The 72,089-nt window shown below is 42.0% G+C and overlaps 1 protein-coding gene across 1 annotated transcript; it reads right to left on the reverse strand.

The window, feature by feature from the left end:
• Positions 1–18,657: 18,657 nt before the first annotated feature.
• Positions 18,658–49,958, reverse strand: scn4aa (sodium channel, voltage-gated, type IV, alpha, a). Its single transcript, XM_038990728.1, has 25 exons — positions 49,704–49,958; positions 48,961–48,998; positions 48,601–48,681; positions 48,262–48,390; positions 47,567–47,658; positions 46,377–46,649; positions 46,203–46,266; positions 45,740–45,881; positions 45,314–45,505; positions 39,847–40,038; positions 39,039–39,135; positions 36,994–37,232; positions 36,575–36,748; positions 36,034–36,390; positions 26,451–26,882; positions 26,032–26,161; positions 25,440–25,594; positions 25,060–25,233; positions 24,649–24,771; positions 23,997–24,278; positions 23,606–23,659; positions 23,120–23,266; positions 21,071–21,160; positions 20,335–20,605; positions 18,658–20,096 (listed from the first exon to the last, which is right to left on the reverse strand). The coding sequence occupies exons 1-25, from the start codon at positions 49,956–49,958 to the stop codon at positions 18,658–18,660; spliced, it is 5,622 nt and encodes a 1,873-aa protein (XP_038846656.1).
• Positions 49,959–72,089: the final 22,131 nt, after the last annotated feature.

The following is a 72,089-nucleotide window of genomic DNA, read 5'->3' on the forward strand; positions in this document are numbered from 1 at the left end:
AGAGGGATTCAGAGGCCATATCAAGCTCCGTACCGCATTGCTGTGCGCTTCTCAAATTTTGTAACAATACGGAGGGTTTGGTATAGCTCCGCACTGACATGATTGGTTGACTGTAGGTGGGGGCGGTACGTCCTGTATAAACACAAACTCACTTCCTTGACAACTTCCTTCACAATAGCTTCACTCTGCTACGCTAAGCGCAAGAAGTATGAAAGCCCTGATGTCTGCAGAGTCTGCATCTCAGTAAATGCTGTATGGCCACTTCAGATGTTGGATTGACCATGCAGAGCCTTTAAGGCTGAGCCTACAGGTAGGCAGTATGATCCTGCTGGCTCTGGTCTCCAGAGAAGTGACATGATATCCCTAGTTGATATTGGCTGCTAATATGAATGACTTCCAGCCCAAAATGCAGGTGTACGACGCAGTTTATTTCTGTATCTTTCGTTTTGAAAATACGTCGCTATAAATGACAGGATACATTTGTGCAGCGATTGTGCGCGCATGCATGAACCACTGATGTAGACCAAGCTGAGTGATGCTGGAGATAGATTGCTGTAAAAAGTGTTGTAAATGACTGAGTAATTATCCAGACCGTGATTTATATTTGAAAGTTTGAGTTTGAGTTTATTTTTACAGGGACAGTGCACATTAATCAACGTTTCAGTAAAAGTGCCGGTTTTAGCCAGCCGGCTAATTTTCAACCACAGTCCCTGGGCAGGTTATTAAAAACAATTACAATATAGACAATAGCAACATAGAACAAGACATAGCATACAGACATAGCAACATAGGACAAGCAAGACGTAGCATACAGACAGAGCAACATAGAACAAAAAGCAGCAAGACAAAATTCATAAAAGCAACAAAGTGTTTCCACACCTCACAAGTTACAGACAACAGACATGGAAAGCGGCAACACACAGCTAGGGACCATGTTCACAAATCTGATTGACCTTTAGCCATGTCTTCAAGCATTTTGTGAAAGTGTGATATGTGGTGCAGTTATGTGTGTCTGATGGCAGTGTATTCCAGACATGGGAAGCTCTCACAGAAAAAGCGGATTTACTAAAGGTGCTTTTCCTTAGGGGAACTACACAGTCACCTCTCATGGCAGACCTTGTGGATCTGCTGCCATATGTTTGGGTTTTCTGTTTAACAAAAATACTGAGTGGAGGGGAGCCAAGCCATTTAGGATCTTGAATACAAGACATGCATCGGTGTATTGCACAAGATTTTCCCAACTCAGGAGCTCATGCTTTCTGAGGATGTGACAGTGATGATGGCTATTGGGCTTCCTATCAAGCACTTTGAGAGCCTGTTTGTAGACAGACTGAATAGGTCTTACTGTTGTACAGCAAGCTTGGGCCCAACTAGTCAAGCAGTATGTTAAGTGGGGGAGTATCATAGATTTGAAGTACAGTTTTGCTACCTCTGTAGTCAAACAATTTCGTATAAATCGGAAATTAGCTAGGTTGAATTTGGTTATTTGAATTACCTTTTTCACATGCTTTTTAAAAGAGAGGTTGGAATCAAGTATGATGCCAAGGTACTTAAAATCAGATACCACCTGGAGCTTCTCCCCTGACACATAGACATCTGGCTCAGTAGCATCTGTTGCCCTCTTTGTGAAGAACATGCAAACAGTTTTTTTCACATTGAGATGCAAACACGAGTCACTGAGCCACTTTGTAACCTGGACCATTACAGTAGTGAGTTCTTGTGCAGCTTGTTGTTTGCTCTTTGCATGCACATATATCACTGTATCATCTGCATACATTTGAACTTCAGACCCAGTACAGACAGAAGGCAGATCATTAATGTACAGGCTGAACAGGAGGGGCCCCAGTATTGACCCTTGGGGCACGCCCACATCATAGCTAAGAGTGGGCGACAGCTCATTGCTCACTCTGACACACTGAGTTCTGCCTTCAAGGTATGATTTCATCCATCTCAAGGCATCGGGGGAAAAGTTGAACTTGGACAATTTTGTGATGAGAATCTCATGGTTAACAGTATCAAAAGCCTTCCTTAGGTCCAGAAACACAGCCCCAACAACGCCCCCTTTGTCCATCTTGGACTTCACATTTTCCAGAAGAAAGCAGTTGGCCGTTTCTGTGGAGTGTTTCGCTCTGAAGCCAAACTGCATGGAATGTAATGTGAAGGGACTGTTGTTGAGGTGGGCAGTTGTTCTGCTACACACTTTTCAACAACCTTTGACACCACAGGTAGTATACTAATGGGCCTGTAGTTACTCACGTCAGCAGGGTCGCCTGATTTAAAGATGGCCGTTATTATGGCCGACTTCCATACCCTTGGAAACACCCCGAGACCAATAGATGTGTTGGTGACCTTAGTAATGGGGCCAATGAGTGACTCTTTGTAGTTTTTAAGAAAGGTAGAGTCCATCCCAAACACATCTTTGGCTTTAGAGTTCTTTAGTGAGCTAATCACCTTGTCCACCTTTGACTCAGAAACCTCCCTTATGATGAAGACAGGTTGAGCATCATTTACTAGCACTGAGCCCAAGAAACCAGTGGAGGGGTTCTGTGTCAGTACCCTGACAGAGTCAATAAAGTAGGAATTGAAGGCTATTGCTATTTCGACTGCATCCTGTGTTAGATTGTTATTCACCATGATTTCTAGTCTTTTTGCAGTGTTACTATGGTCTTTCCCTGTTAACTTTTTTAGGTTCTCCCAGATCAGTTTAGAATTTCCCTTTGCTTCACCAATTATGTTAATAAAAAAGTTTGCCTTGGCCTGTCTGATTTCTTTCATCACCTTATTTCTCAACATGGTAAACCTACGTCTGTCATGCTCTAATTTGGATTTTAGGGCTATTTTTAGATAATAATCTCGTTCTTTCATCAATTTCCAGATTTCTCCATTTAGCCAAGGAAGAGTGCTCTTTTGGCCAGGTTTGGATTTGATTTTCTTTAGGAAACCATTTAATGTAGTCTGGATTGTGGATAGAAAAACTTGACTATCAGCTTCCACGTCTGCATAGGACAAGAGATCATTCCAGTTAATTCCCTTAATTGCGTTTTCAAAATAGCTTAATTCACTCTTAGGTATTCTTAGTTGATCAGGCTTTCTAACAGTAGAGAGGTTATTAAACCTGCTCTTAGACAGCTTTCTGGCTATAAGTGTCAGATTATGATCAGATAGCCCAGTAACCATATTGAATGATTTAGTCACTCTCTCTGGTTTATTACTGAACACCAAATCAATCTGTGTTTTAGAGAAACAAGTCACCCTGGTTGGCCCTTTAACTAGCTGTGTAAGGTCAAAGGTATTAGTGATCCGTTTGAGGGTTTTCCTACAACACTTGTCTTCATAATTAATGTTAAAATCTCCCATTAAGATGACCTCTTTCCCAAAATCACATTCCCTAAGCATGTTATTAAACTGATCAAAAACACACTTTTGGTGGAAGGTGGCCTATACATTCCAATGAGGGTAAAAGACATTCAGGCCAATACATTCTAGTTCATTATCACATGACCACTCAATTTGTTTACATCGGATATGTTCTTTAATGTAAATCATCACACCCCCTCTTCCTTCAGTCCTGTCTCTCCTGAAAACATTGTAGCCAGGCACAATCAAAGCAGCAGATGGAGAGTTTTTATGGAGCCATGTCTCTGAGAGGCAGAGAAAGTCAAGGTTGGAGTCTGTGAGTAGATGTTGAATTTGATCACTTTTTGGAATGACACTACGAATGTTCAAGTGCCCCCCTAGTAGTCCCTTGGGCTTAGCTCGTGGGTCCCAGATGACTCGAGAGTGATTGACACATTGAAAAAAGTTAAATTTTCTGTGTTTTCTGACGGCTGGGTTTAGGCCGTTTTGTTTCGTTTTGATTAGGGGCAGTTCGGTAGCGCAATTAACAATCCCTCCCGCCTGCACTGGATGCGGGGAACTAATTAAAACAGCTTGCGTACCAGAAGCAGAGTCAGGGATCGCATATAGCGACTTTGGTATGTTTGAGAGTCAAAATCTATCCTGGAGCCGGGTGAGTCGAGAGAAACCATAGGACCATAGCACTCACCCACTTCCACAGCGGCGACGATCAGTGGACGAGGCCATCCACCGCTTTCCACTCCGGTGCGTATCGCTGGCTCGGTGATGTTGGGCCCAGGATTGAGTTGCACATCCCCGGAGAGCAGGAGGGTAGTGAACAGGTAGTTTAACAGTTTCCGATAAATGTTGGACTTTTGTTTGTTACGCCTAAGCGGTTCGGTAGAATAAGGAGCGAGGTAGACTTGGCCATTATTCAGAACATTATGGTATGCTGTGTACTGTCCGCTCCCGTGGAACGGTGAACCAATGTGTTTGGTGTTAATATTCTCCGGTAGTAGACTGATTGTGTCATCCCAGCAAGGACGCACTGAGATTATCAGTAGAGCAGCTACATAACTGACAATCATGGCAAAGTACTGGAGATAAAACACATAATTGCGCTTTAACTCTTTGCATGAGTTACTTAGCTGGGGTCGGCGTACACCTGATGGTTTAGATAAAATTACAGCATTCGAATGAGAAGCGGCACCTGCCGCACCACCCTGTCTTCCGTCCGCCATTTTGCCGGTTGTCACTGTGGCTCCTTAATTTCCTTCATTAAATGTTTTCACATCACATCATTTGTTTGTGAATCATTACTCATTTATCTACAATACAATATCTCCATAATGAATCCTTTACTCGTGTTAGTCACTAGCACAATTCTCAGGGGAAATACAGGATCATTTTTGCTTTATGGGGAAAGTGTATTGAGGCTTTTATGCACCAATAGTCATGTGGGGCGGGGTGATGCAGTCACTGAAGTGTCTTACATTTTTTAAAGTAAAAAACAGGGAACGTGTATGTCAGTGCTCAGATAAGAACCAGGCTGATGCCTGCAAAATGCTACGTCAATGAATCATGCTCCATGTATGTACCAGATTTATGCACAGTAAGAATGCACAAAGCACCAGAAATATAGTGACGAAACATAACCATGTGTCTCAGACACAGATTTTTTTTTAAAGTACGTAAATGTGTCGTGGCCTAGGTCTATGCCTCTGAAACACAAATACTGCTGCATCATGGGTATGAATACGGCCCACTTCTATTTCAGCACACTTTTTCTATCTACAAAAGTATGTGGATTGGCTATTTCAGCCACACCCGTTGCTAACAGGTGTATAAAATTGAGCACACAGCCATGAAATCTCCATAGACACACATTGCCAGAAGAATGGCCTTATTGAAGAGATCAGTGACTTTCAACGTGGCACGGTCATAGGATGCCACCTTTCAAACAAGTCACTTTGTAAAATGTCTGCCCTGCTAGAGCTTTCCCGGTTAACTGTAAGTGCTGTTATTGTGAAGTGGAAACTTTTAGGAGCAACAACGGCTCAGCTGGGAAGTGGTATGTCACACAAGCTTACAGAACGGGACCGCCGAGGGCTGAATCGAGTAGTGAGTAAAAATCGTCTGTCCTCGGTTGCAACACTCACTACCTAGTTCCAAACAGCCTCTGGAAGCAACATCAACACAAAAACTGTTCGTCGGGAGCTTCATGAATCCGAGCAGCCACATACAAGCTTAAGATCACCATGTGCAATGCCAAGCATCGGCTGGAGCGGTGTAAAACTCGCTGCAATTGGCCTCGGGAGCAGTGGAAATCCGTTCTCTGGAGTGATGAATCACGCTTCACCATCTGGCAGTCTGACGGACAAATCTGGGTTTGGCGGATGCCAGTAGAATGCTACCTGCCCGAACGCATAGTGCCACCAACTGTAAAGTTTGGTGGAGGAGGAATAATTGTCTGGGGATGTTTTTCATGGTTCGGGCTATGCCCCTTAGTTCCAGTGAAGGGAAATCTTATTGCTACATTCTAGATGATTCTGTGCTTCCAACTTTGTGGCAACAGTTTGGGGAAGGCACTTTCCTGTTTCAGCATGACAATGCCCCCATGCACAAAGCAAAGTCCATACAGAAATGGTTTGTCGAGATCGGTGTGGAAGAACTTGACTGGCCTGCAAAGAGCCCTAACCTCAACCCCATCGAACACCTTTAGTATAAATTTGAACGCAGACTGCGAGCCAGGCCTAATCACCCAACATCAGTGCCCGACCTCACTAATACTCTTTTGGCTGAATGGAAGCAAGTCCCCGCAGGAATGTTCCAGCATCTAGTCGAACGCCTTCCAAGGAGAGTGGAGGCTGTTATAGCAGCAAAGGGGGGACCAACTCCATATTAATGCCCATGATTTTCACATGAAATGTTCGATGAGCAGGTGTCCACACACTTTGGTCATGTAGTGTGTATATCGTGCATTTAGAAAGTATTCAGACCTTCACTTTTTCCAAAATGTTTACATTACAGGGGGAAAAAACAATTTGATCAATTCTAGGATAAGGCTGTAACGTAACAAAATGTGGAAAAAGTCAAGGGGTCTGAATACTTTACAAATGCACCGTGTATATATTCAGTACCAGTGAAAGTTTGGACACACCTACTCATTCAAGGGTTTTTCTATATTTTTACTATTTTCTACATTGTAGAATAACTATGAAATAACACACATGGAATCATGTAGTAACCAAAAAAGTGTTAAACAAATCAAAATATATTTGAGATTTGAGATTCTTCCAAGTAGCCACCCTTTGCCTTGATGACAGCATTGCACACTCTTGGCATTCTCTCAGCCAGCTTCATGAGGTATTCCTCTGGAATGCATTTCAATTAACAGGTGTGCCTTGTTAAAGGTTTATTTGTGGAATTCCCGCAAAACACCAGTCTCAATGTCAACAGTGAAGAGGCAACTCTGGGATGCTGGCCTTCTAGGCAGAGTTGAAAAGAAAAAGCCATATCTCAGACTGCCCAATAAAAAGAAAAGATTAAGATGGGCAAAAGAACAAAGACACTGGACAGAGGAACTCTGCCTGGAAGGCCAGGATCCCTGAGTCGTCTCTTCACTGCTGACGTTGAGACTGGTGTTTTGCGGGTACTATTTAAGGAAGCTGCCATTTGAGGACTTGTGAGGCGTCTGTTTCTCAAACTAGACACTCTAATGTACTTGTCCTCTTGCTCAGTTGTGCACCAGGAACTCCCACTCCTCTTTCAATTCTGGTTAGGGCCAGTTTGCACTGTTCTGTGAAGGGAGTAGTACACAGCGTTGTACGAGATCTTCAGTTTCTTGGCAATCACAAAACCCTTGAATAAGTAGTTGTGTCCAAACTTTTGACTGGTACTATATATACACACAGTGCATTCGGAAAGTATTCAGACCCCTTGGCTTTTCCACATTTTGTTACATTACAGCCTTATTCTAAAATGTATTAAATAAAACAATTTCCTAAGCAATCTACACACAATACCCCATAATAACAAAGTGAAAACAGGTTTTTAGAAATGTTTGCAAATTTAAAAAATAAAAAACAGAAATACCTTACATAAATATTCAGACCCTTTGCTATGAGAATAGACATTGAGCTCAGGTGCATCCTGTTTCCATTGATCATCCTTGAGATGTTTCTACATCTTGATTGGAGTCCACCTGTGGTAAATTCAATTGATTGGACATGATTTGAAAAGGCGCACATCTGTCTATATAAGGTCCCACAGTAGACAGTGCAAGTCAGAGCAAAAACATAGCCATGAGGTCAGAGTCCCTCTGTGGAGATGGGAGAACCTTCCAGAAGGACAACCATCTCTGCAGCACTCCACCAATTAGGCCTTTGTTGTAGAGTGGCCAGACGGAAGCCACTTCTCAGTAAAAGGCACAGGACAGCCCACTTGGATTTTGCCAAAAGGCACCTAAAGACTCTCAGATGCTGAGAAACAAGATTCTCTGGTCTGATGAAACCTAGATTGAACTCTTTGGCCTGAATACCAAGCGTCACGTCTGGAGGAAACCTGGTGAAGCATGGTGGTGGCAGCAACATGCTGTGGGGATGTTTTTCAGTGGCAGGGACTGAGACTAGTCAGGATCGAGGCAAATATGAACGGAGCAAAGTGCAGAGATCCTTGATGAAAACCTGCTCCAGACCTCAGACTAGGGCGAATGTTCATCTTCCAACAGGACAACGACCCTAAGCACACAGCCATGGCAACGCAGGAGTCTCTAAATGTTCTTGAGTGGCCCATCTAGAGCCCGGACTTGAACCCGATCAAGAGAGACCTGAAAATAGCTGTACAGCAACACTCCCCATCCAACCTGACAGAGCTTGAGAGGATCTGCAGAGAAGAATGGGAGAAACTCCCCAAATACAGGTGTGCCAAGCTTGTAGCATCATACCCAAGAACACTTGAGGCTGTAATCGCGGTCAAAGATGATTCAACAAAGTACAGAGTAAAGCGTCTGAATACTTATGTAAATGTGATTTTTTTTTTTTTAATAAACTAGCAAACTTTTTTTTTTTAAACAGTTTTGCTTTGTCATTATGGGATATTGTGTGTAGATTGATTATATATATTTTTTAAATACATTTTAGAACAAGGCTGTAACCTAGCAAAAAGGCTAGGGGTCTGAATACTTTCCCAAGGCACTGTGTATTTATGTATGTATGTATGTATGTGTATATACAGTATATATATATATATATATATATATATATCCACTATAGGCACATAGTAAAACAACAACCTACTACATCTAATGATAGGTCAGTAACTGACTGTCTTCCACCCCCTTACTAAGCCATCTTCCTCTCCAGAAAGAAGACAAAACGAGAGAACAACATACGGTCAGTTTTCCAGACACAGATTAAGCCTAGTTCTGTACTAAAAAGCACATATCCTTCTTTGGAATAGATTTTTTTTTAGCCCATCACTAGGCTCAATCTGACTCCAGGAAACCAGCTTCAACAGTATATCTTTTATAGTCTGTCCCTTGCATCAGAAGTGTGTTAAACAGTATACAAGCATGGCAGGCATTGCCCAGTGTGACCACACTGAGCAAAGCCTGGGAGAGACATTAGCACCAACTGGCATGAAGGCTGAAGGTCACTGGCCGCCCCTGACATTTTGTCTGGGCACTCATTTCCTAAGTACATATCCAGATGAACGTTCCCCCTTTTACCCACGTAACTGTTAAGGAAGAGGGGGCTTATGTACAGTATTAAGCTGTCGATAAAGAGGCTGTACAGAATTGCAGTTGCTAAATGTTTACTTCATATTTCCGCTTGAGTATTACCTGTATGGTTCAAATACACATATAAAACCAAACAAACCTTAAGGCTAATAATATAATATTTTGCTCATGGGCGTGGGTAGGTGTGCCCCTTTCTGTCCAATATGGTTATTTCTGGGCAATATTTCAGCCAATTTAAGGAACCCCTTTTGGCTCAAGAGCACTATCAAGAGGCAAAAGTTCATTATAGCCTCTTTAAAGATGTTGGATATTCAGTCCCCTGTTGTGACTACAAATATAAGTGATTGCGTTTCGGTTTTATGAGGGGATAACAGTACACAAAACCTATTCAACTATTTCAATTGAAGTTTGTCAGATATTTTCAATGTAGAGTCAGATGTTTTCAAAGTAGAGTAATGTCAAGATGAAGCCATGTCTCCCGACATCGGTTGAGCAGATCCAGCTATTTGCATCAATCACAAATGAATACAAAATATAAGCAATGTCTGATTTCCTGGTTCTATTTGGCACTTATCTTTAGCATTCAAGTGCATTGGAGGCATATAGCTGGATCTACACAACCAATGTCATGGGATGTGGTTTCATCTTGACATTAGACTACTATAGAGGTTTAAAAATATCTGACAGACTTTGATTTGAATGTGTTATTTCCCTTAAAGGCTACTCACCAACAGTATTTAGTTACATGGGTATAAATGCTATATGACAAAAGTTCTCTGGAATTTCAGCAACCTCAGCATGGTACATTGTATGTAAGTACAAGACATTCAATACGTGTCTAATCCCAACAGAAAGGTGAAACTAGCCTGACAGTCTAATGTGACAATTGGTCTTCCGGTATTCACAGTTTTCCATTTCCAATCTCAACCGCTGTCTTTAAATTTACTCACTCTCCCCTAAATAAGCACTTGGAAGTTGCTGAATTAATTGATTATTTACTTATTCGACATTGGTGAAAAGATATTGAAATGTAAATATGTATTATGAAAATCATTGTCATGTCGGGGAATTGTTTTGGCACAAACTACATTTCAGTAACAGCTTTTCAATTTTGAAGATCTTCTTGCTTTTTACCTATGGCCAATACATCTTGTAACCTGGGCTTAAAATAGCTGGTGTGAAACAACAAATAATTGCATATTGCATGTCATACGTGCTATGTAAGGACAACCAATAGAGGGCGTGCATTTATTACTGTGGGAAAGCCCGCATTGCAACATACAGTATTATTCACACAGTCAATTACGTAACTCTTATCCCTAAACATGACATTCCATTCCAAATACTTCAGAACAGTTTGAAACATATAAAAGCAGCCCGTTTACTTTTCCCCATTTAAAACATTTTATTCAAGTAACATGGTTAAATTGTACATTAATAAAATGGCTTTAAATAGATAATACAAAGGAAAAAAGTCACAAGAAAAAGAGAACCTCCAATACTGAGCCAAAAGTATATACAGGCAACACTGATTGTAAGCTTACTATTAACGTTTTGCATATGACTCTCCCTACATTAAAAATGTAAACAATGGTATATAGTATGTATATAATTTCGATTTTGCCATTTAAGGAGCAAGCTGTCAAACAATTTAAGTATTGCAGCGATGACATATCATCTCAGATACCACCACTGCAGGTCTCTAGTATTTGTAATAGGAATTACTGCCATAACTGCAGTTTATTCATAAGAAAAAGAGACCCCTAACAAGAAGTATTTAAGAAATATGTTAAGGTCAGGCAGCTGTTACATTCATTTCAGGGACGACGTTTAAAGCAGTTGAACACACACTAAGGTGCTCTACTTCCTTCCAAGTAGTTTAGAACGGGAGACACAGTCTATAACTTCCTACACTCTAGCACAGAAAACCTTAACACTTCAAAAGTGCTTATTTCATTCATTTATACATTTTCCAAGTAAGATATTTGTTTCATTAAATTACGACTTACACAACAGTAAGTCTAGCTATCATTACAACATGAGTACAGACTTAAGGGACAGTTCACTCCAAAATCAAAGTTTGTGTTCAGACTTCCAGACTAATGTTGACTTATGTCCACGTCCCATGCCATCAGTTCCAGTGCCTTAAGAAATTATTCATACCCCCTGACTTATTCCACATTTTGTTGTGCTACAGCCTGAACTCAAAATGGATTAAATAGATTTTTTTCTACACAAAGTACCCCATAATGACAAAGTGAAAACATGTTTTTAGAAATTTTAGCAAATTTATTGAAAATGAAATATCTCATTTAGATATGTATTCACACCCCTGAGTAAATACATGTTAGACTTGCCTTTGGCAGTGATTACAGCTGTGTGTATTTCTGGGTATGTCTGTAAGAGTTTTACACACATGGATTGTACAATATTTGCCCATGATTCCTTTTTAAATTCTTCAAGCTCTGTCAAGGTGGTGGTTGATCATTGCTAGACAGCCATTTTCCAGTTTTGGCAGAGATTTTCAAGCCAATTTAAGTGAACATTCAACGTTGTCTTGGTAAGCAACTCCAGTGTATATTTGGCCTTGTGTTTTAGGTTATTGTCCTGCTGACTTTTTCCACATTTTGTTGTGTTACACCCTGAATTTAGATTTGATTAAATGTAGATTTTTTTGTCACTGGCCTACAAACAATATACCATAATGTCAAAATGGAATAGTTTTTTTTGTATTATATTTTTATAAATTATGAAGAAAATTGAAAGCTGAAATGTATTCAGTCAATAAATATTCATCCCATATGTTATGGCAAGCCTAAATAAGTTCAGAGGTAAAAATGTGCTTAATAACAAGCCACTCGGTGTGCAATAATACTGTAGTGTTTAACATAATTTTTTTATTGACTACCTCATCTCTGTACACAACACATACAGATAATTGTAAGGTCCCTCAGTCGAGCAGTGAATTTCAAACGCAGATTCAACCACAAAGACCAAGGAGTTTTTCCAACGTGTCGCAAATTATTGCACCTATTGGTAGACGGGTAATACAAATTAAAAATCAGACATTGAATATCCTTTTGAGCATGGTGAAGTTATTAATTAACCCTTTGGATGGTGTATCAAAAGACCCAGTCACTACAAAGATACAGGCATCATTAGGGTTGCCAACTGTCCCGTATTAGCCGGGATGTCCCTTATATTGGGCTAAATTGGTTTGTTCCATACGGGACCTCCCTTGTCCCGTATATTCATCCAATCACAGTTTAGTGTAAACGCGGCAATTCCTGCAAAGTAATTTCTGTTATTGTTCGGTCGGTTTGGCATATCAAGGAAATATGGATAAACATGCTAAAAAGAAAAGACTGCAGCTACAACAAACAATGTGAAGCCGAAAAAGACGTGGGTTAATGCTGTCAGTGGTGACTCGACGAAAGCTTTCTGTACTTTATGCCGTCGGGAATTGTCAATTGGCCATGAAGGGGAGAATGACCTAACTCAGCATGCACCCACAGAAATGCACAAGGCCACGCTAGCTAAAGGTGCTAGCAATATCGGTGCATTCTTCATGACGTCTACTGAGGAAACTGACAATTGGAAAACACCTCTCCGTTTACCAGTTATTGAGCAGTGCCAACAATCGCATTCTGAAAGCTAATTGCCCAGCTCACATTGCTCATAATGCCTGCAAGCACGCCTGCGATCAGCTGTCAGTGGATAATTGAGACAATTGTTTTACAGATCTACAGCCACTTTTCAGTATCTGCTTCCCGAAGAGAGGAACTGCGCGCATTTTTGTTGTTGTTGCCTTTGTTGACGTTGAGTGGCGTGAAATTCTGCGACATGTTTGCACACGATGGCTCTCTTCATCCAGCTGTCGATCGTCTCCAGCAAAGCTGGCCAGCTCTTACATCATACTTCAGGTCCCTTAGGGAGACCTGTCCTGTGGCACTGAATAGTATTTTTGAGTATGAAGAAAAAACAGAAGCTGCTGAGATTTCTGTGCCTTTTACACAACGTGGGTGTGTTTTTGACCAACTCATAAAAAAGCTGGAGGAAACAACGCTCTCCATCACAGATGTTTACGAGGAAGTCCAAAAGTTCAACATTTAACGATGCTTCAGCTGAAACAGGACAGTTTTTTTCTGATACCAGACCAAGCAGCTGATGGACAAACAATTGTCAGCACAAAGGTCCAAGCAGCAACAGGACTTTGAAGTTCTATGACACCATCATTACATACATTGACAAGTGGTTTGATTTCTCACCAGAAAATGTAATGGTGAAACTGATTGGCCTCTATGAGGAGCTCTCCTTCACTGACCTGGAGCAGGTGGTGGTTGCCCTCAAAATGACAGACAGTCAGTATGGACCAACTCTATGAAGAGTTTTGTGCTAGCCGGGAGGAAATGCAGAAAGCCAGACAGGATACGACAAAATCCACCAGTGAGAAGTAGGTGGCAGTTTTCCAAAACCTAGGGAAAGCCAACTTGATCAACATGTTCAGGATTGTCTCATTTGTCCTCAGTGTGCCAGACTCAAATGCCTTTGTAGATGTCACGGCTGTCTTCCTCTTCTTCCTCTGAAGAGGTGTAACAAGGATCGGACCAATACGCAGCGTGGTAGGTATCCATGTTTTAATATAGAAAACTGAACTATGAACACCAATACAAAACAATAAACGTGACCAAACCGTAACAGTCCCGTGTGGCACAAACACTGACACAGGAAACAATCACCCACAAAATACCCAAAGAACATGGCTGCCTAAATATGGTTCCCAATCAGAGACAACGTTGAACACCTGCCTCTAATTGAGAACCAATCTAGGCAACCATAGACTTACATAAACACCTACAATGAACACAACCCCATGAACTCTACAAAAAAAACCTAGACAATACAAACACCCTAGACGAGACAAAAACACACAAACATCCCCCATGTCACACCCTGACCTAACTAAAATAATAAAGATAACTAAGGCCAGGGCGTGACAGTAGAGAGGACTTTCTGTCTGATGACCATTAAATGGTCAGACTCAAGAAACCGATGTAGCACAGAGCTGATCAAAAATGAACTTCAAATATCTGGGAACTGTGACTTGTCATGTAATGACTTCTCTCTGGCTATGGAAGAGGAGAAAGGACTGCTTGAATCAGTCAAGAGCAGCAAAAAATATGTAGACTTGGTGAGTGACCCATGCCCCTTTTTTGCATTTGAAAAGTTGTGTTTTTGTTGCTGTAAAGGTCCAAATTGTGATTTCTTTGATCATTTACTTTGAAGTTTACATAACGATACAGTTTTAGTAAAGCTATAGGCTAAATGGAGTATACAAATGTTTTGCCTTTCCAATTGATTAAGAATATGAATATACCGTGTATATTCATTCACACAACACCATACCCCCGTGGCACCGTGCACTGGCACACAATCTTTTGTCCCTTATTTGGTAGTGAGAAAGTTGGCAACCCTAGGCATCGTTCCTAACTCAGATAACGGTGAGGAAGGACAACACTCAGGGATTTCACCATAAGGTCAATGGTGACTTTAAAACAGTTAGAGTTTAATGGCTGTGATAGGAGAAAACTGAGGGTGGATCAACAACATTGTAGTTACTCCAAATTACTAACCTAATTGACATAGTGAAGAGAAGGAAGCAGGTACAGAATACAAATATTGCAAAACATGAATCCTGTTTGCAACAAGGCGCTGAAGTAATACTGCAAAACATGTAGCAAAGTAATTCACTTTTTGTCCTGAATACAAAGTGTTATGTTCTGGACAAATCCAATACAACACATTACTGTGTACTACTCTCCATATTTTCAAGCATAGTGGTGGCTGCATCATGTTATGGGTATCCTTGTAATCGTTAGGGACCGGGCAGTGTTTCAGGATATAAAAGAAATGGAATGGAGCTAAGCATAGGCAAAATCCTAGAGGAAAACCTGGTTCAATCTGCTTTCCACCAGACACTGGGAGATGAATTCACCTTTCAACAGGACAATAACCTAAAACACAAGGCCAAATCCACTGTGGAGTTGCTTACCAAGAAGACAGTGAATGTTCCTGAGTGGCCGAGTTACAGTTTTGACTTAAATCTACTGGAAATTCTATGGCAATACCTGAAAATGGTTGTTTAGCAATAATCAACAACCAATTTGACAGAGCTTGAAGAATTTTGAAAATTCTTCAAGCCCAGGTGTGGGAAGCACTTAGAGGCTTACCCAGAAAGACACAGCTGTAATCACTGCCAAAGGTGCTTCTACAAATACTGACTCAGGGGTGTGAATACTTATGTAAATGATATATTTCTGTATTTAATTTTCAATAAATTTGCTAATATTCTAAAAACATGAGTCAGCTTTGATATAAGTTGTGCAAAATGGAATTGGAAGTACAAAATGACACACATCACCAGGGTGTTGGTATTCAGACGAATTCTGCAGGTAGGTAGGTGTTTGATACGCAGTCTTGCTCATGAGAAAATGTGTGATAAGTCTTGTGGCATCTAGCAGTATGTGGAGAGGAGCCGGTAACAGTTTATTTGGATAATCCCATATTGACGGCAAATGGACGTTCAACTAAGCCAGTGGACAGAATTTGTCGAAATTACGTCATTTCAACCAACTTTGCCTGCTGTGAACTATCAACAAATTGTTCAAACAATATCCACTAGCCCTAACCCTTAACCTAAACTTAACCCTATACCTAAACATGACCCTAACTTCAATCCTAAACCTAGCCCTAAACCTAACCCAAACCTCAGCGAATTGTTACATGTCAACAGACTTGAAGTTGAAACTTTTGCTGATAGTTGGAACATATAGACCATCTATAGAGGACTAACTAAATAAAGTGGGACCGAAGAGCAAAGCAATTATACCATTCAATAGTCCCTTGGCCGTAGTAATAAAAAAAAAGAATACACAGTCATCAGGCAGGCATAGTAATAGACGAAGGACTTACGCAGGTGCTCAATTGAGCCAACTTTGAATCAGGCGCTAAGTGAATAGTTCTACGACTCGATTGTGCCGGTAAGATTACAAGGCTGGTTCTAGTCAATGGTCTAGTCAATAAAATGTACATTTTGATTAACTCAATAAAACAAACTGCACATGATCTCACTCATATTATGAACTACATCCATACCACTGTAACATATAATTATATTGGCTCACTAATCAGAGACATTTCAGACAGACATCCAGTAACAGTAAACTGTTGTATCACATAAGGCTCATGTACACATTACAGATTCAGTTGACAATTATTCCCTTGTAAACCAACCGATACCCACCCCAGTACGTAAAAATATTTTGGAGGTGACACTAACAGCTGAAGAGACAAAATGAAGAAACATAATATTTTGGATAATTTGTGTTACATCCCGGTTGAAACTGGTACTTACCATTTCAATTAATTTATACTTACTTTAATTAAGACATTTCTAAGTAACTAAATGGTCAATAACGGACTTTAAAATAAATGATTACCAGTAGACCTGTTAGACACAAAGTGATGGAGCCAGCTCTGAGGGGCCTTGAGACGGGGGTGCCTCTGGCAGTTACACGGTAAACTGCTTGAACATGAACTGGAGGATATACAGTGCCTTCAGAAAGTATTCACACCCCTTGACTTTTTCCACATTTTGTTATGTTACAAAGGGGGATTAAAATGGATTTAATTGTCATTTTTTGTCAATGATCTACACAGAATACTCTAATGTCAAAGTGAAAGAAAAATGCTAACATTTGTAAAAAAAAAAATATATATATATATATAAGAAATAAAACTTCTTGGTAAGATAAGTATTCAACCCCCTGAGTCAATGCATGTTAGAATCACCTTTGGCAGTGATTACAGCTGTGAGTCTTTCTGGGTAAGGCTCTAAGAGCTTTGCACACATGAATTGTGCAACATTTTCCCATTATTCTTTTCAAAATTCTTCAGGTTCTGTCAAATGGGTTGTTGATGACTGCTGGAAAACAATTTTCAGATCTTGCCATAGACTTTGAAGCAGATTTAAGTCAAAACTGTAATTCGGCCACATTCAGTGTCTTCTTGGTAAGCAACTCCAGTGTAGATTTGGACTTGTGTTTTAGGTTATTGTCCTGCTGAAACGTGAATTAATCCCCCAGTGCCTGGTGGAAAGCAGACTGAACCAGGTTTTCCTCTAGGATTTGGCTGGTGCTTAGCTCCATTCCGTTCCTTTTTCATCCTGAAAAACTCTCCAGTCCTTAATGATTACAAGGATACCCATAACATGATGCAGCCACCACTATGCTTGAAAATATGGAGTGCTACTCAGTAATGTGTTGTATTGGATTTGCCCTAAACATAACGCTTTGACACAATTTTTTCAGTATTACTTTTGTGCCTTGTTGCAAAAAGGATGCATGTCTTGGAATATTTGTATTCTGTAAAGGCTTTCTTCTCTTCACTCTGTCAATAAAGTTAGTATTGTGGAGTAACTACAATGTTGTTGATCCATCCTCAGTTTTCTCCTATCACAGCCATTAAACTCTAACTGTTTTAATGTCACCATTGGCCTTATGGTGAAATCCCGGAGTGGTTAGAAAGGACACCTGTATCTTTGTAGTGACTGGGGCTATTGATACACCATCCAAAGTGGAATTAAAATCTTCATCATGCTCAAAAGGATATTCAATGTCTGCTTTTTTTTTTAAATTACCCATCTACCAATAGGTGCCCTTCTTTGCAAGGTATTGGGAAAAACTCCCTGGTCTTTGTGGTTGAATCTGTGTTTGAAATTCACTGCTCGACTGAGGGACCTTACAGATAATTGTATGTGTGGGGTACAGAGATGGGGTAGTCATCCAAAAGATCCTGTTAAAAACTATTATTGCACACAGTCCATGCAACATATTTTATGACTTGTGACACCTTTTTACTCTTGAACATATTTAAGCTTGCCATAATGAAAAAGTTGAATACTGATTGACTGAAGACATTTCAGCTTTTCATTTTTAATTCATTTGTAAAAAATAAAAGAATTGAAAAACATAATTCCACTTTGACATACTGGAGTAGGCACAGGTGAATCTGGGTGATTTCCCCCAAAAAATAAGGTGATTCCAAAATGTAAAAATAAGGCATGATCTGAGTATGAAATGTTGCTCACTGCTTTTATGGCAATAAAGGCATTTAGGCATTCCTTCAAAACAATTAATGTGGGTAATGTTCACTGTCAAAAACATGCCCAATTCCTATGGGAAATGTATGGACAGTGATTATCAAACATTTTATATTTTGTGAGATTGTGAATTGTTTGTAGGTATAAAATAGAATACAGAGTTATCTAACAGTCCAGTGGTCAAATATAGATCAATTCTAGAAATGGCCTTACAAAAATAGAAAACGAGACCCCCTATTACGATCAATAAACTTGACTTTAATTATTATACCTAAACCATCAGCTACTTGTAATCACTTCATAGTAGTGCTATGTGGAAGCGTCAACTATATTGGCGACACTCCCAACACATAAAATTACTCGCCAAATCGGTGAAAAATACAATAGGAAGACCATGGTGAATTCCCTCAAGTGCTTTTTGTTATACAATCGACTCTCGCAGGTTGTCTATTGACTCATGGCTACGCGAATAGGGGGTGACCTCTACGGGGAACACCAAGAGGTTTGGCCCAGCAGGCTCCGGCCAGGTAGGTTCCAGCCCTGTGGGCTCCGACCCTGATGGTTGTGTTTGCTCTGGGAGGTCCAATGGTGGATCAGACGTCACAGGGGCTGAGTGTAACACCACCTCACTGGTGACCTCAACGGGGACCACCAAGAGGAGTGGTCTGCCAGGCTCCGGCCTGGTGGTCTGTGTTTGCTTGGGAAGGTCCGATGGCCGATTGGACACCAAAGGGACCGATATGGGTTGTGCTCGCAACCCAGCCAATTCCATCTCTGCGGCAAGGTCCAGGTCGCTCCCATAGAGCACGTTCATCTTTCGCACCAGAAGTCCCTCCGTCTCCGGGGGCTCCTCGTTCTCCTCCCGCCTTATCTGCCTCTTGGAGCGGCGCATGAAGGAGGCATGCAGGATTGAGCGCTTGAGCAGGTGCTTGCGGTAAGCCCGCTGGATGATCACGGCTGCTGCCTCCTCCTCCTTGCGCCGCAGCGTGGTGGTGATGGGCTCGTAGGAGTCTGTCGTGGGGTTGTTCATGTTGAACTTGGCCTCGATGCTCACCTTCATGGCCGTCATCTCCACCCCTTCGCCCAGCACCTCCTGGGTGACGGCCAGCAGGATGTCCAGGCAGTGAATCTTATCGCCCGTGACCAGGGGCAGGTCCATCGAGATCAGCTTGATCCGGTTGGGCTTGGCGATACGCAGGGGTTCCTGCAGGGTGTCACAAAACTCTGACAGCTTGGCGTATTCGATGAACTGCGTGCCCTCAAGGTCGAACTTCTCCCAGGTCTCTTCGAACATCACAAAGTCATCCTCGCACAGCAGGTCCCCGCTCTCCTCTTGGGCCGTGTTGAAGTTCTCCAGGATGATGGCGATGTACATGTTGACCACCACCAGGAAGGACATGATGATGTAACTGCAGAAGAACATGATACCCATGCCTGGGTTGCCGCAGTTGCCCCGAACGTCCGAGCCCGGGTTCTCAATGTCTGGGTCGCAGTCTGGAGGACCGCTGTTTAGAATTGGCAGCAGAAGACCATCCCAACCCGCAGAGGTGGTGATCTCAAACAGGCAGATAATACTGCTGCCGAACGTCTGGAAATTGAAGATGTCGTCGATGCCCGCCTGTTTTTTGACATAGGCAAAGTTGGACATGCCGAATATGGAGAAGATGAACATGATGAGGAAGAGCAGGAGGCCGATGTTGAACAGGGCAGGGAGTGACATCATCAACGCAAATAACAGCGTCCGAATGCCCTTGGCACCTTTGATGAGACGCAGGACCCTGCCTATCCTAGCCAGCCTGATGACCCTGAACAAGGTGGGTGACACAAAGTACTTCTCTATGATGTCCGACAGCATTATACCTGAGGGGAAATTAGATAAACAATGGTTAATGACCAATCACACCTCTCCATCTACTGTCGAAATAACTCATCTTCAATGCTTTTCAGTGTGACATTTTTCAATTGGAATTTGGTTTACTTTCTGAATTAACTTGATTTTAAATGGAATTGACCCCAACCCTGTTATAACTTGTCTATGACTTATCCTATGTACAGTATACAATAAGGTATACAGTGTAAAGAATCTTGAGGTACATACCCGCGACGGACAGGATGACCACGACAAAATCAAAAATATTCCATCCGATGGTGAAGAAGTAATGGCGAAGGGCAAACATCTTGAGCAGACACTCGCAGGTGAAAACTACGATGAAGGCCAGGTTGATCTTGTAAAGGACGTTTTCCTTCTCCTCGCTTTGGTCGTCCGTCTCCACCATCATGGTGACCATGTTGAGGCAGATGAGGACCATGATGAAGATGTCAAAGAACTGCTGAGTGATGAAGTCAAACACAGCGCCTTGAATCATGTTCTGTAAGGGGCCCGAGGGTCACATGAAAGAGAGAGCGAGGGAGAACACAAACACAAATTTCATTAGGTGTGTTAAATCCAATGTTGTGTAGAACAGGTTAAGATGGGTCAACGATGATGTCATGGCAAAGTCACTCATTTGAATGTCACTGTGTATGTGGTATACTCAGAGCAGGACTTGCAGACTCTAGCCCCATAGCATAATTGAATTATTACTTGTACATGAAATGTATCACACAATCACTGGTCAAAAGATTGACATTGAAATTCTATACATAAAAAATGCACTTTCAACACAAAAGATCATTGATCAAATTATGTAATCCCTATAATCAGCCATTTTATTTATTGAAGGTTCTTATGTAGAGTAAATTTAGTCTTTGATTAGGAAGATGTAATGAATCTTAATACTAGAGAGTAGCATAAGAGTGTGGCTATAACCGAATGCCATTTATGTGTTGCATACCGTAGGCCTTGGGATAGGCTTCACTGGCTTCTTCGAGCCAAGTTTCTTCATGGCTTCATGATATTTCTTCTGCTCCTCTGTCATAAAGATGTCGTCACCAAAGTGCAGGATCAAAATCAAATCAACAATTATTCTGGGCATTTACATGTATACATCAAAATGAATTAAAACTGTACATATTCAATCTCGATTTCTGATTTGTAGTCAATCTGCGATTGGTACATACATTTTTGGACTTTTAAAATAGTTATAAATACAGTTTGATTCTTGAAGAGTATCTGTACAGTATACAGTGCATTCAGAAAGTATTCAGACCCCTTGACTTTCTCCAAATTTTGTTACGTTACAGCCTTATTCTAAAATCCTCATCAAATAATACCCCATAATGACAAAGCGAAAACAGTTAGACATTTTAGCACATTTATTAAAAATAAAAAACAGAAATACCTTATTTACATAAGTATTCAGACCCTTTGCAATGATACTTGAAATTGAGCTCAGGTGCATCCTGTTTCCATTGATCATCCTTGAGAAGTTTCTACAACTTGATTGGAGTCCACCTGTGGTAAATTCAATTGATTGGACATGATTTGGAAAGGCACACATCTGTCTATATAAGGTCCCACAGTTGACAGTGCAGATCAGAGCAAAAACCAAGCCATGAGGTCGAAGGAATTTTCCGTAGAGCTCCGAGACAGGATTGTGTCGAGGCACAGATCTGGGTAAGGGTACCAAAACATTTCTGCAGCATTTGAAGGTCGCCAAGAACACAGAGGCCCCCATCATTTTTAAATGGAAGAAGTTTGGAACCACCAAGACTCTTCCTAGAGCTGGCTGCCTGGCCAAACTGAGCAATCGGGGGAGAAGGGCGTTGGTCAGGGAGGTGACCAAGAACCCGACTAGTCAGGATTGAGGGAAAGATGAATGGAGCAAAGAGATCCTTGATGAAAACCTACTCCAGAGCGCTCAGGACCTCCGACTGGGGGGGAAGGTTCACCTTCCAACAGGACAACGACCCTAAGCACACAGCCAAGACAACGCAGGAGTGGCTTCGGGACAAGTGTCTGAATGTCCATGAGTAGCCCAGCAAGAGCCCGAACTTGAACCCGATCAAACATCTCTGGAGAGAAAATAGCTGTGAAGCGACGCTCCCCATCCAACCTGACAGAGCTTGAGAAAATCTGCAGAGGAGAATGGGAGAAACTCCCCAAATACAGATGTGTCAAGCTTGTAGCGTCATACCCAAGAAGACTTGAGGCTGCAATCACTGCCAAAGGTGTTTCAATAAAGTAGTGAGTAAAGGGTCTGAATATTTATGTACAGTAAATGTTTATTTTTAATACATTTGCAAAAATGTCAAACTTTTTTGCTTTGTCATTGTGGGTTATTGTGTGTAGATTGATGAAGAGAAAAACTATTTAATACATTTTAGAATAAGGCTCTAAAGTAACAATGTGGAAAAAGTCAAGGGGAATGCACTGTATCATTTTATGAATGTACACTAATTGAGTGTTAATTCTTTCGTGACTAATAAATTATATTAGTTGAATTGAGTAAATGCATTCCTCGTTTTACAGAGTAATTATTTGATTAACTACACGCATACAATTTAGTAGGTCTATTGGTAGTTGTTATTTACACTATACACATAGCATATGCTTGGGTACCACATTGACATCTCTGATGTGCTTGCCTCAATAAATGAATGCTAGAACAAGCTATTTGTATCTAGTCTCTTAATAATTGCAGAACGGTGCAAGTTAGACATGTTCATTATTGTCCTACTGAGAGGTGATGTAAGGCTCGCTACTTTGACTAGATTCCTCCAGAGACGTACACGGCCTGTTGCATTTATTCACATATAATGAACGTAGTTTACTATTATATTCAACTAAATTTGGATCAAAATTTGGATCAATACACAATGGTTGGATCATTTCCGAACCTTTACAAAATGGCGACTCATCCAGTTGTTGGGGATTTCTATATCCAACTACATATCCATCTATTAATCACTTTATTTACTAGTTAAAAAAAAGAAAAAAGGATGGCGCTTATCTTTTTCTTTTGCTGGTTGAAATTGTCAATAATAACACCAATGAAAAGATTGAGGGTGAAGAAGGAGCCGAAGATGATGAAGATGACAAAGTAGATGTACATGTAGAGGTTGATCTCATACGAGGGCTGCTCCTCCACCTAGGGGACCATAAATAGTTTCGCTCGTCAAACAAAAACCTTCATTACATACAACAATTCGACTACCACCAATGTGTCCGGTAACACTTTAAAATGACCTTCCTGAATAAGCATGAATAATATCTGACTAACTGTGTATAACTATAAACTTTTTAATAAAAGCATTTTGAAATATTACAATTCACAAGCATTAATCACATTTATGATAATTTATAAAGAATGTATACACATTTTTCAATGGCTTACTCATTAAAGCTATGACTTTGTATTCTGTGGTAATAACTGCTCCCCAAACCAAATGTTTATATTACAGTATCTTATATTTCTATAAGTACCTACTTCTCGAGAGTCCACTGCAGCATACATGATGTCCATCCAGCCTTTAAATGTGGCCTGTAGGGAGACAGGGCACTTTTTTTCAGATACTTTTGAGTACACCAACACCCTCAGAGAAGGAAACAATATTAAATACTTTCGTAGACCAGGGGGTGACCAAGTCTCTTCCTTCAGAGCTACTGGGTATGCAGGCATTTGCTCCAAACCTGTTGTTACACACTTGATTCAGTTAATCGAGTTCCTGGTGAGCAGCTAATTAGTTGAATCAGGTGTGCTAGAGTAGGGTTGGAGCAAAAGCCTGAAGGAGGAAGGGTAGCTCTCCAGGAGGAGGATTGGGCCACAGCTTGAGAGCCAGCGCGCGCCACCCATGCATCTCAGAAACCCCGGCCCTCACCACTTGCAGCAGAGAGAGGTAGCCCAAGCCCACGTTGTCGTAGTTGACTTTGACGTTGACCCAGCGGGCTTCCTGGGTGGCGTGCTGCAGGGCAAGGCAGTCGCTCCTGTTGTTGACCTCGGTGATGGGGAACAGCTCCTCCGTGGTGGTGTTGATGCAGCGGTAGAACTTTCCGGCAAACAGGTTGACCCCCATGATGCTGAAGATGAGCCAGAAGATGAGGCACACCAGCAGCACGTTGAAGATGGAGGGGATGGCGCCGATAAGAGCGTTTACCACCACCTTCCTCCCATAGACAGGACACAGTGCAGTCAAAACCATTAAAGACACCTCCGTTACAATAGTCAGCCGTGACCACTGCAGTCACCACCGCCCAATAGTAAGTCATGCTCCCCGCAGTCAAAATAGTCAGTCATGACTGCTAACACCACCTTCGTCACAATAGTCAGTCATGACCACTTACATCACCTCCATCGCAATAGTCATAGCTAACCACAGTCAACTCTGTCACAAGACGTCACTGTCAGAGATGGATGCGTTTAGGATTGTCTGTATTAGCATTTCTGTCGGCGTGTCTGTCGATGTGTGTCTTTCTGTGTCTGCGTGGATATTTAAGTGTGTATGTACTGGTAGGTTTGAAACAGTTACTCACCCTCATTCCCTCAAATCTTGACAGGGCTCGAAGTGGCCTTAGAGCCCTGAGTGTTCGAAGAGACTTGATTGGTCCAAGTTCAGAGTAGCCCATCCAGTTAGCTCCTAAAGTGACTAAGGAAACCTGAGGCAGGATTGTAACGTCATTGTAGTCACCCAACATCTCGTTATATGCTTGTACGAATGAAGAAAACTTTACAAATTGAATGTCTTGTATTTTCTGCCAAGCAGGATAACACATGTCAATTACTTGCGGAGGTTACAAGGTAACACAAATGTCAACGTCTTCCTTGATTTTCACATTCATGTATTATTGAGCTCGCCCACAACAGTGATACTAGTTGTAACATTGCTTAACCCACGTTTCATTCTGTGTAAATATCACTCCAAAAACAATTCAACGGAAACTTACATCCACAATTAGGAAGTCCAGCCAACACCAAGCGTTGGTGAAGTAGGTCTTGAAGCCGTACGCCACCCATTTTAAGAGCATCTCAATGATAAAGACATAGGTGAAGACTTTGTCTGCATACTCCAGGATGATTTTGATAGTTCTTCGCCTCTCAATGTAAATATCCTCAAAAGCCTATCAGAAGTGAGCCAAAGAAAATGGATCTCAATATAACTAGTGGCCTTCCCAGAGAACGTTAAAAGCAGAAGAAAAAATAAATATATATATGAAGTAACACTTTCTGAATACATTTATTTATCAGGTGAGCCAAGGTCAAAAGTCAAATAGCTCGGTAATGGAGAATCAACTGTAAATGGGTCAACGACCAGGGACTCACTCACCAGAGCTCCACTGCTTAGGAGGATCATGAAGACTATGAAGGTCTCAAAGTAGTCGTGTTCCACGATGGTGAAACAGGTCCTGCGGAGGTTCCACCACTTCTTGCCTCTGCCCTGAGAGACGTCAAATGTCAGACACGGCCATCGCGCGATACAGCCTGAAGAGAGAGAGAGAGAAATGCCAACATGGTGTTTTTGTATGCTTCATTTGGACTGTTTCACTCGCCCCTGAGGTGCTGTCTGTGTAGCATAGCCTACAGTCTAGCCAAGTCCTGAGCGAGTTGGACAATCCCGCAAATAAAAGATGTGACGAATCATGGCAATCACTTTACTGACATTATTAAGACGTGACTCCAAACTCTTTGGTCCCACCTTACATGAAATAGAATATAGTAACTCTCTCTGTGAATTCTGATGTGCCAATGTGTGTGATATGGGACAAAGTTTACAGATATTTCCACAAGTAAATTAGACATCAAACACTTGATATTAGCGTTGCATTTTTGTAATTTAGTAACAATACATTGTAAAGACCATGACAATCAGGAAACCCAACCCAGATCTATTTAAGCAGGGGACAGTATTTCCTGTGTACCATCAGTGAAGCAAGCTTCTGGTTCCTCTGGCTCTGGCTCCTCCTCTTCCTCCTCTTCCACAGGCTCTGGTTCAGGTACATAGTCCAGCGTGCTGCAGACCGAGGACTCGTCACCCACTGCACCCAACAACTATGGATGGAGAGGAGAGAGACTGAGTGAAAATCTCAGCCACAACTTCAGGATAGGAGAGAGAGGAGAAATCTAACTCATGTAGGATTGTGAACTCAGATTGAAGAGAACCACCAAGTGAGATTTGTCCTCATTCTTGTACTTGTTTGCTTAAATATCCAGGTAACACTTTACATGGTAATCTTTATAAGATTTATGAAGGTTTATAAGTAGTTTATTAACTGATAATTCTTAGTTCATAGATAAAGCAGAGTACAATTATCGTCTTCAGTTTGCCATCATACTGTACCTTTACGTGATCACCATGTCCATTTTCTTCATCTGATGTAAAAGACCCACTGTCATCATCATCGTTCTCAAAGTCCGGCTCCCCCTGGGCAATGGGCACATTGAGGCTCATCTCGCCGTCTGCCTGAAGCCCGTCCACACAGTTGGTCATCCCGTCGGCCATCTTGGAATCCTGGCACGTGTCTAAGTGGTTTAGTCCAAAGGTCTCCTTTTCGGGGTTTCCTTCGATCCCCTCACCCCCTTCCTTGTCCCCGGTGGCTTTTTTGCCCAGTAGCTGCAGGACCATGTGGCGGACAAAGGCTTTCACCCAGTCGATGCCCCAGTTGATCCTGCCGATGGCGATCTGGAGGTTGTTCATCTCACCGTCGTCATCACTGGACAGGTTGTCTCCACTGAATGAGCTGAGCAGCAAGGCCAGGAAGAGGTTCAGCACCTACAGGGAGATAGAGGTGGCAGTTATCTTTGAAGGTTAGAGAGAAGGTGTCTGACAGGGCAGTGTGGGGAATCTGATCTTACTTTACTCCCAGCTACTCCCAGCCTTATGCGTTTGTATGAGGGAGGTGTCCTGGGAGAATTAAAAGACAGCCAAAAGACACATATATTATATTCTGCTCCTTGGCTTAGTGACTTACTGCGAGCTTACAGGCAGCTGAGCGAAAAATGGAGGAAAACTAAACTTCCGGAGGACCTATCATCCTTCCACTCTCTCCTCTCTACCTTCTCTTCCTCTGTATGCACTGCTAAAGGCACTTTCTATCACTCTAAATTTCAGGCTTCTGCCTCTAACCCTAGGAAACTATTTTCTACCTTCTCCTCCCTCAATCTTCCACCCCCTCCCTGCTCCCTCTCTGCGGACGACTTTGTCAACCACTTTGAAAAGAAGGTTGACAACATCCACTCATTAAATCAGCCTACTGAGTCCACTGGTCCCACTCACATAGAACTACCCTACGCCTTGACCTCTTTCTCCCCTCTCTCTCCAGATAAAATCCTGCGTCTAGTGAGGTCTGGCCCCCCAACAACCTGCCCGCTCAACCTCATTCCCTCCTCCCTTCTCAAGACCATCTATGGATACCTTCTCCCATTCCTCACATCCCTCATCAACTTATCCCTGACCATTGACTGCTTCCCCTCGGACTTCAAAATTGCCCGAGTCGATCCTCTCCTCAAGAAATCACTCGACTCCTCTGAGATCAAAAACTACAGACCAGTATCCCTTCTATCTTTTCTTTCCAAAACACTTGAGCGTGCTGTCTCTGACTAACTCTCTCGCTATTTCTCTCAGAACAATCTTGACCAATAACCTGTCAGGCTTCAAGACGGGTCACTCAACCGAGACTGCTCTTCTCTGTGTCATGGAGGCTCTCCGCCAGTGTTGTGTTCGAGACCACCTAAAGCGGGACCGAGTCAAGACCAAGACCGGAGGGGGTGAGAACGAGTCAAGACCGAGACCAGGAGGGAGACAAAGGGTCCGAGACCAAGCCAAGGCTGAGACCAGAAAAATGTGAGTCCAATTCAAGACCAAGATTGTAATTTTGTCAAATCATCACCATAATAAGAGTTTGAAATGTCCAGTATTTCTGTGTTCATATTTCCGAACAACATATGGATTCTTTAGACATTAAGAATGGTGAAATGCTGAATGCTGGGGGAAAATAGAGCCACTCTACAAATTATTACTAACCCAAACACAGTGGGGAACATTGAGTGCCTCCTATAATAATACCTCCAATTACATCATACTTTTCAATGATGTTCTGATTTAATCTATTCAGTTTTTGTTGAAAAGGGTTAACACCGAAGAGAAAGAGAGATCCAATCAGGATTTTTCTTTAGTGGTCTCTGGGGAGATAAATGTAGCTAGCTAAGTCAGCCATTGGCTACCAAAAAATGTATGGAAACTTTTGCCTTCTCAAAGGCCAACAGGTCATTGCGCAACAGCGAGCAGTAGTTTTCCAGTTTATCCACGGTCTAGTAGGCTAGGTTTGCAGTGGCTGCAGCAGGTGTTATTGAAGAGGAAGTTGTTGCTAATTTGTTAGCTTCTCCCTTTTCAAGAATAACTTTCAACAACAAGCTGAGTTTCAAATGATCATCATCTGGTGAGTGTAACTGTGTTTTTTATTGCAGGGCGCTTGCTGTTATCCATCTCTTTGAAAATAACTTGTTGCATTTAAACTTTAGGTCAGCGGTTACTTTGTGTGCTAAATGTGAAATGTTTCTGCAATGGGAAGTAGTAGTTGTACATTTCCATTAGGAAATGCTTAGCCTCATGGTTGTGTTTTTGTATTCTTTTGAATAGGCAACTACCATGGTCTTGTAGTGGATGCAAGCTTCAACTGGAAGCCAGTGGAGTGTGAGATGTAGCTGGGTGATATGGTAGAACTTCAGAAGGTTGAAGACCAGGTGGGCTGCATCGTTCTGGATAAGTTGCAGGGGTTTGCTGCCCGCTCAGTCCAGTCCAAGCTCTTCTCTGTCCTGGCACCCCAATGGTGGAACCAGCTTCCCCTTGAAGCTAGAACAACAGAGTCCCTGCCCATCTTCTGAAAACATCTGAAACCCTTCCTCTTCAAAGAGCATCTTAAAAGATTGCCTTTCATGTACTAACACTCGCACTTAATAGCTACTTTATTAAGGAAAATGTGCTTACAATGACTGTGATATATGGTTGTCCCACCTAGCTATCTTAAGATGAATGCATTAACTGTAAGTCTCTCTGGATAAGAGCATCTGCTAAATGATTAAAATGTTAATGAGAGAGAGAGAGAAAATTAAGAGAAGCAAACCTACGCTATTTTCACGTGCCTCCTAAACAGGAACGTTTGGGACGCACGTGTGTCACCAAGCCTCGTGCTGTAAAATAAAGTGAATCCGTTTAATCATAAACCTGGGCGTCTCGTATACATAACACATATAAAGTTGATGTCGTTCTGTGGTGACAATATAATGTTGTCTGCGATTCTTTTGGAGGTGGCTATCTTTAGTGTCTAAACCCCGTTAGACCATATCTGGGTTCTTATTTCTCAGATTAAGATGTAGATCATGGTTACATGGTGGACTGGGCAAGGCTGATCTCTCTCATTCCTCTGTAAGGAGCTGTGAATCAGCCAGAGGCCCTGGGAAAGGGCTGAGAGGGGCAGAAACACAAGGCCTAGGGGGTTAGCAGCACAGGGGCCTCAAAGGGCTAGAAATTAAGTGCTATGGTAGGGGTGGATAGGGCTGTGGAGGGAATCACAAAGTGTGTTGAGACATAGGGCTGACAAAGGTCTAACTTGTCGCTAACATAATAACACAACAAAGAAAAAAAGGACTTGGGGGGGGCAAACTGGACTGAGAATGGTAGAAGTAGTCTCAAATACAGGGCTTGTAGGAGAGACATCGGGGGAGAAACAGGCTGGAGGGGAGCAGACAATAAAGAGTTCAAATCGAGATGATGACCAACCAAAAAAAAGACATTGTAGGCTGCCACTCAGAGCAGCCTATTGTTACTGTGCTCGTAAGTCGCAACTGTCCTCAAAGGAACATCCCCCATATTCCATACAGCGCGTGTTCATGTGATGGGGACATTTGATTACCTTCCCTGTCAATTAGTGATGCATTCTGCAGACGTCTCTCTCTTGGATCTGATCCCCGAGCCCCTCTCGCCGGGCGCCGCTCAGCTGTCCGTGTTTGTTCCGTCCGTGCCAGGGGGCTCACTTAAGCTGGGTCTTAGCAGATACCCAAGGTCAGAACCACTGTTTGCTGCCTCAAGTCATTTGACTTAAATAGATAGAAGCCCCCCCCCCTCCCTCCCTCCCCCAATGAATAAATAGACTGTTAAAATAGAATGACAAAACACCATCATTGTGTAGTAAAACCACAAAATGTAACGCAACTGAACTGAGATCTGGTGTTGTAAGTTATAGTAGAGGTAATGTGTAAAGTGGGCCTTCATTACTGGTTTTCATGTGAGAGAACTGTTCAGAATTCTCCCATTCTGAGGTATGGAGGTGGAGAGAGGGCATTAGTGGAAGGTGTGCCCTCTAGCAAACTCTATAAAACAGGCAAGTTTTTGGGCACCTCTGTATTCGGACACATATTTAACCCCTTGTTTTTCTTGGCACCAAACTACCTTCATACTTCCATTAATTTGAATGGGTAACAAATGAACAAAAGCGGAGAACACCATTGTGTTCATGAGTCTCCCCTTTCCATAGTGGTCATAATAGTTTCTCTAGGCCAAACCGTTCGGACGCTACAGATGTTTTTGTGAGAAGACCGTGGTCTCATGGTACGAACACCGCTGTAGCTCGGCAACCTTCCACCGCAGATGCGGAAGGCCGACACGGTGGATTGAGACGCAGCGCAGTCAAAAAAAACTGATATCTCTACCTTAAACTGACGGAGTTTGATGGGGATTTTTTTATTATGCTAACTTAGATTCTTAAGGATTTTAACTAAACTTTTTGTAATTTAAGTGCATAAATATTTTTTTTATCATGATTAATCGCATTGTCTGAAAGCGTTACAAATACATTGAAAACATCCAAAATACATAATCTATACAGATAAAATCTACAATGCAATGTAAAAACAAGTTGACATCGAGTAGGGTGTCTACCAACTCTACCCAGAGGTGTTGAAAACGAACTTGTGATTAAATTTCATTTTCTTATGTTATAAAATACATTTTAACAAGGCAAATGTGATTATTCATGTTCTCAATCGTTCAGTGGGGTCTTTCTCTAACATTATATCCAAAAAGTCCGATTTCGTAACCTAATCTATCCCATAATAAGCACCAAGCACTGTTGACATGGAGGTGCAGGTTACTAGCAACAACTTTTGAGGATTTTACATTTTGTGGTGGTCGTCTTCAAAGTTGTTTACCCGGTTAACAAAAAGCTAAATTACCATGATACAAGTTTAAATAAATGTAAAAGGCTTTGAAAATAAAACGCTTGTATTACACTTAGTGCTCCGTTGCCATTTCACAGAGATACACTTGTTTTTGTAAGAAATCTTCAAAAGAGAACAGGAATTTCTAATTAATATGAGAAATGTACACTAAAATACGACATGTCATGTCTCAAAATCGATATCCGTCTTGCCTCTATATATTGTTTTATGTCCTGGGAATTCAACAAGAAAGATGAGTTCATCGGGAAAGTGAGTATGTCAGGTAGCCAGTAGCCTTAATTCTTTCAGAATCCAGCCTAGCTGACATGACTACATTTTCCATATTTTTGACCACTTTTTTCCTCTGGCCTCCATTGATTTAATCACCATAATTCTGACTGTCCTACAAGGGTAAACAATCCAATAACTTTTAAACAGATCCCCTATCTCCACTGGGATTCTCTGCCTCTAACCCTATTACGTGGGCTGAGTCACTGGCTTACTGGTGCTCTTTCATGCCGTCCCTAGGAGGGGTGCGTCACTTGAGTGGGTTGAGTCACTCACGTGATCTTCCTGTCCGGGTTGGCGCCCCCCTCCGGTTCGTGCCGTGGGGGACATCTTCGTGGGATATACTCGGCCTTGTCTCAGGGTAGTAAGTTGGGTGGTTGAAGATATCCCTCTAGTGGTGTGGGGGCTGTGCTTTGGCAAAGTGGGTGGGGTTATATCCTGCCTGTTTCGCACTGTCCGGAGGTATCGTCCGACGGGGCCACAGTGTCTCCCGACACCTCCTGTCTCAGCCTTCAGTATTTATGCTGCAATAGTTTGTGTCGGGGGGCTAGGGTCAGTCTGTTATATCTGGAGTATTTCTCCTGTCTTATCCGGTGTCCTGTGTGAATTTAAGTATGCTCCCTCTAATTCTCTCTCCTTCTCTCTCTCTGAGGACCTAAGGACTACCTAGCCATATGACTCCTTGCTGTCCACAGTCCACCTGGTTGTCCTGCTGTTCCAGTTTCAACTGTTCTGCCTGCGGCTATGGAACCGTGACCTGTTCACCGGACGTGCAACCTTGTCCCGGACCTGCTGTTTTCGACTCCCTCTCTACCGCACCTGCTGTCTCTAACTCTGAATGATCGGCTATGAAAAGCCAACTGACATTTACTCCTGAGGTGCTGACCTGTTGCACCCTCTACAACCACTGTGATTATTATTATCTGACCCTGCTGGTCATCTTTGAACGTTTGAACATCTTGGCCATGTACTGTTATAATCCCCAACCGGCACAGCCAGAAGAGGACTGGCCACCCCTCAGAGCCTGGTTCCACTCTAGGTTTCTTCCTAGGTTCTGGCCTTTCTCGGGAGTTTTTCCTAGTCACCGTGCTTCTACATTGCATTGCTGTTTGGGGTTTTAGGCTGGGTTTCTGTAGAGCACTTTGTGACATCGGCTGATGTAAAAGGGCTTTATAAATCAATTTGATTGATTATGATCGAGACATGAGTTTTGGACCATTGGTTTTCTTAGAGGATTACATACACAATTAACATATTATTTGACCCATTGGTCAAAAGATTAGCTTTTAATTGGACACCCTACATTGAGGTAAAAAATGTGTTCTTTATGAATTTATCTACTTACTTTAGAAAAAAATCAAGAAGGCAATATTCTTGTAAATTCGTTTTTTGTTTGTTTTGCTTTTTATGCACTGAGATTTTTTAAATATATTTTTTTACCCCTTTTTCGTGGTATTCAATTGGTAGTCTTGTTCCATCGCTGCAACTCCCGTATGGACTCGGGACGCCCGCTTAACCCAGAAGCCAGCCGCACCAATGTGTCGGAGGAAACACCGTACACCTGACGACTGTTTCAGTGTGCATTGCGCCCGGCCCACCACAGGAGTCGCTAGTGCGCGATGGGACAAGAACATCCCTGCCGGCCAAACCCTCCCCTAACCCGGACGACGCTGTGCCAATTGTGCACCACCCCTTGGGTCTCCCGGTCGCGGCCGGCTGCGACAGAGCCTGGACTTGAACCAAGATCTCTAGTGGCACAGCTAGCACTAGCTAGCACTAGCACTGTGATGCAGTGCCTTAGACCAGTGCGCCACTCGGGAGGCCTGCGCTTTGAGCATTTTTTGTAATGAAAAATTAAGTTAAATAAATCATTATTAATCTACAGCTCACTTTGAGCAAATTCTGATTTTTTTGACAGCCCTAATAAAAATGATCTGGTATATTGTGATGTTGTGTAATATGATTACGGGATTCGTAGAGTGACACTACTGATAGTGGTTGGCTTAGATGCCTTGGTATTGCATTGAACCACAAGTGATGGCTAAGACAATCCACTCCACCTATGATGGCGTGCAGGATGGGAGGCACTGTCCCTGTCATTACTCCTCATCTTCCAGAACAAGGACATGCAGATGAGCTGTTAGCAGCTGATCACACAAGCACAATATTTGCGGCGTGAGGCCAAATGCATTTCCTCTCTCTGGTGGTTATTAATAGACTCAAGCGGAAATGGCTATTCTCATCCCGACGAGCTAACAAAAGCACTGGGGATTCGCGCCAACACTAACATGGCTTTTTTTTGTGTCTCACACCCCCTCAACCCCCATCCAAGTCCCCTGCTGCTACTGTGTCTTCCAGGCAAACAGCACATAAACCGAGACACTACACTGTTAAAATGAAGTGCATTAACACTAAATCTAGTGGCAACTGAGCTGCCACCACCTTAAAGGAGATGAGACCTTAACTTTATTGAAGTATTGAAACACTTGGTTGTGAAGGTATTGGGACAGATTTAAGGTGTACTGAAACATTCATCCTGAGGTGTTCTGAAACATGACAAGGTATGTTGTAACATCACATAATCAAGAGTTGTGCAACACCTTGCCAAAGACTGGAGAACTAACCCAGAAAAGGTTGAAAACACCATTATGGCGTTTCAACTCCTGTCTAGCGCAGAATTAGATCCCTCCTTCTGGAGTTTCCAAATACTGTAAATGGGAGTGCCTCTTATTGTACAGTGGTTCTTTCTTTAAAAGTTGCAGCGTACTGCAGCACAGCATGCGGGGCGCCGCAGAATTCTATGGCACGTTATTTAAGTGTCAGCCATTGTTGCCAGAATGACGCAATTTACCACAATCTGCCACCATCTACCACAAACGGTCGCGGCATAAGCTCAAAACTTTTAAAGGAAGAACCACTGTATATTCCCTACTCTGATATGGTTTGTTGATTAACTCCTCATTGGTAATTCCAAAAGGTCAAATGTATTTTTACTCGTTACGCGCTTCAGCACTCGGCGGTCCCGTTCTGTGAGCTTGTGTGGCCTACCACTTCACGGCTGAGTCGTTGTTGCTCCTAGACGTTTCCACTTCACAATAACAGCAATAACAGTTGACCAGAGCAGCTCTAGGCAGGGCAGAAATTTGACAAACTGACTTGTTGGAAAGGTGGCATCCTATGACGGTGCCACGTTGAAAGTCACAGCTCTTCAGTAAGTCCATTCTACTGGTTGTCTATGGAGATTGCATGGCTATGTGCTCTATTTCATACACATGTCAGCAACGGGTGTGGCTGAATATAGCCGAATCCACTAATTTGAAGGCGTGTCCACATACTTTTGGCCATGTAGTGTGTCTGTTCTTGGTGTCTCTAGGGTGCCAAAAATAGACTCGCCATCAGCTGTGTGCACAATATCTCCTGGATTGACTGAGCATTACAATACTATAATCGTTAGGTCTGCAGAGATTTCGAACAAATGTTACTGAGATTTACAAGTTGACAGTAGTGACAGATGTTCACAGTTGGGGACTGCGTGTGTTGTTGAGAGGCATTATCTAGGATCTCTAGAATGTTCACTATACTTAAAAGATTTATTGTGCCCTCGCATTGAATATCTATTTATACTTCCATACAACCCTAATTAAAGGGATAGTCTTTACGTAACCAGATAAGACAGTGTCTGTCCTATATTTGAGAGATATAAGTAAGCTCAGAAAAAAATATATATATTACCCGTATACATGTGTAAATTCCCTATTCACTTCCATACATTTTTTCAGCCTGGTACTAGGTTACCTTCAGACGAGTCCTCTGAGGCTTAAGCGTCGTAGAGCAAAACAACTGATATGTACGTATTTGAGAGCATCTCAGCTTTCCATAGTGGGTCATAATATAGTTTCTTACCCAAACCGTTTGGACTCTGGACGTTTTCGTGAAAACCAATTTTCGGGACGTTTCCTGGTCTGACAAACACAACTGTAGCTCCGCCACCTTCCACCGCAGATGCGGAAGGCCGACATCGGCGGATACGGTGGGTTGAGACGCTGATATCTCTAGCATAAACAGACTGATTTTGAAGGTGATTTCATTTATTATGCGAATTAGATCCACACGGGAGTGGGCATCGACTCTATGGTGAAACAGCTACGGCCGTTTGCGATATTACAACAACAAAGAAGTTAATGAAAACAACAAACACTGTTTTTTTCCCCCTCTGACATTTCACATGCAATAGAAGAGCACAATATGCACCGCTATTTTTTTTACCATGTTCCGCGACCCTCCTGAGCTCGGTAACAAAAACAATAAGAATGTTGGAGGGGCGTCCGTGGTGCTATTTCCCACTACTGCGGATCTCAGCTTTAAGGATGATGGGTTAGGTTTAGGGATTAGGGTTACAGTTGGGTGTCTGCTGCACTCACCACCAGGTTTCCGATGACCATGACCATCATGAAGACCACCAGGCACATCCCGGCTCCGGCCACCTCCATACAGTCCCACATGGTCTCGATCCACTCCCCGCACAGGATGCGAAACACGATGAGGAATGAGTGGAAGAAGTCGTGCATGTGCCAACGCGGCAACTCACAGTCGGTGGCAATCTTACACACGCATTCCTTGTAGCTCTTGCCGAAGAGCTGCATGCCCACCACGGCGAAGATGAAGACGATGATGGCCAGCACCAAGGTCAGGTTGCCCAGAGCGCCCACAGAGTTGCCAATAATCTTGATCAGCATGTTGAGCGTGGGCCACGACTTGGCTAGTTTGAAGACACGCAGCTGCCTCCAACACATAGTACATTAACAGACAGACAACACACAAATTGCATTTTTCATGGCTTGATGTGCTCTTGATGCAAGTTCCTTGTTGTACATTGTCCCTGTAAACTAAATGAGTACAATAAAGTTAATCTATGAATACTATTTCACAGACATGAATTGACTGGAAATCAGTGTGTCTTACCAAACGGAAAGACCTGAGAACGGACAGGCCTTGGACATTGGCTAGACCTAACTCCACCAGACTGAACGTGACAATGATACTGTCGAAAATGTTCCAGCCGACCTGGAAGTAGTAGTAGGGATCCATGGCGCAAAGCTTGAAGACCATCTCTGCTGTGAAGATCCCGGTGAAAACCTAGAGAGGGATTCATATATCAGAAATATAAACAAGTTGTCATTTGGATACATCATGTCAAAAACCATAACTCGGATGTTAAGAAATTGTTCTCATCAACACAAGAAAAGACTAAGTAATATCCGATTCAAGCGAACGACATGACACCCATGAAGCTACAGTAGCAATGCAAGTTTGAGCTAGCAATACAGCTAGCTTTACACACCTAACATCTACCTCTAAACTACCCCTTTAAAAGTTGTTACCAGGTTCCCCACGGAGAGCATGTGGTCAAACTCTGGGCTCATGGGGTAGTGCTCCATGGCCATGAAGAGGGTGTTGAGCACGATGCAGATGGTGATGCCTAGGTCCACGAAGGGGTCCATCACAATAAAGAGCAACCACTTCTTCAACCATACCCAGGGCACGCAACAGTCCCACTTCAGGAACGTGTCGGCAAACTTGTACCAGCCGGGCGGACAAGGCTTCTGGGCGTCTTCCAGCTCTATTAGAAAGAGAGGGGAGGTTTAGATGACCAGTTCAATAATAATGTTTTAATAGAAACATAATAACTAACAATTTTTTTTTATATGATTTGGTATTATGGCCATTATGGATGGATTATGGTATTATGGCTGTTATGAAGTAAGAAAAGACAACGAAACAAAGTTATCCAAGACTACTAAGACACCCCTAGAATATTGATCTGGCATTCCAGCAAAATGTCCTGCGCTAAAAAGTGACAGGAGGGTGTGAGTGGATGATTGACAGAATTAGGGATATTTGCCATTCATTGCCCTAGTTCAACGTTCTTTGATTTTAAGAACATGCATTGGTGACATTCATGTGTGGTTAAATGTGTACAAATACGGGCAATCTTTCTGTTCTATACTAAAAAGCAAAAACAACAAGTAAATGAAATGCAACGGTGGGTAACACCAGAATTCATGCCCGTGGTGCCAGCACGCCCTGGAAGTTTGAAATAGCTCAAGCTTAGCACCAAGAGGGCATGCAACTGTACATTAACAGGGCTCTCTCCCCCCTCACTCACACACACACACACACACAATGTGATTGGCTGCTCTGTGTGTGACAGACTTCAGACAATGCTACTGTAATGAGCGGTGGGTGGGAGGGGTGGGTCAGAAGGCCATGTCTACAACCACATGATAAGCTAGGCAATTACACTTCACATTAGAGCGAAGACTGCATCCACTCCCAACTAAGCCTAGTGTATTTCTAAACTTGCCTGAGGGACTTGACATATCTCCTACTGTGGACGGTTATGTTTGTCTCACAGGCAAGAAACAGACCAATGACATACAGTACATTTCATGGCATATGTATGATAGTAGCTGAAGTAGACATAGACACAAATATTTGTATGCATTATGAATGGATCTACAAGGGACATTTTTTCTGAAAATACACTGAACAAAAATATAAACGCAACACGTAAAGTGTTGATCCCATGTTCCATGAGCTGAAAGAAGATCCCAGAAATTCTCCATACACACAAAACGATTATTTCTCTCAAATTTTGTGCACAAATTTGTTCACATTCCTGTTAGTGAGCATTCGATCCTTTGTCAAGATCATCCATCCACCTGACAGGTGTGGCATATCAAGAAGCTGATTAAACAGCACCTTGTGCCGGGGACAATAAAAGGCTGCACTAAAATGTGAAGTTTTGTCACACAACACAGTGCCACAGATCTCTCAAGTTGAGGGAATGTGCAATTGTCATGATGACTGCAGAATGTTCACCAGAGCTGTTGCTAGAGAATTCCATTTTAATGTGTCAACCATAAGCCACCTCCATCATGGTTTTAGAGAATTTGGCAGGACATCCAACCGGCCTCACAACCGCAGACCACGTGTAACCATGCCAGCACAGGACCTCCACATCTTCACCTGCGGGATCCCCTGTAATGGGGAAAAACTAATTCTGATTGGCTTCCCTCCCAGGCCCATCCATGGCGGCGCCCCTGCCTAGTCATGTGAAATCCATAGATTAGGGCCTAATGAATTTATTTCAATTGACTAATTTCCTTTTATGAACTGTAACTCAGCAAAATCTTTTAAATTGGTACATGTTGCGTTTATATTTTTGTTCAGAATACAGTTATCAATGCAGGGCTGCATTTCACTCTCTTCCCGAAAAAAAATCCTGAATTAAAATGATATCATTGTCATTGTTGATGATATCACAATGGTAATACTATCATTCAAGAATCATCGTCATCATTATCAGCATTTTCACCATTGTTGTCGTCATAATCATGACCATCACTATGTGTCGCTCTCTTACCCTCCATGACGGTGGTGAGAACACTAACAGCACTCGCCGATCTGTTCTTCAGGCCTGGCTGCTCCAGATGGAACATGCTGTCCTCTTTGAGCTCGTCCTCTGGAACCGACTGGGGGGGTGGGGTTAAGTCTCATCATCACTGGCCACTAAACATCTTACATGCTGTCTACACCGCATGCGGGAGCTTTACAAAATAAATGTACACATACATATTATTTAATCATTGCACCCGCACTACTAGCGTGCGCTAGCGAGCATCTGCGTAGCTGGGCGCTAAAATAGAACTTGGTTCTATTTGTGACGCTCAACGTGCTGCAAGTCCTGCCTCCCAAATCTCCTCATTGGTTTTTAGGAGCATATACCCATGTGGGTGATTAATTGTCGAAGTAGAGGACCTTGTGCATTTCAGGTAAAATAACAACCCAATGTTTATATCCCAGGACAAATTAGCTAGCAACAGCAAGCTAGCTAGCTAACTTCGCCATAAATGTTTAATGCTTTTCGACCTGGCCCCAAATTAATATAATTGGATCAGAGTTTGTTTTGATATTTCAAAATATCATTTGTTTGACCAGACCGCATGGCCACACGTGTACATACGGTCTGGTAAGCATGTTAGGTGTCATTGAACTCTTACGATAGAAGGGTTGTGTATACAAGACAACAAAGACCAATAGCCAAAACAACCTGCGTTTACAAATTCACATCAAAAGAATGAGACAAAACAAACTGCATTCCCACCACTGTGGACCCATTCTGACCTATGAACGTTGACCTGATAAGATAAACATTAGCAAGGAGAGGTCACACTGACCTCCGACTCAGAGGACACTGGTACGATGGCCAGACGGGGCACGATTCTCCCATTACAGTCCTTGATAACATCATCTCCGAGGCTCTGCTCGTCATCCGCAGAGCCCCCGTATGACCCAGAGTGATGACTAAGCTCTTTCCGACTGGTCAGGGTCGCCTGACTTCCAGCAGCAGCATCAGCTTGCTCCTGTGAAACACCAATGATAAATCGTTCTAAGTTAATTGTGTAAAGTAGGCCTGCCACTGGCCTACCGGACAGGCCGTGGTGAAAACATTTGCACACAAAAATGCAGTCAAAAGTTGAATTGACTATGATTTAATTTACCTTGGATAATGCAGCCCATTTGTGTAGGCTATTAGCCAGACAAAACAATACATAGTGGCTGAATTTATCCTCAAGCAAAAAATCATTTCCTAATTGTTAGGCTATTTGAAGTGTAATTGTTATAAAACCTTTGTAGTAGCTAAATGGTATATAGTTAAAGATAGGAGGCTAGACTGCATGATGAAACAATCCCTAGTAAGCTAGTGTTTTGAGGGTGGACTGTATTTCTATCCAAGCTGGTAGAGTGAGGTGGGCTCATGTCATGCAGGTTAAGGTAGGCTATACAGGACAGTTGTATATTCACAAAAATCTATTGGTAGTTGATTAGGGGTGAACTCCGACCTTGCGGGGTCCATAGAAACCTTTTTACGCCAGTGAGGGCTGCATGATATGGGCAAACATTTGAATTGCTATTCTTTTTTTCAAATCGCTACCAAATATTGCGATTTGACTTGGATAAGTATACATAGAGTGTACAAAACATTCGAAACACCTTCCAAATATTGAGTTGCACCCCCTTTTGCCCTCAGAACAGACTCAATTCGTTGGGGGCATGGCCTCTACAAGGTGTCAAGCGTTCTGCAGGGATGCTGGCCCATGTTGACTCCAATGCTTCCCACAGTTGTCAAGTTGGCTGGATGTCCTTTGGGTGGTGAACCATTCTTGATACACACAGGAAACTGTTGACCATGAAAAACCCAACAGTGTTGCAGTTCGTGACACACTCAAACCGATGCACCTGGAACCTACTACCATAACCTGTTTAAAGGGACATAAATCTGTTGTCTTGCCCATTCACCCTCTGAATGGCACACACACAGTCCATGTCTCAATTGTCTCGAGGCTTAAAAATCCTTATTTAACCTGTCTTCTCCCCTTCATCTACACTGGTTGAAGTGGATTCAATAAGTGACATCAATAAGGGATCCTAGCTTTCAACTGGATTTACCTGCTCAGTCTTTGTCATGGAAAGAGCAGGTGTTCTAAATGTTTTGTATACTCAGAACATAGAAATATAATGATTTATATTAAAAAGCAAAGTGGAAAGCAGTATTGTTCTTGTTTGGAACAATCTCTTGACTGCATTTGACCTAACAGAAAAGCATGCAAACGCATAGTGAATATAAGTGAATCTAACAGCGAGGAGGAGGAACTGTGCTGCTTAAGTGACGGGGGCGTGACTTGGTGTGTGTGGGAACCAGCCGCAAGAGGAGAGAGGAAGAGAGAGACGTTACACGCTGCTGAGTGGTGTTTCAAAACATTCCGATATGGATATCTCTTGCGATATGAATATTGGGTAAACCGATTTGAATTCAGTCACTTTGACAGCATCCCTTTGATTGGAACGAAAACTTCCATACATACTGTATTTGCCTATTGTAGAAGTGCTCAAGAGACAAAAGTGCTCAAAGTTGACCTATTTTGCATGCCTCACCATTAGCATGAGACAGCCATGTCTTCATCACTGGAAAAGATAAACGGTTGAGATTGATACCATTTAAAAGATTACAAACAGGTTTGTCAAAATATTTAATTTCTTGAAAAAACTTTTTTTTTTGTACAAATTGTAATTTTACCTTAAACATCAATAAACTCATTTTTTTCATATTCACATATGTTGTAGCTTAGACCCTATTTTACCTAATCTGAGGATTTTGTGTTGTGCCCGCCATCGTTAGATGCACAACATGCTCTTAAATACAGGGTGGGTGTCATGTTTTGGCTGACTAAAATGGGAATAAAATTGACATTTCAACTTTCAAATTTTACCACAAAGATGGTTGGAGGTCCACGCAGAGAACGTTGACTTCAATGGGAATATCTGTTTAAAATTATACTGTCAATCCTCCATAGGAAACCTATTGAAATTATAGATATAGAAATAATAGAATAGACGTGACTATTTAAGCTGATATTCAACGGCGGGTGGACCGGCGGCCGTCTTTGTGGCAGTAATTAAAGTTCAAATTTAAATTAAATGGTGTACCAGCTAAATTGCAGTGGTCTGATGGGATAGGTCCATTTCTATGAATTCTAGTTCTATGACTGAAACGACACAGTGTTGTGTTTCAACCAATGGTGGGCACAGCACAACACAAAAACCCCAGCGTGAGTTTACAGGTTTTTTGATAATTGACGTTAAAGGTTAAAATCTGTAACATTTTTTATTAAAACACTTTTAAACATATTTTTTTTATACAATAGTATGACAACTCTGTAAGCTTTTAAATGATATCAAACTACTTAAGTAGTACTTTACAGTATTTTTACTTAAGTAGTTTTTTGGGGTATCTGTACTTTACTATTTATATTTTTGACTAGTTTTACTTCACTACATTCCTTAAGAAAATATTGTACTTTTTACTCCATACACCAAAAGTGCTCGTTACATTTTGAATGCTTTGCAGGACAGGAAATTAGTCCAATTCACGCACGTATCAACCGAACATCCCTGGTCATCCCTACTGCCTCTGATCTGGCAGACTCACTAAACACACATGCTTCGTTTGTAAATTATGTCTGAATGTTGGGGTGTCCCCGTGGCTTTCCGTAAATAAATAAAAACAAGAAAATGGTTCCATCTGGTTTGCTTAATATAAGGAATTTGAAATGAAATATACTTTAACTTTTGATACTTAAGTATATTTTAAACCAAATACTTTTAGACTTTTACTCAAGTACTATTGTACTGGGTGACTTTAACTTGAGTCATTTTCTATTAAGGTATCTTTACTTTTACTCAAGTATGACAGTTGGGTACTTTTTCCACCACTGGTCTTTTCCCATGCTGAATACCTGCATGTCTCATGGTATGGTGGTGTATGCAAAATGGGTCAACTTTGAGCACATCTATCCCCGAAATGTTTTGGCATTCAGGTACAAAAATCCCTTTCTGTCTACTTCTTCCCTTGGTAAACACGTATGGAATGTTTTGTTTAAATCAAAAGGGATTCTGTCAAAAAGTTAATGAATTCAAATTGATTTACCCTATTGCACATGTCAATATTGCGATTTTGATGTGAATTTGATTAAATGTGCAACCCAAGTGTTGTAAAGGATAATACTTTGGGTTTAGTGGGCCCGCATCCCTGACGCAAAGAGAAAGTAAGCCCAAGCTGTCCTATTTGGTTGCCATTCAGTACACCATTAGTCAATTGCCCCAACCTAATGATATGTACATTATTCCATATATACTGAGAGGCTTCAAAAATTGTATTTACATAGTGTTCAGTTTGATGTAATAATTTCTCATATCTGTTAAAATTAATATTAAACTTTTACTTTGACAGGGAAGTCATACTGAGACGAGGGTCTCTTTTTCAGATGAGCCCTGCATAAATACATAAAACATATATACAATGCACAAAATTACAACAACAAAAAACAAAAAAAAGACACATTTATCAACATAGAGGTCTCTGATCATTTCTCTGAACTGACCAAGGGGGACCAGAACATCTAATTTCAGAGATCTCTGTGAGTTGTTCCCCATAAAGGGCGCAAAAAACTAAAAGCGGCTTTACCCAACTCTGTGGAGACTGAAAGGACCTCCAGTGTTATCTAAGCCTGTGATCGGGTTTGTTAATTTGTAAGTCCACATTTAATTAATAATGATAGATACATAGGATGTTTCTGCATGAGTGCTTTGTAAATAAACAGAAGAGAATTCTGCTCTCTCCTTACATAGAAAGAGGCCCAACACACTTTTTGATACAAAACACAATGGTGAGATCTATAACCATCACCAGTAATAAACCTAAGGGCACAATGAAAAACAACATCTAGTGGTTTAAGTGTAGATGCTGCTGCATGCAAATAGATAATATCCCTATAATCTAAAATTGACAAAAGTGGCCTGGACGATTTCCTTCCTATTAAAAAAAGTCAGGCATGCTTTCTTCCTGTAAAAGAAACGAGCCTTGAGCTTTAAATTAGTTTTTCATCAAGCCAGATACCAAGATATTTGTAGGAATGAATTCGCTCAATTTGTGTACCGTTCAAACTAGTCATTACAAATTAATTTAAATCTGGGTTATGGGGGCTCCAATAGTGACCTCTGCAGTGCTAGAAAATCTGATTTCAAATTTGAAAAGGCTTGGCCAACCGATGGAACAATGGAATACAACACTATCATCTGCAAACAAATTTTTAAAAAACTACTTTTTTACAGCATTACCAATGTTATTTATTTAGATTGTAAATAGTAGTGAGCCGAGTATCAAACCCTGAGGAACCCCTTTATGCAACTCAAGGAACTCAGATTTGACCCAATCTACCTTGATGGCCTGAGTTCTGTCATTGAAATAATTAAGAAACCATTTGCTAGCATTATTATCCAACCCTTTCGAGGGCAACTTATTCAACAGAATAGCATTGTCTACGGTATCAAAAGCTTTTGACAAGTCTACAAAACATTGCAGCACAATTCTTTCTATCATCTTTGGCATTTGCAATATAATTTACAACAAGCATGGTAGATGTAGTGGTAGTATGTTTAGGTCTGAATTCGGATTCATTAACCTTAAGAATACCATTTACAAACATGACCAATGATTCTAGGATTTTAGCAAGACAAGGGAGCCTGGAAATAGGTTGATAATTATCAAGATCACTACTATCACCACCCTTATGGAGTGGCACCACAAAAGCTGCTTTCCACACTTTTGGAATATTTCCTGATACTAAATGTCAATAAAAAAATGCGTGTTACTGAGCCAGCAATGAGGGGCGCTGTATACTAAGCAAAGACGGGTCCAAATTATCAGCCTCTAATGACTTCTTAGTGTCCATAGCTAATAAGGCAGCAATAACTTTTGTGTCTGTGAATTGCCAAAAAGAAAAACCCTGACTACCATTTCCCAAGTCATGTGAGGTTGACTGATCATCCATCGAGGCAACTGGAGGCTGTATGTAGGAAGACAGCCATTTCTTTCAAATAAGAAACAAGCTGAGATAAAATGCTGATTAAAAGCATCACAAATCTGAACTTTTTCAGTAAAGATGCAGGAGTCTAAAACTACTTTCTTTCCCAGAATTTAGAGGGATCACTAACAGAGTCTGCCATAGCGCTAAGGAAGTAGTTTGATTTGGCCTGTTTTGCCATGAGGATATGCAGTAGCTGTCACCTGACCTGGGCTTGGATCCTGTATTGCTCCAGAAGCCTCTGAAACTCCTCCTCCATATCCTGCGCCTCTTTCAGAGTGGCCTCGTTCTGCTCATCGTAGGCCATGGCAACCACGGCCAGGATGAGGTTGATGAGGTAGAAGGAACCCAGGAAGATGACCAGCACAAAGAAGATCATGTACGTCTTCCCCGCTGCTCGAAGTGTCTGCATACGAAGAGGCATGCAAAGACAAGTTTCGGAGGATGACACAAAATGGTAAGCCAACATGCAGTTTGTAGTAAGCCTCATGAAATTCCTTTTAGGCACACTCCCTGCAGTCACTTTCGAGGAATGGAGAGCACTCACATTTTTACAGGGAAAAGTCCAACTTAAGTCTTAAATTTGTACCTATAAAACAATTTATCATTATATACTATATTATATAATATAAGTACCAACCAGTTGGAACAGGTTCTCCCAGTAGTCCTGCGTCATGAGTCTGAAGAGGGACAAGAAGGCCCAGCCGAAGGAGTCGTAGCTGGTGTAGCCGTAGTTGGGGTTTCTCCCAGCCTTTATGCACATGAATCCTTCTGGGCACCTCCTGTCAACAGTGGTGGGTAGCGGTGAAGAATCAGTTTGCACACAGCCGGCCACTCTCCCTGACCCCACAAGCCTCAACATCTAGAATGCTGTCAGAGACAGCGGCATAACTAACACACATGCACACAACTTATGCACACAATAGTTGTATTGTGTGCATAGCTTACATAACATTTGACTACTTTTCCAATAGTGTTCTGTTTGCTACAGTGGTGTGCATCCTTCCATCAAAACCCTGATATTGCTTTACTAAATGTAAGAAATACATTCATGACTTATCTTTGTATCATTGTGCCATGTGTGTTATCACAAAGTAACATACCCAGCATCAGAGCTGTTTCCGCAGAGAAGAGCATCCAGACTACCTTCCAAATAGTAGTGATTCTCTATAGCCGAAAGACGGAGCAAATCAAACACAAACTAAAAGTACTGTTCATAACGTCACATCAGCCTGAAGTAGAGGAACAGATGACTTGTCTCAGTGGTTCAAACGCACCTATATTGCTGATGTACTCCTTGAAATCGAAAGGAACAGTGAAATTTGATGTTTCGCCGAAACCCATGGTGCCGTCAAGCGACGAGGTGGAGTTGTAATCGTCGAACACCGTTGAGTTGAGGATGGGCCATCGGACACACTTGTTGCGCAAATTTCCCATGAAGAGTTGCAGGCCGATGAGTGCAAACACGGCCAGGGCGAACACAGTGAGGATCATCACGTCTACCATTTTCTTTACAGACTGGACCAGGGCGCCCACGATGGTTTTTAATCCTGGTCAAATGGATGATACATCAGTGATACATCTGCAGGCCGAGATAAACCAGATAGTGCCCATAGTGCATAGTGGCTCTGATGGCTTACTGGTTTCAGCATGATGCTGTCAACACCAAGGTTATGGGTTTGTTTCCTGAATTGGCCACACATACTATATATTTGACTGTGTAAACTGTAAGTTACTTTGGATACTATTACTATTATTATCTGACATCATAGTGTCAATAGTTCAATAAGTCTGAACGTGTGCATACAAACCAGGTCAATTAATTGAAGACATATCAAGAAAACATTTTGATATCAGTTTGGCGAGTCTCAACAAGAGCTGCAGATGAAACAACCTGGACTCGGGAAGATGTAACATAGTAAATACAAATCTGGGACACTAATTAGTATGATATGTTACGTCTCGTATGGTATGTATGAATTTGTGGATATCCATCATCAATTTCGTATTAATATGTTCCGAATTACAATTTGCATGACATGTTACGAATTGCAATTTGTACAATATGTTACAAATTTGCTAAACGTATGATATATTACGAATTCCAATTTGCTGTGGCTCATGTTAGCTAGGTGGGAAACGGTTAGGAGTTAGGTTAAAGGGTTAAGGTCAGGATTAGCTAACGTGCTAAGTAGTTGCAAAGTAGCAAAACATTTGTGTAGTTCCAAGTTACTACTTAGCTAAAATGCTACATTTGGAACGTGATGAGATTCGAACACGCAACCTTTGGGGTTGCTAGACGTTCGTGTTATATGCCTACCCATCCACCTCGACCAACCACCCTACTTTAATTTTTTCCGTAAGTAACCATCTGTTTTATGTAACCATTCCGAAAGTAACATATCATACTAATTAAGATAGTACATGTAAATCTGGGACAATGAGACCAGGCTGGATGAAAACATACCAGGTATCACAGTGATTGTTTTAAGGGCTCGGAGTACACGGAACGTCCTAAGGGCTGACACGTTTCCTAGATCAACAAACTCTGTGACGTACCTGTGGAGAGACACACAGTACAAGCAATATATTAACACGATTTAATTGAGGACTGACTGACAGTGGACAACAGTGGACCTGTCACTGAAGAACGTCTTATGTGTTAAAAAAACATGACAAAATAGTACACAAAACATCAGACATGGTGTTCGCTGTGGTATATGATATCTTTTATATATAGAGTCTATTTTTATATTGGTCCACTTCTTGGGCCAAATGGACGCACTGCTTGAGAGGGTGGCCAAAACCATTTATCCATCTCGCAACCAGACGTGTTGTATATCACAAACTATCGGAGAATTATTTTGTTTTTGTTAGCATTATTATTGGGTATGTTTTAAAATGTTTTACATTTGTTTTTCTAAGATTAAATCATTCATTTATTTAAATGTTTTTGGCAAAAATGCACAGAATGTATTTCTTAAATATAATGTGGCCAGGGGGTCATTGCAAAAATAAGAATTTCTTAAATTTACTTACTTGGATAAATAAAGGCTGGATGTATAAAATGTGTTGTAATACATTACTAACCATTCCAGTTTGCTAACAATTATATCATTTGTGAAAGAGGGTTGAGAGCCAGTCAGGTGTTTAGGTACTCACGCCATGCTGATCACCATGAAATCCAGCCAATTCCATGGATCTCGAAGGAATGTAAAAGGTCCGACAACAAAGCCTCTTGACAACACTTTGCATGAGGCCTCAAATGTATAAATACCAGTAAAAACATACCTGCAAGGAGAAAACAGTATATTTCCAATGCACTACTCCCTGCACTCTTCTGCAATTCGCTCTCTGTGAGCTCCATTGTAATTCAGAGATAATTCATTGTTTACATGACTTTAAGACACTGGACCTTTAGATATCGTGGTAAAACAGTGACACGTACAATAGCCATTTCAGGAATCAATCCTGAAATTCAGCACAGGTTGGTATACTTACTCCACAGTTTTACTCCATGACGGTGGGTCGCTCATCGTCATAAAAAAGCAGTTCGACAGAATGGTAATCATGATGAACATGCTAAATAACTTAATATAGAGTCAAGGCAAACTGGCGGGCACACTGATTGTACTGCAAAAGACAATAGTAACATCAAAGGTCGCTAAACCCTGATGGCGTACAGCTTTATATACAGTACACAACAATATAAGACCATCCTTCTTAAAATCACCCCTTCCCTACACAGGGCAGCTAGAGTCCTTACATTAAAAAGGATATGAATGTATGAGAATTTTAATGGCTCCTCTTCTAAGATGATTGAAGGGGCTTAGAATGTAGCAAGCTGATTCGGCATTGAACCTGAAGATTGTGTTTCCTTTGGTGATGACGATAAAGGTCTGGAAAAACACAACATGAAAAGACATTATCGCACTGCTAAGTGAGAGGACTAAAATAACAACTTGTAAAATAATAAAGATTCAACTCTGAACACAAAGCTTACATGGTGGTAATGCAGTCTTATGCATGACATAAAGGATATTACATGCACTCCGGACAACTTATGGAATCATATTTGTCAAGTCATCCACCCTGTCATATTGCAGTGACATTCCAGCAAGCTAATCCAGGCTAGCAGCCTAGTTCGCTAACCCGTCTTAGCCCCCAATTCATTCTATTACAGATCAAGGAAAACCACACTGTAGGTTCACTCAGAATGTTAAAGGACAGGCTTGGTTCAGTGGCAATATCCAATGACAATGTCTCTGAAAGGAAAAGTGTGTGTGGGGTGTGTCTCTTTGAATGCATGCAGTTAACACCTCTGAAACAACATTAACGATTGAGAACCTTGTGAATCTCGTGAACCCGTAGTGTGGTTTTCCTTTTATTGGCAAGTGATAAAAATTGGGGCCTTAGCGTGCAACACATGTATGTTAAGTCAGCTGTCATGACATGTCTAAATATAGTGTCTTCGGGATAAGTCTACTTTGCTTGAGTCATGACTATGTAAAAAAAAAAAGGTACTAAAACAAAAAGCAAAGATGTTTATGTATGTTTACAGTCCAGTGAAATTGCTAGGTGAGCTTTAGGTGTCCTGGACTGACCTTCTTTGCTTTGTAGAAGGGGTCTATGTCCTCCAGAGGTGTGTTGAGCATCTCCGTTGGGGCGTCTCCAAAGATCATGGGCAGACCCTTGCCGGCTTCCAGGTCTTTGCTGGGCTCCGACGGCCCATCATCTACGTACCCTTCTACTTCCGCGGCTATTCGCTTTTCCTCCATGAGCCTCTCGATCTCTGCCAGGGATTCCGGGGTGAAGCGGCGGAACGCATCAGCGCCTGTGGGAGGGAGCAGGGGTGCCATCTTCGCATTGCGAAGAGATACCACCACACCAGAATCGCTCTAGTCTAGAGTGAGCTATAGAAAGAGAAAGAGCGAGGGAGAGAGTCATCCACAGAATTAAATAGAACACATCTCTATGGAGTCATAGCCATAGCTGGTTCTCTCTAGAGCAGTGTTCTTCAATCATGGTCCTGAGGACCCACAAGGTATGTAGGCTTTTGTTCCTGCCCAGTACTAACAAACCTGATTTTAGCTAATTAAGGGTCTTAAACTAGGTGATTAGTTGAATCAGGTGTGTAATTACTGGGCTGGAACAAAACACTGTGGGTCGCCAGGAGTTGAACACTGCCCTGGAGTGAGCAGAGAAACGGAGGGAGGACTTTTACAAGAAGAAACCATGCAATAAGGGTATTTTTAGAGGAGAGACAGTGAAAAGAGATACTTTCACACAAGGGTCTCTATATAGTGAGCCAGGATAAGAGAGGGAGAGACAAGATTGCAACACTCTGGTGTTTCTAGTCAAACCTGGGTTCATACACTATTTGAAATCATTTAAATAATTTGAGCGTTTGCTTCAGCCAGCCAGGAGTGCCAGGTGGGCGGGGAAGGGGTTGGAACTTTTGGAACTTTTCCACAGGCTCTATTAGTTCCATTCCAACAGGCAAGCTCAATCGAGCACAGTGAAACTATTTGAAATGATTTCAAGTTGTATTCTGAACCCAGTTCAATTTCTGGTGCACACTAGATAGATACCCAGTCATTCACACTAGCAAACAGTGGTGTATCGAACATTGGTTGTCTGCATGCCATAAAACGACAAAGGCTACTGAGCTAAATCCTAGGTATTAGCTAAAAAATGTAACACAAATTGTAGTCTCAGGCACAATTCCTCATCACACGATCGTGGTTCACCAACCCTGCTACACTTCACCACCTTTGACCTCCTCCTCTACGGAACAACCCCAGCAGCTGACAGGCATTAAGTGACAAAATCCAGGTCACCCCAACAATGCCACTGACCAGTTATTGAACCTGTGTCTGCATGCCACACCACTGCATTAGCCCACTGAGCTAAAGCCTAGGAATTAGCTCGGGGAGTAAACGGTAGACTTCAGGCAAGGACAGACCATCTCATTAGATTATGCTAGGGTAGACAAACAATGTGAGTATCAGCATGCCAGTCTTCTGTGAGAAAAAACACTTCCGGCTCCATTACACTTCACCCCCCCTTTGACCTCCTCCTTTTCTCCGTAACAACCAATGCCACTGTTCAGATATTGAACCTGGGTTGTCTATGTGACACATGACTGTATTAGCCTGCAGGGCTTAAACCTATAGGCATAAGCTCAGGGAGTTAATGCAAGACTTTAGATCTTAGGCAAGTTTACTCATAACATGAGCTTGTTTCACTGAACCACTTCCGTTACACTAGTATCGAACACATTAACTTCTCTTTGCTACCTTAAAACATGACATTGATGCCATTGCTATATTTGTGTAGATGTCACACAGTCTGGACAATTAGCTTATGCATACTCTCACCGTAGCAATTATTTTCAGTATACCTTTGATTAACAGCACACAACCAGAACATCAGATCTGAAATGTTGCCTAATAGGTAGGCCCATCCACATTTGGGATGAAATCGTTGCTTGGGATACATGGTGCCAAGTCTTTTACCATTGGCGTCGATACTTTTTGCAGTTGAGAAACAAAATACAAAGATTAATTACACACTTACTTGTAAGTATCATGCTTATGTGTGTATATGTGCACGGACATATGTGTGTATAAGTGTGTGAAAGAGTGTATGCAGTGCTTGACTTGGACTGAAATAGGTTCTGGTACTCATTTTGTGTGCTGATACTGTTTATATTTAGGTGCAGGAACCCCACAGTACTTTTGAGCTAATATTCTATAAGAGGTGCAGGAACTCAAGCAGTAAAAAAATGTGAGGTGCCAGTCCTCAGCTCCGGTGAGCTCCTGCCCACATCAAGCACTGAGCGTATGTGGTATGTTTGTCTGCGACTTGGTAACGATCCCAGGCTTGAATGCCTTGATCTAGATCCAGTCCCCATAAAAATGGTTTACTCATCACATGAGCATGTTTCACTGAACCACCTCTGTTAAACTAGTACCTGTTTAATTCAACACATTAACTTCTCGTTGGTACCTTAAAACATGACACTGAGGCTATTGCTGTACTTATGTAGATGTCCCACAGTCTGGACATATATTTTATGTATACTCTTACAGTAGCAATTTTTTTCAGTATACCTTTTATTAACAGCACACAATCAGAACATCAGATCTGAAATGTTGCCTAATGGGTAGGCCCATCCACATTTGGGATGAAATCGTTGCTTGGGATACATGATGCCATGTCCTTACCATTGGCGTCGATACTTTTTGCAGTTGAGAAACAAAATACAAAGATTAGTTACATACTTACAGACTTGTAAGTGACATGATTGTGTGTATATGTGCAGGGAGGTATGTGTGTATAAGTGTGAGCCCGTGTGGGAAAGAGTATTCTATTTAGGTGCAGGAACTCCACAATACTTTAGAGCTAATATTCTATAAGAGGTGAAGGAACTTAAGCAGTAAAAAAATGTGAGGTGCTGGTACTCGGCTCCTGCCCAAGTCAAGCACTGATTGTATGTACAGTATGTGGTACACTCTTAGAAACATGGGTTCCAAAAGGGTTCTTTGGCTGTCCCCATAGGATAACCTTTTTTGGTTCCAGGTAGAAGTCTTTTGGGTTCCATGTAGACCCCTCTGTGGTAAGGATTTTACATGGAAACCAGAAGAGTTCTACCTGGAATCAAAAAGGGTTCTTCAAAGGGTTCTCCTGTGCAGACAGCCCAAGAACCCTTTTAGGTTCTATATAGCACCTTTTTTTCTAAGAGTGTATGCGTGTCTACGAGTTGGTAATGATCCCAGGCTTCATTGCCTTGATCTAGATCCAGTCTCAATGTAACCCCACCCAATCATATTACTTATTAGCTTAGCAGACGGCCAGTATCCAGGCCAATTGGCATTGCTTACATGCTAGCACAACATCGTGTTCAGCGACCAGTCGAGACGGTTTGCTTTTCTCTGGAGAAGCTAAGAACTAAAGAGCTACTGCACTTCCTGATTTGGCCTTGTTTTCCATCAATGGTTATTAAGAAATGCAAGCGGCCATGGCTGAGAGCAAATGAGAGTTGTCTAGGGGTGTGGTTTGACGTGCTTGTTTCTTTGACATTCAATCACAAAAAAAACATAGGCAGTAGTGAGTACAGAAAGGTAAGCTAAGATAGCTTTGCTATGGAGAACGTTTTGAAGTCGAGGACTTCTCCCCTCCTGATTGACTCGCCATCTCAAGAGTCAGCGCTGACCCTGTGATTAGCCAAGCTGACAGCAGCTAGCTAGCATAGATTTGGTGATAGCTGCAGCTGGCCATCCTATCTAGCTGATATTTCTCTGTCAAATCAGTTATGGCAAGATAGCAAGAAGCCAGTGTCTGGCATGTGTTTCATGAGACAATCCTTCTATAATTTCTTATGGCTGCATCCCGCTAACGGGATCGATATGACAACAGCCAGTGAAAGTGCAGGGCGCCAAATTCAAACAACAGAAATCTCATAATTAAAATTCCTCAAACATACATGTGTCTTATATCATTTTAAAGGTAATCTTGTTATTAATCCCACCAAAGTGTCCGATTTCAAAAATGCTTTTCAGCGAAAGCACTACAAACGATTATGTTAGGTCACCACCAAACCACAATAAGCACAGCCATTTTTCCAGCGAAATATAGCAGTCACAAAAAGCAGAAATAGAGATAAAATGAATCACTAACCTTTGATGATCTTCATCAGATGACACTCAAAGGACTTCATGTTACACAATACATGCATGTTTTGTTTGATAAAGTTCATATTTATATAAAAAAATCTGAGTTTACATTGGCGCGTTACATTCACTAGTTCCAAAAACATCAAGTGATTTTGCATAGCCACATCGTTTCAACAGAAATACTCATCATAAATGCTGTCCCCAGTCCGCCTGGCCTTGCTGCTATTCCAGTTTCAACTGTTCTGCCTGCGGTTACGAAACCCCTACCTGTCCCAGACCTGCTGTTTTCAACTCTTAATGATCGGCTATGAAAAGCCAACTGAGATTTATTCCTGATTATTATTTGACCATGCTTGTCATTTATGAACATTTTGAAAATCTTGGCTCTCTCTAATTTTCTCCTTCTCTCTTTCTTTCTCTCGGAGGACCTGAGCCCTAGGACCATACGTCGGGACTACCGGCCGTGGTGACTCCTTGCTGTCCCCAGTCCGCCTGGCCTTGCTGCTATTCCAGTTTCAACTGTTCTGCCTGCGGTTATGGAACCCCTACCTGTCCCAGACCTGCTGTTTTCAACTCTTAATGATCGGCTATGAAAAGCCAACTGAGATTTATTCCTGATTATTATTTGACCATGCTTGTCATTTATGAACATTTTGAAAATCTTGGCTCTCTCTAATTTTCTCCTTCTCTCTTTCTTTCTCTCGGAGGACCTGGGCCCTAGGACCATGCGTCGGGACTGCCGCCCGTGGTGACTCCTTGCTGTCCCCAGTCCGCCTGGCCTTGCTGCTATTCCAGTTTCAGCTGTTCTGCCTGCGGTTATGGAACCGCCACCTGTCCCAGACCTGTTGTTTTTCAACTCTTAATGATCAGCTATGAAAAGCCAACTGAAAATTATTCATGATTATTATTTGACCATGCTTGTCACTTATGAACATTTTTGAACATCTTGGCATAGTTCTGTTATAATCTCCACCCGGCACAGCCAGAAGAGGACTGGCCACCCCTCATAGCCTGGTTCCTCTCTAGGTTTCTTCCTAGGTTTTGGCCTTTCTAGGGAGTTTTTCCTAGCCACCGTGCTTCTACACCTGCATTACTAGCTGTTTGGGGTTTTAGGCTGGGTTTCTGTACAGCACTTCGAGATATTAGCTGATGTACGAAGGGCTATATAAAATAAAATTGATTGATTGATTGATTGATAATACAAGTTATACACATGGAATTATAGATATACCTCTCCTTAATGCAACCGCTGTGTCAGATTTCAAAAAAGAATTACGGAAAAAGCAAACCATGCAATAATCTGAGACGGCGCTCAGAACAATAGCCAAATTAGCCGCCATGTTGGAGTCAACAGAAACCAGAAAATACATGATAAATGTTTCCTTACCTTTGATGAACTTCATCAGAATGCAGTCCTAGGAATCCCAGGTCCACAATAAATGCTTGATTTGTTCGATAATGTCCGTTATTTATGTCCAATTAGCTACTTTGGTTAGCGTGTTTGGTAAACAATTCCAAAGTCACAAAGCGCGTCCACTATAACGTGACGAAATGTCCAAAAGTTCCGTAACAGTCAGTAGAAACATGTCAAACGATGTATTGAATCAATCTTAAGAATGTTGTTAACATACATCTTGAATAACGTCCCAACCGGAGAATTACATTGACTTCAGTTGAGAGATGGAACGGAGCTGCCTATCACGTGAACGCGCGTGTTCAATGCGTGGTCACCTCATGGCAGTGATTACTCATTCCTGTCTCCTTCGGCCCCCCTTCACATTAGAGTCATCAGACAAAGTTCTATTGGCTGTTGACATCTAGTGGAAGCCGTAGGAAAACTCATCCATATCTCGCTGTAATTTCATTGGGAGCTTGGTTGAAAATCTAGCAGCCTCAGAAAAAATCCAAACAGGAAGTGGAACTTCTCAGGTTTTTGCCTGCCATATGAGTTCTGTTATACTCACAGACATAATTCAAACAGTTTTAGAAACTTCGGAGTGTTTTCTATCCAATACTACTAACAATATGCATATATAAGCAACTATGACTGAGGAGCAGGCCATTTACTCTGGGCACCTCTGTGCACCTTTCATCCAAGCTACTCAATACTGCCCCTGCAGCCATAAGAAGATAACACCTTGCTACGAAAGTAGCTTGCAACGCAGTTTCAATGTTTCATCACGTCATGTAAATACATGTTACCATGGAAACTATATTAACAGCGTGTTGAAGACCCGGTCTTGAGTCAGCTCAGCTGTCCTACAACACAATATTCTCACTGCCTAGTTTTGTCTCGTCTCTCCTTATGTCCGCTGTTAGATCTTTCCCAGGGGATAAATCCCAGAACTACTAATATCCCTACAACAGGTGTAGGCTACATGTGGATATTGCACAAACATTGCCCAGCTTGAGTGTACTGTACATGCATTTATCAACAAAAATCGATGTGTGTTCATGTTACAAAGACAAAACATGTTATGCTGTAAATATCATATTGATGTGCATATAAAGATAGTATGCCTACACTTACCTAGCAAATAAAAAAAGTTGTGTGTAGAGACTGACATGCACAGCTCTCTGGGTGATGAAGTCCCTTCCATCTATGTAATGTATTACAGGTTATGGATAGGTAAAGTCAGGTGGCAGGAGGGGTGGAGTGCATGATACTCCATCCTGGATATGACAGATTTTGCCTCAACCAATGGGTCTAGCAGTTCAATAACTACAGTACAGGCAGATGTGAGATGCAGGAGGATGGCACTCTCATACTCCTCAGTAGGTAACTGACAATTGATCAGGCAGTAGCCTACAGAGTAATATGAGAAGAGTTCAATTGCAAAATTTTTGTAGATATTCTACACAAAGTATTTTGATAATATTCAAGTAAAAGTTCTATGTAGTATAAACCTTACTTTATAAATTACTGTATAAGCAGTGTTCTGCTAGTACCAATAGATTCGATAATAACAAAAGACAATAAAAAGTAATAGATGTGTCTTGTAAAATTTTAATGCTGAGTTGCAAGGTCTCTCCCAATTCAGACATCAGTATTAACCTTTCAGTCAGAGGACTCCATCTGAAAAGCAACTCTTCTTCCCATCTGTAGAAAACCAAGGAAGAGTTGATGAGTGACACATTGAAAGGGTGATATTACTAAACACTTATGATGTACTGTCTTATTAGTAATCACTGTTTGTTTGTCCCTTCTGAGGTGTTTGCCAACGCCTGATTGGCATGGCAGCGTAGATCAGCTCCAGGTCCCTCTCATCACAGATACTGGTCATGCAGAAGCCCGACTTCGGCTCCTATATCCGACCCAGCTCCTATATCACAGAGGGAGGGAGAGAAAGACTGTCACCATACAGTCATGGAAGCCAACAGTAAATACACAGTTGAAATAGCCAATCAGAGATCCTGATTCACAAGAGACATGTGGGCACAGTAGTTCATTGGTACAGTGGAAGGGGGTACCTTTCTTACAACATACAGTACAAGACACACATATACACAGAGCACTGATTACATTATCAATGGTGGTTAGGTGAATTCCAGGACAGATAGTATTTTGACCATTGACCAGATCAAATGTGACCAACCTGATTCAAGTGTCCTCCATTACTCTCAAGCAGGACTGGTGTATGGCCACTGCCTCAGCCTTCTGTAACAGCTCCTGATATGGCAGGGGGGTTCCAACAACGTTGCTGAACTACAAATCAACCAGGTTTTGTACATAGCCTGTGGATGAAATCAAATATCATCACTCAATAAACATATAGTGAGAGAATAAAAAGTTCTCGTTTGGAAGTAATTTATATGCTAATAGAAGGACTGCAACTACAGAACAGATTCAGGCAGGTGAATCTGACGGTGTTACTATGCAACCAGCTGTGTACGATGCTGAATGCTTGCTGAAACGTTTTGTATTCGCTGCCAGAGCCATATTTGTAGTAGACAAGTAACATAATTCATTTATTTCTGCCAAAGAAAATACACACACTTTTACGAGAACAGGCCTGTTGTTTTTGGTTAAGCAGACGAAGCCCCCGAATGCTAGATAGTTAGCTACCTAACTTGCAAATCCGGGTTAGTTATCATATCTTTGTCTGAGTTGAAATGACTTGGCTAGTGTTAGCTAGATTTGAAACATTATTGAAAGTAAGCTGGCTACATCCCATGATTAGCTAGCAAGCTAGTATCCAAGTGCCTGCCCTGTATTGACCCTAAATGTCAATGGGCTACAGTTAGCTGTTGTTAGCAAGGTAGCTAGCTAATGTGAGCTATGCACAATTTTCCTCTGACATGCTAACGTTACATCACATTAGCTTTATGTATTTAGCTAGCTACAGTACCATTCCCCTTTCATCTGTGGCATCTTAGCTAGCCTGGTTCGCTAGCATTATCAAATAATGTTGAATAACCAAAAGTAGCTACTAGCTAACTAGTACCAATTATCTAACTTAGCTAACGTACTCACCAACACCAGTGCAGTGGTTTGACGGTTGACAGGCAGCAGAAGTGACCGTGTCGAATGTAATCCACTCCTGGCAATATTGTTGAAATGTATTGGAAGTTTGCACCAACTTTATGGAAGCCCATTTTCACTCATAATTGCCGAGCGAAATGTGCGTTCCAACTATATGCAGCTTTGACAACAAATGTCCACATGGCAGCTGGATTTGACACTATAATATTGTAACGCGGATATCGACTCTACACGATAGCGCGCTGGACTTCGGGCTAGAAGGTCGAGGGTTTGAGGCCTGCTCCCTGCCTGTTTCATTACAATGTTGTCAGAAGTGGGATTGGACCTTGCATCCACGACAGTGCTTGCCAGTGAGCGCGTTCCTATAAGACGTGGAGAGGACGCGCTCTTTGAAAGGAGGGAGTAGTGTAACGACCCTGGGTTTATAAGCGCGGATGTCAACTCAGCCACTAGAGCATGCTTTTGGGGCACAGTCGATAGCGCGCTGGACTTCGGGCCTGAAGGTCGAGGGTTCGAGGCCTGCTCCCTGCCTGTTTCATTACAATATGTTATGTTTCTGCAGCATATCGATGCCAGTTGACCTTTAAGCTCCTGATAGGACCAGTTCATTTGTTTCTCATCCCCCTCTTCAAAGGGGGAGACACTCTAGACTCTGAACTCCAAAAAATGATATGATATGTACTTAAACTAATTCAACCAACCGAAAACTATTCAGTCAGGTGTTACTTTTCCCCCATCAATATACAGTATATACACTGAGTATACCAAACATTAGGAACACCTTTCCAATATTGAGTTGCACTTTAATTATTTGGTCTGTTGTGCATGGGTATGAAGGCTCAGTGTTTGTTGTTTCCATTTCATACCTAAATTTGCTAATCTTGTCTGCAAAAAAAGTGTATTAGGACATGTTTGCGATTATCCCACTATGCTGTTTTGGGATACCATATGAACCAATATACACAGGCAGTTTGAAAAAGCTAGCCTTTGCTTTCCTAACAGAAACTTGTAGCACAAACTCCAAAAAGTTCTGGAACACTGTAAAGTCCATGGATAATAAGAGCACCTCCTCCCAGCTGCCCACTGCACTGAGGCTAGGAAACACTGTCACCACCGATAAATCCACAATAATTGAGAATTTCAATAAGCATTTTTCTACGGCTGGCCATGCTTTCCACCTGGCTACCCCTACACAGGTCAACAGCTCTGCACCCCCCACAGCAACTTTCCCAAGCCTTCCCCATTTCTCCTTCACCCAAATCCAGATAGCTGATGTTCTGAAAGAGCTGCAAAATCTGGACCCCTACAAATCAGCTGGGCTAGACAATCTGGAACTTCTCTTTCTAAAAATATCCGCCACAATTCTTGAAACCCCTATTACTAGCCTGTTCAACCTCTTTTTCGTAAAATCTGAGATCCACAAAGATTGGAAAGCTGCAGCGGTCATCCTCCTCTTCAAAGGGGGAGACACTCTAGACCCAAGCTGTTACAGACCTATATCTATCCTACCCTGCCTTTCTAAGGTCTTCGAAAGCCAAGTTAACAAACAGATCACTGATCATTTCAAATCCCACCGTACCTTCTCCGCTATGCAATCTGGTTTCCGAGCTGGTCATGGGTGCACCTCAGCCACGCTCAAGGTCCTAAACGATATCATATCCGGCATCGATAAAATAAAATATTGTGTAGCCTTCTTCATCGACCTGGCCAAGGCTTTCGACTCTGTCAATCACCAAATTCTTATCGGCAGACTCAACTGCCTTGGTTTCTCAAATGACTGCATCGCCTGGTTCACCAACTACTTCTCAGATAGAGTTCAGTGTGTCAAATCGGAGGGCATGTTGTCCGGACCTCTGGCAGTCTCTATGGGGGTGCCACAGGGTTCAATTCTCGGGCCAACTCTTTTCTCTGTATACATCAATGATGTCGCTCTTGCTGCTGGTGATTCTCTGATCCACCTCTACGCAGACGACACCATTCTGTATACTTCTGGCCCTTCTTTGGACACTGTGTTAACTAACCTCCAGACGAGCTTCAATGCCATACAACTCTCCTTCTGTTACCTCCAACTGCTCTTAAATGCAAGTAAAACTAAATGCATGCTCTTCAACCAATCGCTGTCTGCACCTGCCCACCCGTCTAGCATCACTACTCTGGACGGTTCTGACTTAGAATATGTGGACAACTACAAATACCTAGGTATCTGGTTAGACTGTAAACTCTCCTTCCAGACTCACATTAAGCATCTCTAATTCAAAATTAAATCTAGAATTGGCTTCCTATTTTACAACAAAGCATCCTTCACTCATGCTGCCAAACATACCCTCGTATAACTGAATATCCTACCGATCCTTGACTTCGGCGATGTCATTTACAAAATAGCCCCCAACACTCTACTCAGCAAATTGGATGCAATCTATCACAGTGCCATCCGTTTTGTCACCAAATCACCATATACTACCCACCACTGTGATCTGTATGCTCTCGTTGGCTGACCCTCGCTTCATATTCGTCGCCTAAACCCCTCACTAACTTTAAGCATCAGCTGTCAGAGCAGCTTACAGATCATTGCACCTGTACATTGCCCATCAGTAAATAGCCCACCTAACTACCTCATCCCCATATATTTTAATATTTTTTTGCACCCCAGTATCTCTACTTGCACATTCGTCTTCTGCACATCTATCACTCCAGTGTTTAATTGCTAAATTGTAATTATTTCGCCACTATGGCCTATTTATTGCCTTACCTCCCTAATCTTACCTCATTTGCACACACTGTATATAGACTTTTCTATTGTGTTATTGACTGTATGTTTGTTTATTCCATGTGTAACTCTGTATTGTTGTTTGTGTTGCACTGCTTTGCTTTATCTTGGCCAGGTCACAGTTATAAATGTGAACTTGTTCTCAACTGGCCTACCTGGTTAAATAAAGATTAAATATATATATATATATATTTATGTATATATGCATATATATACACACACATACAGTTCATTCGGAAAGTATTCAGACTCCTTGACTTTTTCCACATTTTGTTACGTTATAGCCTTAAAATAAAATTGATTAAATTATTTTTTCACGTCATCAATCTACACATAATACCCCATAATGACAAAGCAAAAACTGTTTTTTAGAATTTTATGCAAATGTATTAAAAATAAAAAACATACCTTATGTACATAAGTATTCAGACCCTTTGCTATGAGACTCGAAATTGAGCTCAGCTGCATCCTGTTTCCACTGATCATCCTTGAGATGTTTCTACAACTTCATTGGAGTCCACCTGTGATAAATTCCATTGATTGGACATGATTTGTAAAAATACACGCCTGTCTATATAAGGTCCCACAGTTGACAGTGCATGTCAGAGCAAACACCAAGCCATAAGGTTGAAGAAATTGCCCATAGAGCTCTGAGACAGGATCTTGTCGAGGCACAGATCTGGGGAACGGTACCAAAAAATGTCTGCAGCATTGAAGGTCCCCAAGAACACAGTGGCCTACATCATTCTTAAAATGGAAGAAGTTTGGAACCACTAAGACTCTTCCTAGAGCTGGCCGCCCTGCCAAACTGAGCAATCGGGGGAATAGGGTCGTGGTCAGGGAGGTGACCAAGAACACGATGGTCACTGACAGAGCTCCAGAGTTCCTCTGTGGAGAAGGGAGAACCTTCCAGAAGGACAACCATCTCTGCAGCACTCCACCAATCAGGCCTTTATGGTAGAGTGGCCAGACAGAAGCCACTCTTCAGTAAAAGGCACATGACAGCCCACTTAGAGTTTGCCAAAAGGCACCCAAAGGACTCTGACCTTGAGAAACAAGATTCTCTGTTCTGATGAAATCGAGATCGAACTCTTTGGCCTGAATGCCATGGGTCACGTCTGGAGGAAACCTGGCACCATCCCTACGGTGATGCATGGTGGTGGCAGCATCATGTTGTGGGGATGTTTTTCAGTGGCAGGGACTGAGAGACTAGTCACGATCGAGAGAAAGATGAACGGAGCAAAGTACAGAGAGATCCTTGATGAAAATCTGTTCCAGAGCGCTCAGGACCACAGACTGTGGCGAAGGTTCACCTTCCAACAGGACAACGACCCAAAGAACACAGCCAAGACAACGCAGCAGTGGCTTCGGGACAAGTCTCTGAATGTCCTTCAGTGGCCAAGCCAGAGCCCGGACTTGAACTCGATCGAACATATCTAGAGAAACCTGAAAATAGTTGTACAGCGACGTTCCCCATCCAACCTGACAGAGCTTGAGTGGATCTGCAGAGAAGAATGGGAGAAACTCCCCAAATACAGGTGTGCCAAGCTTGTAGTGTCATAGCCAAGAAGACTCACGGCTGTAATCGCTGCCAAAGGTGCTTTAACAAAGTACTAAGTAAAGGGTCTGAATACTTATGTAAATGTGATATTTCATTTTTTACATTTTTTTTTATACAATTATATATACACTGCTCAAAAAAATAAAGGGAACACTTAAACAACACAATGTAACTCCAAGTCAATCACACTTCTGTGAAATCAAACTGTCCACTTAGGAAGCAACACTGATTGACAATAAATTTCACATGCTGTTGTGCAAATGGAGTAGACAAAAGGTGGAAATTATAGGCAATTAGCAAGACACCCCCAATAAAGGAGTGGTTCTGCAGGTGGTGACCACAGACCACTTCTCAGTTCCTATGCTTCCTGGCTGATGTTTTGATCACTTTTGAATGCTGGCGGTGCTTTCACTCTAGTGGTAGCATGAGACGGAGTCTACAACCCACACAAGTGGCTCAGGTAGTGCAGCTCATCCAGGATGGCACATCAATGCGAGCTGTGGCAAGAAGGTTTGCTGTGTCTGTCAGCGTAGTGTCCAGAGCATGGAGGCGCTACCAGGAGACAGGCCAGTACATCAGGAGACATGGAGGAGGCCGTAGGAGGGCAACAACCCAGCAGCAGGACCACTACCTCCGCTTATGTGCAAGGAGGATTAGGAGGAGCACTGCCAGAGCCCTGCAAAATGACCTCCAGCAGGCCACAAATGTGCATGTGTCTGCTCAAACGGTCAGAAACAGACTCCAAGAGGGTGGTATGAGGGCCCGCGTCCACAGGTGGGGGTTGTGCTTACAGCCCAACACCGTGCAGGACGTTTGGCATTTGCCAGAGAACACCAAGATTGGCAAATTCGCCACTGGCGCCCTGTGCTCTTCACAGATGAAAGCAGGTTCACACGCACATGTGACAGACGTGACAGAGTCTGGAGACGCCGTGGAGAACGTTCTGCTGCCTGCAACATCCTCCAGCATGACCGGTTTGGCGGTGGGTCAGTCATGGTGTGGGGTGGCATTTCTTTGGGGGGCCGCACAGCCCTCCATGTGCTCGCCAGAGGTAGCCTGACTGCCATTAGGTACCGAGATGAGATCCTCAGACCCCTTGTGAGACCATATGCTGGTGGGGTTGGCCCTGGGTTCTTTCTAATGCAAGACAATGCTAGACCTCATGTGGCTGGAGTGTGTCAGCAGTTCCTGCAAGAGGAAGGCATTGATGCTATGGACTGGCCCGCCCGTTCCCCAGACCTGAATCCAATTGAGCACATCTGGGACAACATGTCTCTCTCCATCCACCAACGCCACGTTGCACCACAGACTGTCCAGGAGTTGGCGGATGCTTTAGTCCAGGTCTGGGAGGAGATCCCTCAGGAGACCATCCGCCACCTCATCAGGAGCATGCCCAGGCGTTGTAGGGAGGTCATACAGGCACGTGGAGGCCACACACACTACTGAGCCTCATTTTGACTTGTTTTAAGGACATTACATCAAAGTTGGATCAGCCTGTAGTGTGGTTTTCCACTTTAATTTTGAGTGTGACTTCAAATCCAGACCTCCATGGGTTGATAAATTTGATTTCCATTGATAATTTTTGTGTGATTTTGTAGTCAGCACATTCAACTATGTAAAGAAAAAAGTATTTAATAAGAATGTTTCATTCATTCAGATCTAGGATGTGTTATTTTAGTGTTCCCTTTATTTTTTTGAGCAGTGTATATACAGTACCAGTCAAAAGTTTGGACACACCTGCTCATTCAAGGGTTTTTCTTTATTTTTACTATTTTCTACATTGTAGAATAGTGAAGACAAACTATGAAATAACACATATGGAATCATGTAGTAACCCAATAAGTGTCAAACAAATATATTTTTAAATATATTTTATATTTGAGATTCTTCAAAGTTGGCACCCTTTGCCTTAATGACAGCTTTGCACACTCTTGGCATTCTCTCAACCAACTTCAGGAGGTAGTCACCTGGAATGCATTTCAATTCACAGGTGTGCCTTAAGTTAACTTGTGGAATTTCCTTAATGTGTTTGAGCCAATCAGTTATGTTGTGACAAGGCAGGGTTGGTATACAGAAGATAGCCCTATTTGGTAAAAGACCAAGTCCATATGTGACCGACCAGCTCAACATTTTTAATTGTGTTTTTACATTGGATAAATGTAGAGACTCAGAGCTACAAAGTGGTATATCATACACTACAGTTGAGTTGATAGACTTGCAAACTCACTTTTGAGCCCTTCTTTTTCTACACTCATTCAGCATCCGTCACACCCTCTTAAGCTTTAAAACTCAGACGAGAGTGCTCTAAAATCGGAGTAGATGATCAAACTGAATTTATGAACGCAATGGTTACTTGCCCCGAAATGGTTACTTGCATAGTGGAGTCTTTTGTTAAAACATGTAGCTAGCTAGCTAGCTAGGTAAACAATTAACCATAATCACAACTCATGACGTTACTACCCTGCCTGAATCTGCAGGTAGCTAACCAACCAGGTTCAAAGTTAGCTAGCTAACATTAGGCTATAGCTAGCCAAGCAAATAGCTTTGAGATACAAATAATAAGATCATACATTTAATGTTAGCTAGCGAGCCAGCCAGCCAGCTAGCTAACATTAGCTAGCTAGCTAGGTAAACAATGAACCATAATCACAACTCATGACGTTACTACCCTTCATGAATCTGCAGGTAGCTAACCAACCAGGTTCAAAGTTAGCTAGCTAACATTAGGCTATAGCTAGCCAAGCAAATGGCTCTTTCTGTCAAAATTAGAAACATGTAATATCTGAAAATGTAGCTAGCTAGACTATCTTACCCATATACACCATTCATGGTTGAACGCGTCTCCTGTCGGATGCCATGGTTTCCCTTAGTTTGAAGAGGTAATCCGGAGACAGGTGTTTTCTCCATCTCCTTAGCTATCATACTCTAGTTCCACTGATTTCAAATCTCAGTCCTCCAGAAAGTGGAGAACAACACTTATGCAGTTTTAATACACAATACATATTTTTTTTAAAGCCGCGTTAGACAGGATTACCTAGACATAACGACCAGCTCAAATAGACAGAAGCGTGCTATATGGCAGACCAATCCAAACTAATCTCTCGGCATGTCCAGCCCACTCATTGACTCAGCCAATCATGGCTAGCGGGAAGGTGCCCTCTTTTTCTTTGGCTAAACTAACTAGGCTCGTAATTTAACATTTTTATTCGTATTTACAGATGGCATACAAGTTTGTTATTAAGACACATGAAAGTTCACATGTTCATGAAAGCACAAAAAAAGATTACGTTCAAACGGCTCTCCTGTGAAGTAGTGACCCACGACATACGCCTAGTTTCCTGAAACGGGTCACATATTATGGCAAGAACAGCTCAAATAAGCAAAGAGAAACGACAGTCCTTCATTACTTTAAGACATAAAGGTCACAGAATACAGAACATTTCAAGAACTTTGAAAGTTTCTTCAAGTGCTGTCGCAAAATTCATCAATCGCTATAATGAAACTGGCTCTCATGAGGACCGCCATAGGAAAGGAAGACCCAGAGATACCTTTGCTGCAGAGGATAAGTTCATTAGAGGTAACTGCACCTCAGAATGCAGCCCAAATAAATGCTTCAGATTTCAAGTAACAGACACATCTCAACATCAACTGTTCAGAGGAGACTACGTGAAATCAGGCCTTCATGGTCGAATTGCTGCAAATAAAGCACTACTAAAGGACACCAATTAGAAGAAGAGACTTGCTTGGGCCAAGAAACACGAGCATTGGACATTAGACCGGTGGAAATCTGTTTTTTTGGTCTGATGAGTCAAGATTTTTGGTTCCAACCGCCGTGTCTTTGTGAGACGCAGAGTAGGTGAACAGATGATCTCCGTATGTGTGATGGTGCTTTGCTGATTTATTTAGAATTCAAGGCACACTTAACCAGCATGGCTACCACAGCATTCTGCAGCGATGCAGCATCCCATCTGGTTTGCGCTCAGTGGGAATATCATTTTTTCCCCAACAGGACAATGACCCAAAACACACCTCCAGGCTGTGTATAGGCTATTTGACCAAGGAGAGTGATGGAGTGCTGCATTAGATGACCTTGCGTCCACAATCACCCGACCTCAACCCAATTGAGATAGTTTGGGATGAGTTGGACCGCAAAGTGAAGGAAAAGCAGCCAAAAAGTGCTTAGTATATGTGGGAACTCCTGCAAGACTGTTGGAAAAGCATTCCTCATTAAGCTGGTTGAGAGAATGCCAAGAGTGTGCAAAGCTGTCATCAAGGCAAAGGGTGGCTACTTTGAAGAATCTAAACTATAAAATATATTTAGATTTGTTAAAAAAAAAATTGGTTACTACATGATTCCATGTGTCATTTCATAGTTTTGATATCTTCACTTTTATTCTACAATGTAGAAAATAGTAAAAATAAAGAAAAACCCTTGAATGTGTAGGTGTGTCCAAACTTTTGATGTACTGTATATATACAGTATATACATGTATGTATGGATCAGCCTGTTACCGGTGCTTAACAAACTTTTGGGAAATATCATGTTCGACCAAATACAATGTTATTTTACAGAAAACAAATTAACAACAGACTTTCAGCATGCTTATAGGGAAGGGCACTCATTATGACTGAAACAAATGACTGATGATTAGCTGAAAGAAAATTATAATTAGAAGATTGTGGAAGCTGTTTTGGCTTTATTTACATCCTCTGCCTTATCATGGATTGATAGTTACTTATCTATTAGAACACAGAGGGTTTTCTTTATTGGAAGCCTTTCTAATGCAAATTCAGTTGAGTGTGGAGTACCGCAGGGCAGCCGGCTTGGGCCATTATTGTTTTCTGTTTTTATTAATGACCTTCTACTGATCTTGAATAAAGAGTGTGTCTATGTACGCTGGCGATTCAACAGTATACACGTCGGCTACAACAATAAATAACTGACACCCTTAAAATAGAGCTCCAATCAGTTATAGAAGTGGTAACTAGCAATAAGCTGGTGCTAAATATTCAAAAACTAATATCATTGTTTTTGGGACAAATCACTCGCTCAACCCTAAACCTCATCTAGATCTATTATTGAATAATGTGACGATTGAGCAAGTTGAGGAGACTACATTGTTGGGTGTAACCCTAGATAGGAAGCTGTCATGGCCAAAACATATAGACTCAATGGTTGCTAAAATGGGAAGAGGTCTGTCCATGATAAGGCATTGCTCTGCTTCCTTAACATCTAAATCAACCACACAGGTCCTACATGCCCTAGTTTTGTCGCACCTGGTCTACTGCCCAGTTGTGTGGTCAGCTGCGGCAAAGAAGAACATAGGCAAATTGCAGTTTGTCCAGAACAGCACGTATTGCACTTAGATGTACACGGAGGGCGAATGTCAATAACATGCATGTCAATCTCTCCTGGTTCAAAGTTGAGGAGAGATTGACCGCATCGCTATTGGTCGTTCTGCGAGGTGTTGAAGGTACCGAACTTTGTTCAAGCAGTTGGCACATAGTTCGGACACTCATCGGTACCACACAGACATGCAACCAGAGGTCTCTTCACAGTCCCCAGGTCCAGAACAGAGGTTGGGAAACTAACAGTATTAAATAGAGCCATGACTACATGGAACACTCTGCCACCCCAGGTAACTCAAGCTAGCAAAAAAAAACAGATAAAAGAAAACAGATAAAAGTACATCTTGCGGCATGACAGGGACTGTGAAAAGACACACAGAAATGTTTATGTATTTTATATTGTATTATGTAGTGATATGCGGTTGTCTCGCCTGGCTATCTTGTGATGAATGCACTAGTTGTGGGTCGCTATGGATCTGTTAAATGACTAAATTGTAATATAAATGTAGTGCTATACAAATGCAACATGCAACAATTTCAAACATTTTACTGAGTTACAAGGAAATCAGTCAATTGAAATTAATTAATTAGGCCCTAATCTATGGAGTTCACATGACTGGGAATACAGATATTTGTCTGTTGGTCACAGATCCCTACAAAAATAGGTAGAGGCGTTGATTTAAAAAAAACTGTTAGTATCTGGTGTGACCACCATTAGCCTCACGCAGCGTGACATATCTCCTTCGCATAGAGTTGATCAGGCTGTTGAATGTGGCCTGTGAAATGTTTTCCCACTCCTCCTCAATGGCTGTGCGAAGATGCTGGGTATTGGCGGGAACTGGAACACGCTAGGCTGTCTAACACGTTGATCCAGAGCATCCCAAATACTCTCAATGGGTGAGTATGGTGAGTAAGCAGGCCATGGAAAAACTGGGACATTTTCAACTTCCAGGAATTACAAGTCTGGAGTTTACATACACCTTAGCCAAATACATTTAAACTCAGTTTTTCACAATTCCTGACATTTAATCCCAGTAAAAATTCCCTGTCTTAGGTCAGTTACAATCACCACTTTATTTTAAGAATGTGAAATGTCAGAATAATAGTAGAGAGAATTATTTATTTCAGCGTTTATTGTGGGTCAGAAGTTTACATGCACTCAATTAGTATTAGGTAGCATTGCCTTTAAATTGTTTAACTTGGGTCAAATGTTTTGGGTAGCCTTCCACAAGCTTCCCACAATAAATTGGGTGAATTTTGGCCCATTCCTACAGACGCACATGCTTTTTCAGTTCTGCCCACAAATTTTCTCTAGGATTGAGGTCAGGGCTTTGTGATGGCCACTCCAATACCTTGACTTTGTTGTCCTTAAGCAATTTTGCTACAACTTTGGAAGTATGCTTGGGGTCATTGTCCATTTGGAAGACTCATTTGCGACCAAGCTTTAACTTCCTGACTGATGTCTTGAGATGTTGCTTCAATATATCGACATAAATTTCCTACCTCATTATGCCATCTATTTTGTGAAGTGCACCAGTCCCTCCTGCAGCAAAACACTCCCACAACATGAGGCTGCCACCCCCGTGCTTCACGGTTGGGATGGTGTTCTTCAGCTTGCAAGCCTCCCCCTTTTTCCTCCAAACATAACGATGGTCATTATGTCCAAACAATTCTATTTTTGTTTCTTCAGACCAGAGGACATTTCAGATGAACATGGTACCTTCAGGCGTTTGGAAATTGCTCCCAAGGATGAACCAGACTTGTGGGGGTCTACATTTTTTTCTGAGGTCTTGGCTGATTTCTTTAGATTTTCCTATGATGTCAAGCAAAGAAGCACGGAGTTTGAAGGTAGGCCTTGAAATACATCCACAGGTACACCTCCAATTGACTCAAATTATGTCAATTAGCCTATCAGAAGCTTCTAAAGCCATGATATCATTTTCTGGATTTTTCAAAAGCTGTTTAAAGGCACAGTCAAATTAGTGTAGGTAAACTTCTGACCCACTGGAATTGTGATAAAGTGAATTATAAGTGAAATAATCTGTAAACAATTGTTGTAAAAATGACTTGTCAGGCACAAAGTAGATGTCCTAACTGACTTGCCAAAACTATAGTTTGTTTTAAAAATAAATTTGTGGAGTGGTTGAAAAACTAGTTTTAATGACTCCAACCTATGTGTATGTAAACTTCCGACTTCAACTGAATGTACAAATCCTTGCGACATGGGGCTGTGCATTATCATGCTGAAACATGAGGCAATGGCGGCGGATCAATGGCACGACAATGGGCCTCAGGATCTCATCACAGTATCTCTGTGCATTCAAATTGCCATCGATAAAATGCAATTGTCTTCATTGTCATGTAGCTTATGCCTGCCCATACCATAACCCCACCGCCACCATGGTACACAATGTTCACAACGTTGACATCAGTATAACGCTCGCCCACACGTCTGCCATCTGCCCGGTATAGTTGAAACTGGGATTCATCCGTGAATAGCACTCTTCTCCAGCATGCCAATCGAAGGTGAGCATTTGCCCACAGAAGTTGGTTACGACGCTGAACTGCAGTCAGGTCAAGACCTTGGTGAGGACGACAAGCACCCAGGTGAGCTTCCCTGAGACGGTTTCTGTCAGTTTGCATTAAATTCTTTGGTTGTGCAAACCCACAGTTTCATCAGCCGTCCGGGTGGCTGGTCACAGACGATCCCGCTGGTAAAGAAGCCGGATGTGGAGGTCCTGGGCTGGCATGGTTACACGTGGTCTACGGTTGTGAGGCCAGTTGGACATACTGCCAAATTCTATACAATTAGGTGGCTTATGGTATAGAAATGAACATTTAATTATCTGTCAACAGCTCTGGTGCACATTCCTGTGCTTGAGACATCTGTAGCGTTGTGTTGCGTGACAAAACTGCACATTTTAGAGTTGTAACGATATGCGCTGAGAGTCGGGAAGCAAGTTCAGGGAGTGAGTGTTTTAATAAATAAATGGAACATAATACAAAACAGGAACAACGCACAGACATGAAACTGAAACAATGACGCATGGGGAAGGAACCAAAAGGAGTGACATATTATAGGGCAGGTAATCAAGGAGGTGATGGACTCCAGGTGAGTGTCATAATGCGCGTAACGATGGTGACAGGTGTGCGCCATAACGAGCAGCCTGGTGACCTAGAGGCCGGAGAGGGAGCACATGTGACAAGAGTGGCCTTTTATTGTCTCCAGCACAAGGTGCACCTGCGTAATTATCATGCTGTTTAATCAGCTTATTGATATGCCACACGTGTCAGGTGGATGGACAAATGCTCACTAACAGGAATGTAAACAAATTTGAGAACATTTTTGAGAAATTAGCTTTTTGAGCTTTTGGAACATTTCTGGGATCTTTTATTTCATCTCATGAAACATGGGACCAACACTTTACATGTTGCGTTTATATTTTTGCTCAGTATATATTATGTATTTTATTTGTTGTTTTGATTCTGCCTCAGCAGCAGCTAATTGGGGATCCTAATAAATACTACTTTACAAATGTAAAATGTACAGCATAGTCATTAGTGGAGCCACCTGGAGTAGCTGTTAAGTTTGCTAACAAAGAGTGGTGTGATAGCTAACTGTAAAGTGAATTGTTTTGCCCTTCAGTTAGCCAAGTTAGTTAGCTAGGTAGCTAAAGTTACAGTTCATAGTTAAGGTCAGATGCTATCAATGCTCTTTAAGTGGGATCTTATGATGACCTTAGTCCTATGAAAGCTTTGGGGAACTCACCCTTGATCAATTTATTCAATAGCGTGTGTGGTAGTGTTTATTACCTTGTGACATTATCACCTGTGGTGATCCACCCTGGAGTTGGAGTTCCTTTTAATCTCTGTAGACATCTGGGCCTTCTGAGTCTTTTCATCTAACAGCAGGATAAGTTACAGATTTGCTGTAGACAAGTGCACTGTGTGTCACAAGCCAAGCCAGGCAGATACAACAGCAAGCATCTGAGCAGTGAACTGGGGGACCAGAGGCTGCTACGATATCCTGTATACTGACACAGAATATGTGACTGAGTCAATTCAGTGTGTTTTCAGAGGTGAGGCACAGAGCCAGGTTGGTCAGGGGAATTGGTGCCAAGATGCTCACACAGTTACACAAACAGGCATACA

Source organism: Salvelinus namaycush, chromosome 4, assembly GCF_016432855.1.
Source record: "Salvelinus namaycush isolate Seneca chromosome 4, SaNama_1.0, whole genome shotgun sequence".
Classification (NCBI taxonomy): domain Eukaryota; kingdom Metazoa; phylum Chordata; class Actinopteri; order Salmoniformes; family Salmonidae; genus Salvelinus; species Salvelinus namaycush.

Excerpts from the sequence above, each read along its gene's own strand:
- scn4aa (XM_038990728.1), bottom strand. The coding sequence starts at position 49,958 with ATGGCACCCCTGCTCCCTCCCACAGGCGCTGATGCGTTCCGCCGCTTC. Across the intron at positions 48,999-49,703 it reads CCTTCTACAAAGCAAAGAAG|ACCTTTATCGTCATCACCAA; the intron begins GTCAGTCCAGGA and ends GTGTTTTTCCAG. Across the intron at positions 25,234-25,439 it reads TCCTAAGCAGTGGAGCTCTG|GCTTTTGAGGATATTTACAT; the intron begins GTGAGTGAGTCC and ends CACTTCTGATAG.